Source organism: Serinus canaria, chromosome W, assembly GCF_022539315.1.
Source record: "Serinus canaria isolate serCan28SL12 chromosome W, serCan2020, whole genome shotgun sequence".
NCBI lineage: Eukaryota > Metazoa > Chordata > Aves > Passeriformes > Fringillidae > Serinus > Serinus canaria.
In genome coordinates this window covers 10668570-10740658 of record NC_066342.1, presented here as the reverse complement: position 1 = coordinate 10740658, position 72089 = coordinate 10668570, and positions in this window count along the sequence as shown.

Sequence of the window (72089 nt, the reverse complement as noted above, 5' to 3'; positions counted from 1 at the left end):
TTTCAGCGAGCAATTATACTACTTATGCAGGTAGAACACAAGGCTTGATATTTCAGAGTTTATCTTAGCATTTTCCAGGGCGTCACTATCATTATCCCCCCTTTGAAAGCATTTTCACTTCACTATAGGTGTAAATGTTTTCACTTGATACAGTCCTTTACTTCTCAATTTAAGTTTGATGTTCTTCAAATCCAGGGTTGATATAAAAGTTGTCATGGATGCTATCACGGGCTGGAGAACCAGAAGATAGTGGGCGTGGATCTCGTGTCAGTGCCTTTATTATTTTCTGGTTCCAGGACATTTTCTTCTGTATTTCTCTCCTTAAAATACTGTAAACTAACCAAATTGCTAAGAATACAATTAGTAAGATTATCACACTCTCAATGATAGATTTAATCCATGAACTCACATGCCACCCTAACCCTTTAAAGATTTTTCCTAACCAACTTGTAGTCAAATCTTTTTGTTCTTCTTGTGCCTCATGCTCTATTTGTTTCAACTGATTGATGTCATATTCTACATCTGCAGTTACATTTGGAATGTGAACGCAGCAATGATCAACTCGTCCCTTTAAAGATCCACGTACTCCATGCTCCTTCAGGAGTAACAAATCTAAGGCTAATCGATTCTGCAAAGTCATTTTTGTGGTGGCTTGTAATTGTACGTTTAATTCTTTAAATCCTTCCCGGGTGATTCTTGCTAGTCTATCTACCTGACCTGTAAGTTTGTACAGCATCTCTCTACTCTGATAGTTTGCTATAGGACCAAGTAAAGACTCTAGGGCCCACCCAAATTTCACTCCGCTAGAGGGTTCTTGCCAAGTGTCATCTGGATTTTTGTTGTCTAGAACTTCTCGTCTTGCTCTTATCTGCAGAAGTTCATGTTTTCCATTAAATGGGGACTTTTTCCAAATTGGACATAAGGTTGGGAGGCCCAAAGTAATTTCCTTTACTTTCCCGTCTACAGGCAGATGTGTTGTCCAGGTACCATCGCTTGTTGCCCATACAAATTGTCCTGGACTTTTAATTGTACTCTTGGTACATCTTATAATTACTTTATAATTTATTTTGCCTTGTTTATGTTTGATCCCTCTGCAAGCACAACTAATCTGTGGGGCTATTGCCAGGGGTGGTATCTGTTTTATCTCTGCATCATCAGAAGTGCAGTCATAAGTTTTATTGCATGCCCACCAACTTACTTTGTCTGTCCACGTTCTGCTACTAGCGGCAGTGTATGTTACTGCTGGATCTGTTTCACTCTCAGAACCTTCCCACTTAATACACCAAGGGGTGTTTGCCATATATTGGAATTTTTGAAGTATACTCACAGATCATGTACTGTCCCAAGGCTCTATCTGATCTTTCTGATCCTCGGCCTCACACTTCCATACCAGAGTAGTTTCTGTAACATTTTCTATTATCTTTTTATAGTGTGGCAAATAGCACTGCCATTGTGTGATGCCTCCTGACTGTCCCAAAGGGGTTCCTAGTATGCCATCACTTAGAATACAGTCTTTCTGGCTCATAGGTCTTATTTATGTTCCTATTTTCTCCCAAGTTTCCTTGACCCCCTGTCTCGACTCAGGTACCTGTTTGCATGCAATTGTTTTGTTCTTTTGTATTTCAGGTAGTTTTGATGTTATGATTCCCCAATTTACTGGGTCTCCTGCTGCCTTAGGTATTGTCAGACAGGCAGTTATTCTACTGGTGTTTTGTATTTTGGCAAAATCTTTCAGTAATCCAATCATTATATTCTCAGCTCGAACTGCATTAGAAATTTTTATCACCTGTGTTTCTGCCTCTCTCTTCATTCTAGAATGAAGAGTGGTTAGTTGATCTTTTTGCATCCCACATCCCAAAGACATTAACGACCATAACATTAGCACAATTACTAATAACAATCTCAGAGTAATTTAACACATCTGATCTGCAGTCTTGGTTCCACAGTTTACACAGTCTGTGATCCAGGATGGACTTTCTTCACTCGGGTATAGTGAATCCAGGGGTCCATGCCGGCTACTTTCACTGCTGTAAAGGTGGTCAGCAGTACCTGATAGGGTCCATTCCACTTTTCTTTCAGCGGTTCTTCGTTCCAGTTTTTAATGTACACCTCTGTCATCGTTTGAGCCTGGCTCAATGCCAGTGCCCCCACGAGAATACCTCTTTCCCTGGCATCCACTGTGAGATGTGATCAGAGACAGAGCAGAGCAGGCTCCAACTTGAGGTTGAAAGGACAAAAAACTTTATTAACCTAAAACTATAAAGAAAAACACACAAAACACATAGAACCCAAGATGAAAACCTTCCAAATTTCTTCCTCCTCCCCCCACCTAGATTTCCAATTCCATTACCACCAAATCCACCCTTTAGATAATCAGTTCTCAATTCCTCGAGAAGAGAGAAGTCCCTCTTGCACCACAGACTTCCCCAGGAAACAGTCGAAATTCTCGTGTTTCCATGTCACGTGTGGCACCGCCGGGAGAACATTTTGCCATCGTGACTTCTTCCTTCCATGTCCAGTGCTCTCACCACTGCACATGGACCAGAGCTGTATTCGTTAAAAGGCGTTTAGAAACAGCTAACATTTTGTTTCTTGAGCGCCGACAATTACTTTAAAGCATGCTAAAGTTACTAACACACGATTTTACACTAATCCTACTAACCCATGAAATTTTGTAACCTTTACATTTTATAACGTTATGAGATTTTTACTAATCATGGAGGGGGGGGGGGGGAATGTGGGAGAGTTAGGGATTGCGGCCGGAAGAACTCGGGCTGTTACGGGTAGACAGGAAGACCCCTCCTCACCTTCAGTCTGACCTTGGCTACCTGGCCGCACCCAGGACAGGGCCAAAGGAAGTGACATAAACTACCCAAGCCATAAATACCCCTGAAACCTTTGAATAAATGCCATTTGCTATCCACCATATTGGTGTCTGCAGCATGTGGACCGAGTGACTCTGTATTTGGGTCACCGTGCCTGACCCCAGAACCAGGTTGCCTTGCAGGGAACTGCAACAGTTGATAAGAAATAATTAACAATTCTGAAGACCAAAAAAACTAGTGTCCAAACTCGTCCTTTGAAGCCCAACGTGCAAAAAACCATCCTACGCCTGTGTGAAAGCAGAGACAAACAGCCAAACCCCATAGGCTTTCTCCTCTCTCCTCCTCAAAGCAGGGACACCTCTTTGGTAAGATTTGTGCATCTGACTATGCCAGAGTATAACTGGGAGCACTTTATTATAGTGCTATACACTTATATTTTGTAGATCTAGTGAATTTATCAACATCAATTAAGAAGAATCTATAATCTGTTGCTTCAATAAACCACACTACTTGTGAATCTGATTGTAGTTGTTCTTATTGAACACAACCCAATTTGTAATGTTAAACTGGTATACTGCACTACTGGTGAATCTGCGATCAAGAATAAGACCAGACTTACAGTGTAACCCACACTATTTGTGTGTTTGGGATCTTATTGAATGTGACCAGACTTATAGTGCTGAATTGGTTCTAATCAGAAATTAAACCCAGCTGCACCCAGCCCCTCTGACCTATGAGGACTAGCTGGAACACAACAAGGTTTATTTTCTGCAAAATTTCTATCCCCTTAGCTCAAAAGAGTCTGATTCATTCTATTTTTCCGCTTGATGGCAGTCTCCAGGGAGTGTGTAAATCCCATTTCATTCAGTGAAAATTTTATACATGCTGAACTACCTATGAAATAAAATGCGGATGATTATCTGAGGATAGACCTTGGGGGATCCCAAACCCAGGAATCATTTCCTTTAGCAGAATTGTAGCAACCTCTCCAGCTTGACTGTTATGACATGGGAAAGCCTCTGGCCATCCTGAGAAGGTACCCCCACTAAAATGAGCAGATATTGTTGCTGCTACTGTTCATTTTTTTTCTCATTGCTGTTTCCAGTAATTTTTTCTTAGCTCAGCCCATGATCTTCACCTTTTGTGCCTCCAATTCTCAACTCCATCCTGCCACAGCTTCATGCCATTGCCTCATGTCCTATCACTGGTAACCAGAGATGAGATCAGTGCCTGCCTCTTCATTTCCCCTTGTGAGGAAGCTGTAGGCTGCAATAAGGTCTCCCCTCAGTCTCCTCCAGGTTGAACAAGCCAAGTGACCTCAGACACTTATTGTATGCCTTCCCCTCTAGGCACATCACCTGCCCCAACTGGCTGGCAATGCTGTGCCTGATGCACCTTAGGACATGGTTGGTCCTCCTGGCTGCCAGGGCAAACTGCTGACTTAAACTTGTCATCAACTTGTATCCCCAGATCCCCTTCTGTGGTGCTGCTGTCCAGCCTCTCATTCCTCAGTCTGTGCATATATCCAGAGTTGCTCTGTCACTGGTACAGAATCTGGCACTTTTCTTTGTTGAACTTCATATAGTTGGTGATTGCCCAATCCTCTAATTTGTCTAGGTCTCTCTGCAGGGGCTCTATATTGGTTTTGCATGCTGTGGTTTTTGGTAGCAGGGAGCCACAAAGATGGCTCCTGTGAAAAGCTGCTGGAAGCTTCCACCATGTCCAGCAGAGCCAATCTTTGATGGCTTGGAAGATGGACATGCTGCTGGCCAAAACTGGGCTAATGAGAGAGACTGGTAATGCCTCTGTGATGACATATTTAAGAAGGAAATCAAAACAAAGTAATGAGTTTTTGCTTCTAGTTACAGAAGAGGAGGAGGTGAGAACATGTGAGGGAAAACAATATGGTGACACCAAGGTCAGTGGAGAAAGAGGGAGAGGAAGTGCTCCAGGAACTGGAGCCGAGATTCCTCTGCAGGCCGTGGTGAAGACCATGGTGAAGCAGGCTGTCCCCCTGCAGCCCATGGGTCCACGGGGGATGCAGACATCCACCCGCAGCCTGTGGGGCAGGTGCCCATGCTGGAGCAGGTGGATGCCTCGAGGAGGCTGTGGTCCAGTGGGAGACCCGGTGGAGAGAAGGCCCCTGCTTCCAGGCTGGAGCAGCCTGTCCTTGGAGGACTGCACCCCATGAAATGAGAGACACACATCGCAGCAGTTTTGGGAGGACTGTCTGCCCGTGGGAGGGACTCATGTTGCAACAGGTGTGGTATGGCTGCTGTTCATGAGAGTGGACCCACGTTGGAGAAGTTCAAGGAGAACTGTCTCCCGTGGGAGGGACCCCACAGTCTCACAGGGGAAGGACTCCTCCCTCACAGCAGCAGAAGAAAATCTAGGTGATGAACTGACCCAAAAAACCCCCATACACTGTCTCCCTGCACTATCAGTGGGAAGGAGGGAGGGGCGGGGGGGGAGAAGGGGTTTTAAGGGGTTATTTTAGTTCTCATTATCCTCCTCTGATTCTGTTAGTAATAATTTTACTTTGCAACTTAAATGGAGCCTGTTTTGCTCTGAATTGTTTTCTCCCGGTCCTTATCTCACTCATGAACCCTTCATTAATTTTTTTTTCCCTCTCCTCTGCTCAGCTGTAGCAGGGGAGGGTGAGCGAGCAACTCTCATGGGTGCCTGGCATTGGGCCAGTGTCAAACCATGACAGCCTCTCTACCTTCAAGGTAGTCAAGAGCACCTCCTAACTTAGTATCCCTTCGAGTCCTGCATCCAAGTCATCTATGAAGATGTTGAAGAGCACGGGAGCCCTGTGGAACCCCACTAGTGACCAGCCAGCCTTATGTAACCCCATTCACTTAAAACACTTTGTGCCCAACCCATGAGCCAGTTGCTCACCCACTGCATGACATGTTTATCCAGCTGAATGCTGGACATTTTATCCAGAAAGATACTGTGAGAGACAGTATGAAAAGCTTTACTGAAATCCAAAAAGATTCTATCAACTGGCTTACCTTGATCAACTAGGTGGATTACCATGTCATAAAAGGAAATCAGATTTGGCAATCAGGACTTTCTCCCGCATTAAACTATGCTGGCTGTGACCAGAGACTGCATTGTCTTTCAGGTGTTTTTAAGTACTGGGTTTGCATGGCCTGGGTTTTGGTAGCAGGGTGGGCGACAGAGGTGGCTTCTGTGCGAAATGGCTAGAAGCTTCCACCATGTCCAGTAGAGCCAATCCCAGGTGGATCCAAAGATGGATGTGCTCCTGGCCAAGCCTGGGCCAATTAGAAATGGTAGTAATGCCTCTGTGATAACATATTTAAGAAGAAACCAAAACTAAAAGTTGTTGCGCACTTTTAATTCCAGCCAGAGAAGAGTGAGAACGTGTGAAACAAACAACTATGGAGACACCAAGGTTTGTGAAGAACATGGGAGAGGAGGTGCTCCAGGTGCCAGAGCTGAGATTCCTCTGCAGCCCGTGGTGAAGACCATGGTGAAGGAGGCTGTTCCCTTGCAGCCCATGGAGGTCCATGGGGAAGCAGAGATCCACCTGCAGCCTGTGGAGAAGCCCCATGCTGGAGCGGGTGGATGCCTGGGAGGATGCTATGATCCTGTGGGAGACCCATGGAGACAGGGGCCCTGCTCCCATGCTGAAATACCCGGTCTTTGAAGAACTGCACCCCATGGAAGAGTGACCCATGTCGCAGCAGTTTGAGGGGGACTATTGCCCATCGGATGGACTCATGTTGGAGAAATTCATTGAGAACTGTCTCCTGTGAGAGGGACCCCACAGTGAAGCAGGGAAACTACTCTCCCCGAGCAGTGGGAGAGGCTACAGATGATGCACTGACCATAACCTCCATTCTCTGTCTCCTTGGGCCGTTGGGGTAGGAAGTAGAGCTGGAAGGAGGGCGGGGGGGGGGGGCAGGGAAGGTGTTTTTAAAGGCTTATTTTGCTTCTCATTATCCTGTTCTAATTTTGTCGGTAATAAATTCATATCTCTAATTTGAGCCTGTTTTTCCCATGATGGCATTTGATGAGTGATTTCTCCCAGTCCTTATCTCAACCCATGAACCTGTGTTATATTTTCTCTCCTCTGTTCACCTCCAGAGGGGAATGAGTGAGCAGCTTTTGTGAGTGCCTGGCATCTGGCCCAGGTAAACCCACAACACTCCCAGAATAATCTTTTCCATATTTTTACCAGGCACTGAAGTGAGCTTCTAATTAACTGTGACCTCTCCAGATTCCCAAGACAATCAAAAATCATTGAAAGGGTTCTCGTGATGACATCAGGCAACTCTTTGAGTATTCTCAGATCAGTCCCATCAGTCCTCATATACTTATAGGGATCCAGCTGGAGCAGCAGATCCTGCACATGTTCAGACTCAATTTGGATTTTATTATTCTCATAGCCATGGTCATTCAGCTCAGGGTACTGGGAGCCCCAGAACCCATCATCAGTGTTGAAGACAGCAGGAAAGAAAATATTAAAGATCTCTGCCTTGTCTATGTGGGGTAATCACATATCCTCTGAACAGAGAGAGACATCGCTCTCTCCTATGATTTTCCTGGGAAGCTGTGAGAAGCTTTGAGAAAGCTCAGAGAAAAGAATGAGCAACAATTCTTATCTCCACTTGCTGCACCTGTTGTTGTGCACACGCGGAATGTGTTATGGAGATTTGTTTACCAAAGGGTGATTTCTTAATTGGACACTGGTGATGGTGTTTGAATTTCAATTGACCAGTTGGATCTATCTGTCTGTATTGGACTGTCTGCAAGGCCAATGTTTTCTTCTTAATAGTAGAGTAGTATAATAGAGTATAATAAAGGGATCGATTAGCTTTCTGCAATCATGGAGTCAATGCTCGTTATTACCTGGCAGGGCCCGCTGCTATGATATCTATGTCCCTGTTTTTGAGGTGACCATCCTCATTATCTAATAGGTTGGTATTATTTCTGCACTGCCTTTTGCTATTAACATATTTAATAAAGCACTTTTATGTTGTCCTCTACAGTACTGACCAACTTCAATCAAGCTTTGGCCACACAAATTTTCTCCCTAGAGGGGCAAGCCGTATCCCTGTATTCATCTCATGTCACCTGACCTTGCATCCACTTTTTACCTTAGCACCAAAAGAAGATCCCTGATCAGCCAAGCTGGCCTTCTGCCTCACTTGCTCAACTTCTGATATTTTGGAATTGCCTGCTTGTCTCGATTTGAGACAAATTATAAGGAAACATCCTGAAAGGAATCTCCTCTAAAAAGGCAGGTTTTGGCACTCCCCCCACCAGTTCGAAAGGAATTTCTTGGAGGAAAGGGAAAAAACTTGTTTATTTAACAAGCAGAGTGCACGCAGGTGTTAGCGTTCAGGAACACATAATCACGAGAAATGATTATATGCAGGTGCTTTTATTGAAGAGCTCTGGGCATCAGGGGTACAGACCCAAATCTGACTCCAACATAGGTTCGGGATGGATATGCTTTTATATTCTATCGTTATATAACTTTCATGTTAATTATTAAACTTACATTGTTCTATAGTATACATAGATTTCAGCCAAGCATGGCCACCTTAGACTAGGAACGTACAGTTTCTCATTGTTCTTCTTATGATTATACAATAATTATTTTAATTACTAAACAATCATTTTCAGCGAGCAATTATACTACTTATGCAGGTAGAACACAAGGCTTGATATTTCAGAGTTTATCTTAGCATTTTCCAGGGCGTCACTATCATTATCCCCCCTTTGAAAGCATTTTCACTTCACTATAGGTGTAAATGTTTTCACTTGATACAGTCCTTTACTTCTCAATTTAAGTTTGATGTTCTTCAAATCCAGGGTTGATATAAAAGTTGTCATGGATGCTATCACGGGCTGGAGAACCAGAAGATAGTGGGCGTGGATCTCGTGTCAGTGCCTTTATTATTTTCTGGTTCCAGGACATTTTCTTCTGTATTTCTCTCCTTAAAATACTGTAAACTAACCAAATTGCTAAGAATACAATTAGTAAGATTATCACACTCTCAATGATAGATTTAATCCATGAACTCACATGCCACCCTAACCCTTTAAAGATTTTTCCTAACCAACTTGTAGTCAAATCTTTTTGTTCTTCTTGTGCCTCATGCTCTATTTGTTTCAACTGATTGATGTCATATTCTACATCTGCAGTTACATTTGGAATGTGAACGCAGCAATGATCAACTCGTCCCTTTAAAGATCCACGTACTCCATGCTCCTTCAGGAGTAACAAATCTAAGGCTAATCGATTCTGCAAAGTCATTTTTGTGGTGGCTTGTAATTGTACGTTTAATTCTTTAAATCCTTCCCGGGTGATTCTTGCTAGTCTATCTACCTGACCTGTAAGTTTGTACAGCATCTCTCTACTCTGATAGTTTGCTATAGGACCAAGTAAAGACTCTAGGGCCCACCCAAATTTCACTCCGCTAGAGGGTTCTTGCCAAGTGTCATCTGGATTTTTGTTGTCTAGAACCTCTCGTCTTGCTCTTATCTGCAGAAGTTCATGTTTTCCATTAAATGGGGACTTTTTCCAAATTGGACATAAGGTTGGGAGGCCCAAAGTAATTTCTTTTACTTTCCCGTCTACAGGCAGATGTGTTGTCCAGGTACCATCGCTTGTTGCCCATACAAATTGTCCTGGACTTTTAATTGTACTCTTGGTACATCTTATAATTACTTTATAATTTATTTTGCCTTGTTTATGTTTGATCCCTCTGCAAGCACAACTAATCTGTGGGGCTATTGCCAGGGGTGGTATCTGTTTTATCTCTGCATCATCAGAAGTGCAGTCATAAGTTTTATTGCATGCCCACCAACTTACTTTGTCTGTCCACGTTCTGCTACTAGCGGCAGTGTATGTTACTGCTGGATCTGTTTCACTCTCAGAACCTTCCCACTTAATACACCAAGGGGTGTTTGCCATATATTGGAATTTTTGAAGTATACTCACAGATCATGTACTGTCCCAAGGCTCTATCTGATCTTTCTGATCCTCGGCCTCACACTTCCATACCAGAGTAGTTTCTGTAACATTTTCTATTATCTTTTTATAGTGTGGCAAATAGCACTGCCATTGTGTGATGCCTCCTGACTGTCCCAAAGGGGTTCCTAGTATGCCATCACTTAGAATACAGTCTTTCTGGCTCATAGGTCTTATTTATGTTCCTATTTTCTCCCAAGTTTCCTTGACCCCCTGTCTCGACTCAGGTACCTGTTTGCATGCAATTGTTTTGTTCTTTTGTATTTCAGGTAGTTTTGATGTTATGATTCCCCAATTTACTGGGTCTCCTGCTGCCTTAGGTATTGTCAGACAGGCAGTTATTCTACTGGTGTTTTGTATTTTGGCAAAATCTTTCAGTAATCCAATCATTATATTCTCAGCTCGAACTGCATTAGAAATTTTTATCACCTGTGTTTCTGCCTCTCTCTTCATTCTAGAATGAAGAGTGGTTAGTTGATCTTTTTGCATCCCACATCCCAAAGACATTAACGACCATAACATTAGCACAATTACTAATAACAATCTCAGAGTAATTTAACACATCTGATCTGCAGTCTTGGTTCCACAGTTTACACAGTCTGTGATCCAGGATGGACTTTCTTCACTCGGGTATAGTGAATCCAGGGGTCCATGCCGGCTACTTTCACTGCTGTAAAGGTGGTCAGCAGTACCTGATAGGGTCCATTCCACTTTTCTTTCAGCGGTTCTTCGTTCCAGTTTTTAATGTACACCTCTGTCATCGTTTGAGCCTGGCTCAATGCCAGTGCCCCCACGAGAATACCTCTTTCCCTGGCATCCACTGTGAGATGTGATCAGAGACAGAGCAGAGCAGGCTCCAACTTGAGGTTGAAAGGACAAAAAACTTTATTAACCTAAAACTATAAAGAAAAACACACAAAACACATAGAACCCAAGATGAAAACCTTCCAAATTTCTTCCTCCTCCCCCCACCTAGATTTCCAATTCCATTACCACCAAATCCACCCTTTAGATAATCAGTTCTCAATTCCTCGAGAAGAGAGAAGTCCCTCTTGCACCACAGACTTCCCCAGGAAACAGTCGAAAATTCTCGTGTTTCCATGTCACGTGTGGCACCGCCGGGAGAACATTTTGCCATCGTGACTTCTTCCTTCCATGTCCAGTGCTCTCACCACTGCACATGGACCAGAGCTGCTTCTAGGGTTTTTCCCTTTAAGGATACTTTGTCCACTTCCAAAAAGAGCACAGTCCCTCTCCTTTTGGGACACCTGTCCCCCCCAAATTTCACCCCCTGGGGCCGAGGGGCCTCTTGAACAGAGGTCATCTTCCTCTTCCTTTTCTTCGAAGACAGAGGGCACCACCACCACCCTCCTCACCCGTCGTCTCTGTTCACACTCCTCCACATCACCGCACTCTCCTGCCTCTGAGCCATCGCCTCCCCCTAGAATGCAGTCTCTGTGTCACAGGAACACAAGGGGTTCTGCTGTGGCTATACAAGAAAAGTCCAGCCAAAGGCTACTCCATCATCTCCTCCCACTTAGGATTCTTCTCAACTTCCTCTCAATCTCATCAACTTCAGGAGGAATCAGCATTTGCAAGGTTTCCATCCTCCCCAGAAGGGTTAAAAGTCCCAGGCTCTGCCGGTTGGCTTCATGGACTCCCACGCCTGGCTGCCCTGCTGGGCACCCCCCCCCTTCTCCTTCACGCCGGCAGCGCTATCATAGGCGCTGGCTCTGTCTCTCTCTCCCTCTCTCCGGGATGGGGGGGGAATGGAGGATGGCTGCCCGAAACCCTTGCAATGTTCTCCTCCACCCTTCGGCCCAGGCCTGGCCTACCTCCCTCCGGCCGCATGGCTCCCCTCCCCCCCCCACCCCCGCCCAGCTCGGGCCGGGCAGGGAGGGTTGAGGGTCTGCTCAGTCCCAAGCCGGAACTCAAAAGAAATTCCCCTGGGAGTTCACAGCTTTTAACCCCCTGTGTTCTCAGAGGCGTATCCATGCCCTCAGTGGACAAACCAGGTGCCAATATTAAAATCTGAACACCGATTGGCTTGACCACACCATCACAAAAAACTTCATTTCCTCTCAAACCACGACAACCTCGTCTCCTGGATGTATGTTATGAACTGGGTTCTTGAGAGTTATTGGTCTATTCCACACAAGGATGCTCCGGAGCCGAGCTAAAGTTTTCCCAAGAGACAGAACATAATTATACACTTCCTGTTTTCCTGTAATGTGTACATTAGGGTTAGGCTCAGGAGATTGATATGGTTTCCCATACAATATCTCATAAGGACTGACTGACATCCCGCTCCTAGGTTTTATCCTAATCCTCAAAAGTGCTATTGGCAAAGCCTGGGGCCACTGCAGCTTGGCTTCTTGGCATATTTTACTGATTTGCCTTTTTAGTGTCTGATTCATCCTTTCTACCTGTCCACTTGACTGGGGTCTCCACGGTGTGTGGAGGTCCCAAGTTATCCCCAGCAGTCTACTTCTTTTACTACTGTAGCTATGAAATGGGGCCCCCTATCTGATGATACCCCTAGGGGTACCCCGAACCTGGGAATAATTTCCTGTAGTAACCACTTAACTGTTTCTTTTGTTTGGTTTGTGCGACAGGGAAGGCCTTCTGGCCATCCAGAAAATGTGTCAACCCTTACTAAGAGGTATTTGTATCCTCGAGTTCTTGGCAATTCTACAAAATCTACCTGCCAATAGTCTCCTGGCTCTATTCCTATCTGAATTCTTCCTAGCTGTGCCTGTCACCTAGCCACTGGGTTGTTTTTCAAGCAGATATCACATTTTGACATGACTGATTTTGCCATTAACATCCGTACTGAAATTAAACTCTGCTTTAGCAATTTTACCAGTGCCTCTGCACCCCAATGACATTCGTTATGTTTAATTTGTAGAACTTCTCTCATTATCGGGGGGTACCACTATTTGTCCTTGTGCAGTCAAATACCATCCTTCCGAGTTCTTTTGTGCATTTAGTAAACGTGCCAGTCTGTCATCCTCTACTGAGTATCTTGGTTTTGGAGGCAGATTAAATTGGGATGTATTGAGCTTTGAAGGTATCAATGCCATTGTTGTTTGCACCTCTCGAGCAACCTGTTGGGCTGCCCAGTCTGCCTTTCGATTTCCTTCACAGATTTTGGAGTTTCCTAATTGGTGTGCTTTACAATGTATAATTGCCACTTGTTCAGGTTTTTGTACTGCTTTTATCAATTGCAGGACTGCATCTTGGTGTTTAATGTGTGTACCTCGAGAAGACAATAATCCCTTTTCTTTCCACAGTGCTCCGTGTACATGCACCACCCCAAAAGCATATTTTGAGTCAGTCCATATATTTACCTTTTTCCCTTCACTTAATTCTAGTGCTCTGGTTAGAGCAACCAGTTCTGCCTACTGGGCAGATGTATTTGGTGGTAATGCCTTTGCCTCCACTACTGTGCTAACTGTTGTTACCGCATATCCAGCGTATCTGGTTCCGTTTTCCACGAAGCTGCTCCCATCTGTAAATAGCTCCCACTCTGGCTGCTCTAGTGGGACGTCTTTCAAGTCTTCTCTTGCTGAATAGGTGTACTCTATGACCTCTACACAGTCGTGTTCCAATGGGCCTTCTTCAGTTGTGGTACCTAGGAACAAAGCTGGATTCAAAAGGTTAGTTGTTTTTAATGTGACATCATCTTGCTCAGTCAGGACTACTTGGAATTTTATCATCTTGCTTGGAGATAGCCAATGGCCCCCCTTCTGTTCTAAGACAGTGGTTACCATGTGTGGTACATAGACATCTACGTGTCTTCCCATAGTAAGCTTCCTGGCTTCTTGTATCAGCATCACGGTGGCTGTGACCACCTGCAGACATGGAGGCCACCCCGCACTTATGTTGTCAAGTTGTTTGGAAAAGTAGCCCACCGGCCTTTTCCAGCTTCCCAGACGTTGGGTCAGGACTCTTAGGGCTAGGCGTAGCCTTTCATGTACAAACAGCTGAAAATCTTTAGACAGATCAGGCAACCCTAATGCTGGAGCAGTCGTCAGCGTTTCTTTTAGTTTTAGGAAGGCTTCCTTCTGTGGCTTGCCCATGGTGAATGGCTGCATCTTCTGAGCTTCGTACAGGGGTTTCGCAATCAGTCCATAGTCCATGATCCACAAGCGACTCCATCCTGCCATCCGAGGAAGACTTGCAGCTCATGTAAGTTCTGGGGCTCTGGAATAGCACAAATCGCTTGGATACCTTGGTTAGTACCTAGTTTTCGTTGCCCTTGTGAAATTTCACATCCTAGGTAGATCACAGTCTGTTGGGCAATTTGTGCCTTTCCTCTGGATACTTTGTAACCTCCCATTCCCAGTGAATTTAAAATCTCAATGGTTATTTTTATACAGGTTGCTTTTTCTTCTGTAGCTATTAGTATATCATTAGCATATGGAAACAATAGGTATTGGTCTCTTGGTACTTGCCCATTTTCGGTCCAAATCTCCAGCTCCTTTGCCAGTTGGTTTCCGAATAGGGTCGGCGAGTTCCTGTCCCTTGTCGTGTCCAGGTGAGTTGGGTCTTTCTTCCGTTCCCTGGGTTTTCCCACTCAAAGGTAAACAGTTTCCTACTTTCTTTGTCAAGGGGAATGCAGAAAAGGCATCTTTTAAATCAATTACAGGAAACCATTTATATATCTCCTTTACGGATGTTAGCAATGTGTAGGGATTTGTTACCACTGGATAAATGTCCTTTGTTATTTAATTTACTGCTCTCAAATCCTGCACCTATCTATATTCACTATTTGGTTCCTTTACTGGAAATAATATGTCTTAATCTATTTTACAAATTCTATATCTAATCAGCTGCTATATTCTCCCAACACCATCACCTTGGTAACATTTTCTTGCTGGAACTGATTGCCCTGGTGAAACCTGTCTGGGCGCTCTCGTTTCTAACGCTCCTCCCACTTGCAATATGCACATTGATTCAGGCTTTACCCTTGCATAACTGGTCTTCTACTACGACTACCTCCGCCACATCCCCCGAAACTTGGGTTGCCTTTTCCTTGTACCACTGCCAAAGATTTTGCTGCTGCCCCCCCACCAGCTTCTCTTTCAGGATTATTATACACCCTCCAGGCCACCGCCACGATTCTGAGTTTTCATAACTATTCCCACTACCCGTACTACCTTACCAGGACCTTCTCTACAAGTTCCAGCTGACCACCTCTAAATAATCAAATCTGCAGGAAAAAGGCACTTCTACAAACGCTGGCCCTTCTACACCTTATCTCAAGGGAGCAATCACAGTTTGTTTTTGTCTGCCTATGTCTTTTCTTTCCACAACCGGGGCAAGCTTTGACCGGCTTCAGGTTCTGTGGGCTACTGGGGTCGCTGATTCATTACTATTACTATCTTCTTCACTTGCATCCCTCCCCCTCCTTTCTATCACAGTTAGGTTTTGCTCATCTTCCGAGGAAGAGGAATCAGGTGACGATGGGAGAGGAGGATAAAGAGAGAAAGGTGTACTAGATGAGACAGGTTCAGGATCCGGCAAGGTAGGGGCAGGCAATGGGACAGGGACAGATGAAGCAGGTGGGATAGAGTTAGGTTCCCTTAGTCTTATTGGAGCTACTTGTAAATCAATATCTGTATAATTTTCCCAATTCAATGCCAAATGTTCTAGACAATGTTTCTTGCAAACTCCACACTTATCACTTGCAGACGCTGTAACCACCATTAATCTACATTCATCCCGCCATTCTGGCTTTCCCTGTAAATAGAAAAACAAATCAACAGACGAAACCTCATCCATTGTTGGTTTTTTTTTCTTCTCTTGCTTTTTCTTTTTCTTTTTTTCTTCTTTTTCCCTTTTTTTTTTTTTTTCTTGCTTACGAAACGACATTAACTGTGAAATACTGTTATATTACAAAGTTCAGTATTTTGGCTATTTTTTTGCCATTCTTCAAGACACATTCTGGCCACCATGTATTACAGTAATTAATCAACTTAGCTTTACGTAATTCTTCCCAAAATTACCCTGTTTCCAATGTGCTATTAAGCACCCCAAAGGAGAAGTTTGTGGAATAGAGGCATTGCTGCCCAAAATTCCTTTGAGTTTCTCCATCCAGAATACCAAAGCCGAACCAGCAACGCTTTAGCGATTGTCTTACGGAACGGCACCTAGGCAATGCCACCAGGAATTCCTTAGCCCAACCAAGCGTAGCTTTCACTGCGTCTTACTGGCAGGCACCCAAACCAGAATAAAAGCACCTTACCTCTCTCCCGGGGACGTTGTGAGCAGCAGAGGCGGTCGTGGCCAATGGACTCCCCGAGAATCCCTCGGTGCTGGCTGGAGCGTGATCGAGTCGCAAACTCGCCCAGCAGCACTCACAGGGTCCCATCTGGGTCGCCAAAAATGTTAGCGTTCAGGAACACATAATCACGAGAAATGATTATATGCAGGTGCTTTTATTGAAGAGCTCTGGGCATCAGGGGTACAGACCCAAATCTGACTCCGACATAGGTTCGGGATGGATATGCTTTTATATTCTATCGTTATTTAACTTTCATGTTAATTATTAAACTTACATTGTTCTATAGTATACATAGATTTCAGCCAAGCATGGCCACCTTAGACTAGGAACGTACAGTTTCTCATTGTTCTTCTCATGATTATACAATAATTATTTTAATTACTAAACAATCATTTTCAGCTAGCAATTATACTACTTATGCAGGTAGAACACAAGGCTTGATATTTCAGGGTTTATGTTAGCATTTTCCAGGGCGCCACTATCACAGGCACAGGAAAAATAATACATAATGTTAGATATTGAAACCTCCTGTTCCAGATTGCAAGGCAAGATGTATTCTATTACCATCTGTATGGAAGTCCACTTTTGTCAAGTGGGAAATTCCCCTTATCTCTCTCCCTGAGTGATCATAATCACTCCTCCCTCGGGAGGGGACATCTGCTGATAACAAGCTATTGAATGTCACTGCATGACTGATAAGAACTATAACATCCCATTGTGAGATGCTCCACCCAGACGGAAGAGCCAAGCATTGCTACCCAGATATAATCTGGAGATTCTAAAACACAAGCACGGCTTCCCACTGGATTCTTCAGAGGAGCCGCAGCTGCTTCTACTTCCACGGATCTGCGGAGGAAGAATACACCCTTTGTGGGAACTCAGAACATCACTCCTGATGTCCAGAGCTACCGAGAGAACCCTTGGGGGTCTCGGGGGTCTTGGAATGTTGCCAAAAGCACTTGGTGGCTTGATTTTGATCCATCTAGGGATGTGCCACCGATGTATGAGAAGATGGAACCTGCGGGAATTACCCGGGTGTGAATGGTGAAGGGAAAATATAGTTATAGGGTAAATTACAGATTTTGGGGTTTCTGTACAGGTGGGTTATGGAAACAAGATGGAGGAAACAGGGCAGGTCACAAGACTCTTCCTCCTTCTTCTTGTCATCCATCTTCTGCTGTGGTGTTGGCATTTGGGGATTGGTCTGGGGTAAGAATGTATCCGGTGACGAGGCTGATAGGTATTGGGGATGAAAAGTAAATATGATATACGTAGTTTTTGTTATAAAAGATGTGCCCGCCTTGGGGGTGGCCAGAGTCCCTTTGGCTGCCGTGCTGGTCAGATCCCAGTCGGGCAGAGAAGGGACTTTACAGATAAGATATAATAAACAATTCTGAAGACCGAAAAATCCTGGAGTCCAGACCCATCTTTTGAGACACAGCCTGCCAGAACCACCCTAAGCGTGTGTGGGGACAGAGACAAACAGCCGGACTCCACAACCCTTTTCTACAGGACCCCCTGTTTCAATAGAACGACACCTGACACTTCAGGAGGACTGCAGCAACTTTTCCAACTGGACTGCTACCAACACCCTGACCAACAGGGTGTCAGGTTGTGTTCTGACTCTGTCAGGGTTGTTCTAGTGTATTGCATTGTTTTATTTTATCCTTTTTTTTTTTCCCTCTTAAAGAACTGTTATTTCCTGCTCCCATATTTTTTTGCCTGAGAGCCCCTTAATTTAAAATTCATAGCAATTTGGAGGGGTGGGGAGGGTTTGCATTCTCGATTTCAGGGGAGGTTCCTGCCTTCTTTAGCAGGCACCTGTCTTTCCAAACTGTCATCATTTGAGTCTGGCGCAATGCCAGTGCCCCCACGAGAATACCTTTTTCCCTGGTCTCTACTGTGAGATGTGATCAGAGACAGAGCAGAGCAGGCTCCAACTTAAGATTGAAAGGAAAAAAAGAACTTTATTGACCTAAAACTACAAAGAAAAACACACAGAACACACGGAACACAGGATGAAAACCTTCCAAATTTCTTCCTCCTCCCCCCACCAAATTTCCAATTCCATTACCACCCTTTAGATAATCAATTCTCAATTCCTCAAGAAGAGAGGAGTCCCTCTTGCACCACAGACTTCCCCAGGAAACAGTCGAAACTTCTCGTGTTTCCGTGTCACGTGTGGCACCGCCCGGAGAACATTTGCCATCAAGACTTCTTCTTTCTTCCATGTCCAGTGCTTTCACCACTGCACATTGATTAGAGCTGCTTCTAGGGTTTTTCCCTTTAAGGATGCTTTGTCCAGTTCCAAAAAGAGCACAGTCTCTCTCCTTTTGGGACACCTGTCCCCCCCAAATTTCACCCCCTGGGGCCGAGGGGTCTCTTGAACAGAGGTCATCTTCCTCTTCTTCGAAGACGGAGGGCACCACCACCACCCTCCTCACCCGACGTCTCTGTTCACACACCTCCACATCACCGCACTCTCCTGGCTCTGAGCCATCGCCTCCCCCTAGAATGCAGTCTCTGTGTCACAGGAACCTAAGGGTTCTGTCATGGCTATCCAAGAAAAGTCCAGCCAAAGGCCACTCCATCATCTCCTCCCACCTAGGATTCTTCTCAACTCCTCTCAATCTCATCAACTTCAGGAGGAATCAGCATTTGCAAGGTTTCCATCATCCCAAGAAGGGTTAAAAGGCCCAGGCTCTGCCAGTTTGGTTCATGAACTCCCACAGCTGGCTGCCCTGCTGGGCACCCCCCCGCTTCTCCTTCACGCCAGCCGCGCTATCACAGGCACAGGCTGCTCGCTCTCTCTCTCCGGGGAGGGAGGAAATGGGGGTTGGCTGCCTGAAGCCCTCGCAGTGCAGTGCTCTCCTCCACCCTTCGGCCCAGGCCTGGCCTACCTCCCTCCGGCCACATGGCTCCCCTCCCCCCCGGCCCAGCTCGGAGCTGGGCAGAGGAGGGTCTGCTCAGTTCCAAACCGGAACTCAAAAGGAAGTTTCCCTGGGAGTTCACAGCTTTCAACCCCCTGTGTTCTCAGAGGTGTATCCATGCCCTCAATGGACAAACCAGGTGCCAATATTAAAATCTGAACACCGATTGGCTTGACCACACCATCACAAAAAACTTCATTTCCTCTCAAACCACGACACAAACCAAGACACCTCCCTGGGGAGAAAGCTGGTGGATTCAGAGTTCTTTCTGTAGGTGTGCCTCTGCCCCTCCCAAGGTCCGGAGTTGGGATGCAGAGTCCCAGGGCCTCCTCCTAGTCAGCTCCCTTAGTACTGTGCTGGTTTTGCAAAAATTGATTTTTGGTGAGGAGGGAAGAAGCCACCTATGGAAGTAATTTTCTGAGAGGAGCTGCTAAGAGCTTCCTCTATGCCTGAGAAAACAAATCAATGACTAGTTTTGAGGATTGACAACCAGTTAAACCACTTTAAAAAAGTTAAATCCGCCTCCATGAAACACATTTTAAAGACAGGCAAGCCCGGGAAAAGCTCTCTCGATTCTAGTCCTGAACAGGTAACTAGACACAGGCCCCACCAGGCCCCACTCCGCCATAGCCCATGCAGCCTGAAAGGGCCAGGCCGGACTGTTGGAATTCAGGACATCCCTCTGGTTGTCCTGGATTGCCAGAACCCCTGCCAGGGGGCTCTGAGACCCTGGCACAGAGCCCAAGAGGCCTGTGACTTTGATTATGACCCATGGAAAAAATTACCAACCTTATATGAGGATCTGCAAGCCACGAAAATCTAAGTAGAATAATAGTTAGCTTGTCACAGGGTGAAAAATAGATTTTTAGGGTTTTTAGAATGGGGGTCCAGGGGGCAAGATGAAGGAATCTGGGCGTGTCCAGCCTTTCTCCTTCTTCTTCTTGGCCTCCATCTTCTGGGTGATGTTGGCACTTTTAGATTGGTTTAGAGTAGAAGCTCACTGTCTAACATAGGTGATAGGTATTGGAAAGTAATTGTAAATAATGTACACGTAGTTTTTAGTATAAAAAAATAACACCACCCCAGGGGCGGCCAGAGTGCCTCTGTCTGACCTGCTGAGCAGACCTTGGCAGGCCAGGAAAAAGAATTTTATAGATAAGAAACAATAAACAACCTTGAGAAGGAGAACTGAAGAGTTTTTGCTCCTTCTTCGACCACTGGGCTGGGAAAAGAGACTTTCTAATGCATCTTGGTGTCACTCTGACCAGCTAAAGCCCCAAGACTGGGCCCCAGAGGCTGCTGGGCAGGGGGAGGGGAGTCCATCTGCCCCCAGCGTGTGGCAGCTGAGCCCTAGCCTGGCTGTTGAGATCCTAGCCACTTATGTCCCCCTCCCTCCCAGCGCAGTCGCTGAAGAAACCTCCATCGTAAACAGCTTTGGCTGCATGCTACCGAGGGACTCTCTCAGCACCACAGGAGACCATGAAACTGAGACCAGGGGCAGCTCTGCAGCCCACGCAGAGAGTGGCCCCACAACTGGAATTGAACGCAGCACGGGCCAGAGATCACCCATGTGGCCAGAGTGGCTGCTGCCATTCTGCCCTAGGCCCCTGAGATTCTGGCACAGCCCCCAGCGTGGCCTGAAATACATCACCGTGGGAGCTCCCGCCGCAGCCCAGCAGAGTTCACATGACCATCTACAGGCCTGGGCAAGCTATTAACTCTTTCACTGCACAGATGAAACTTGCAAGCATCAATCCTCTCTCAAGTGAAAGAAAAGGAGAGTGAAGACATGTAGAAGACAAAATGAAGACACCAAGGTCAATAAAGAAGGATTTGAATCTCAGATGGGAGGAGAATGAGGAGACGCCTTAGTCTTGGGCTGAAATTCTTTTGTAAGGCCATGGTGATGGACTATGATACGCTAAAATATCCTGGTAATTCATGAAAAAGCATGGGGGGATGGAGCGTTCAAACTGTAGACATGAGCAAAGGCATCCATGCTGAAGCAAGCAGATGTTGAAGTAGTTGTGATCCAAATAAGATGTTTGAACAGAGAGAGACAAAAGTGATGAAGACTCTTAGCTCCCAGAGAAGAAGAAAACCTCTGTTCCCAGAGATGAAGATGATCTCAGAGATAGATGAAGAGAACCTTTGATTTTGAACAGCTCATCCTTAAAAGTGTACCCCATTAGCTCAAGACTGAGCCATTGAAAACAGTTGTGGGGAAAGCTGTAAGTCAAGGGGAGGAACTTTCATACAGTGATCAGATTTCCATTTTTCCCAGGCGGCTGATTTGCTGTGATGTTGAAGCCACGAGAGAACTGTTTCTTGTGGAGAAGTCTCCGTGGCATGACAAGAGAGACTCGTCTCCCTAAGTGAACTGAAGAAAGATTATTTTAGAGATGGTAAACTGACTGCAAATCACAGGTTTTGTCTTAACATTGTCAGTGGGAAAGAGGAGTTGGGGAAGAAAAGTGTTTTAAAAGTTTATTTTGATTCTTATTATTTTTTCCTTTAATTCTGTAAATAAAGTTTTCTTTATACCCTTTAATATTAAATTAGTAACCCGTGATGTTCGTATGGCTGAGGCATAGCACACGACAAACTCCCGTTGGTCATCAGCAAACAGCACAATTTATTGTCCAGGGCTTTCTTTTATAGCCCATTCAAAACTCCTAGGTTGAGACAGGTCATTGGTCTATCCGTGTGCCCCCAGACCCTGAACTGTTGTGGTGTGTGTTCAGTGCCCAAAATACGAGCTCTAACCAAGAGACTTTCTATTATGAGGAGATGCAACCTCTTTAAATCTCACCCATTCCTCAATGGTTTGCAGTCTCCAGACCTACCAACGATGCCGGCGAACAAGCATCGACGAGCTCCGAAATCAGCTTTTAAAGACTCAATTTTAATTTTGTTTTTCTAAAACAAAAAGAGTGAGATGTTGTGGTGTGTGTTCAGTTCCCAATTGAGTTATCTCCCCTGTTTTGTATTGTTCTCTCCTTTTGTGATGCTTCCCCCAGTTACAACCCTATACCCAGTTTGATGGTTCAGTCCTGGTTCCCCCTTTCCCTCGAATGGTGTCCTCCCTGTCTGGGCTCGCTGCCAAGAACTTGTCTCCACCTCCGTTCCCCTGGCAACTGCCCCTTTTTGTTACATTTTCCCCTCCTCCAGAGCCCTGTTCATCTCCTGAAACCCCCCCATCCTTCCAGAAACTTCTCCCTTCCACAGGGGGTGATTGGGCAGGTGCCCCGAGCCCCTCCTTTGTTCGTGTATCACTTGTTGCCACCGGTGTCAGTCATGTTGAATTCCCCTCCTCAGTTTCCCCCGATTGGTTCTTGTACACCCCTTTGTATACTGCTGCTCCCCTTTTGTCCCAGTCTTTTCCCGCTGGATTCCGTGGAGACAATGATACATTAAAACCACTGGACTACACCAGGCGTGTTAAGACTCTCTTTTCTCTCTGGCTTCTCCGCTTTGCCGCTCCTTTCGATACTGTTGCTGCTTCTGCCGAAGGCGCAGCCCGGACGTCCCTGACAGATCCCGGTAGTGCCCGTAGCTGCTAGCTGCTGCTGTGCTCCGAGCTAGCCACAGCCGCCTTTCCCCCCCGCTCGCGGGAGAGTGAAGTGCATTCGACGCAGCAGCGCGGCAGTTTGGCGCCCACCGTGCGGCGAGAGAAGACCCCCTCGCCCCGCGGCAGGAGTCAGCAGCCTCGAGAGGAGTTTCGCCTCCTCTTCCTCGTCGGCCGCTTGCTCCGTGGTCGTTAGACTACCCTACTCCGGGAGCAGACCCCGTTTTAGGGGTAGGGCTCCGGACAGGGATCGGATCGACACCTCCTGCACCCAGGACCCGATCCGGGATCGAAGCTGCGAACTTTGGAGTTTTTTCCCCGCTTTCCCGCTAGTAAGGGGTGAGTAACTCCAGCTTCCCAACTTCGAGAGTTGGCCCCCCGCCTTATCTCCTGGTTTCACCCGGTCGAGTCGAGGTTTTGCCCTGGGCTCGGTGAGGTTGGGGCTAGCGGTTGGGGTTTTTTGTTAGCTTTTTTTTTTCGTTTCACTCCGAAGGTTCGTTTTTGTGGGTCAGAGATGGGTTGCAAACTCTCTGTCCCCCAGAAAAGAGTTTATTACCAAGTTGTGGGTACCCTTGTAGAGAGAAAATTTAAAATTGTTAAGCGGGAGTTAAAAGATTTAATCATATGGTTGTTCATTCAATTTCCAGAGATCTCCCTCGATTTAGTTAATGAAATAAAATTCTGGAATTCAGTTGGAGACAAATTAACCCAATTAGAATCTAAAGGGAGATCAAAAACCAAAAAATTAGTTTATTGGACCTTCCAAATCATTACAGCTCTTAGAGAAAAACAGAAATTGAAGGAACAACCACCGCCCCATTCGTGTTCTCCCTACCCCCGTGTCCCAGACCCTTGTCCCACCCCTTCTCTCCCTGAGAATAGCAGAACCCTTAGGAGAGCAGCTCGCGAGAGCACCGCGCCGCCTTCCTACCACCCGCCGGGCTCTCCTCAGGGCCCCCTGACACCCCACCTCCAAAGTCCTGGCCAGACTTCGGAGAGCTCTCTCCAATCCCCCGATTCCTTTTCCCCTGAGTCCCCAGTTGTGCGTCCCAAAGTTAGATTTGCAGTTTCAGAGGGCAGCAGCCCCCAGACCTCTTCACAAAATGGCTCCCATGGAGCCCAAAATGGCGGCGACCGCATGGCTTTTCCCGCCATCAGTTTTTCTTCTCCCCATAATCCTTTCCTTTCTCCCGCCAACCCTTTCTCCTCCCCTTCCCATTCCTATAACCCTGCCCCTAATTATGTTAATTCTTCTCCCAATCCCCCGCCTTCCTACACGCCCCTTTCCCCTCCTCCTTCCCAAGCCCCGCCTCTTGAACACGCCCCTCAGGCGGAGCCAACTCCATCAGCTCCACCTCCTAGCTCCGCCCTGGTTCCCACACCTGACCCCTCCCCTTGGCTTCCGGGTTCCCACGCCCCGCCTCCCAGTTCCCACGCCCCGACTTCCGGGAGTGGAGATCAAGATGATTCGGATTTTACTGTGCCATCTTTAATAACTGCCGCTCCTGTTTCTTACCACCAAGAAAGCGTAGGGCCCTCCCGAGCGCAATGGACCCCATTCCCCCATTCCACCATTAAGGAGTTGTGCAAGGCCCAAAGAGAGTTTTCCCGGGAGAGTGAATACTTCCGGGGACTCCTTCGGGCCTCTTTATTAGAATCTGATGTTGTACCCGCCGACTTGCGGACGATTTTTTCATGCCTCCTCAACCCCACCGAATTCTTAGTGTGGGAGAAGGCATGGAAAAAGGGAATCAGGGACATTCTTCCACAATTGTGGGAGAATCCCCAAACTGCCACAACCCTCGGTGGTGAAACGGTTTACACCGACCTATTGGTCGGTCTTGGGAATTGGGCCGACGGAGCTTTTCAAGCTAGAGGTATCCCCCGTCAAGCGCTTCGGGAGAGTGCAAGGATGGCTGAACAAGCATTCTTAGCACTCTGCCTTACTGCCCAGGAGCCCACTTTCACCAAAATTCATCAGGGGCCAGGGGAACCTTTCATTGTTTTTGTCGAGCGTCTCCGCAGCGCAATCGACCATCAAGTCCAAGCGGAGAGCACTCGACTCAGGATCCTAACAGAATTGGCTAATGCCAATGCTAACGCTGTCTGCAAAGCAGTCATCCTCAGCCTTCCCGTCGATCCTCCTCCAACCATCCAATCAACGATCGAAGCTTGCCAGAAAAAGGCACCATCCCTTGCCAAGGAGGATCCAAAAACTCCACCTCCAATCCGTCGCGTGTCATTCGCAGAAACAACAAATTTCGACTGCGATTTGATGGCGCCCAACGTGAGGTGAAAATGTAACAAAAAGGGGCAGTTGCCAGGGGAACGGAGGTGGAGACAAGTTCTTGGCAGCGAGCCCAGACAGGGAGGACACCATTCGAGGGAAAGGGGGAACCAGGACTGAACCATCAAACTGGGTATAGGGTTGTAACTGGGGGAAGCATCACAAAAGGAGAGAACAATACAAAACAGGGGAGATAACTCAATTGGGAACTGAACACACACCACAACATCTCACTCTTTTTGTTTTAGAAAAACAAAATTAAAATTGAGTCTTTAAAAGCTGATTTCGGAGCTCGTCGATGCTTGTTCGCCGGCATCGTTGGTAGGTCTGGAGACTGCAAACCATTGAGGAATGGGTGAGATTTAAAGAGGTTGCATCTCCTCATAATAGAAAGTTTCTTGGTTAGAGCTCGTAGCAGGAAGGAGGGAGACGTGGTTCACTTGTGTTGCGGTGGTGGACAGAAGACGGAGTTGGCTCCGCCTGAGGGGCGTGTTCAAGAGGCGGGGCTTGGGAAGGAGGAGGGGAAAGGGGCGTGTAGGAAGGCGGGGGATTGGGAGAAGAATTAACATAATTAGGGGCAGGGTTATAGGAATGGGAAGGGGAGGAGAAAGGGTTGGCGGGAGAAAGGAAAGGATTATGGGGAGAAGAAAAACTGATGGCGGGAAAAGCCATGCGGTCGCCGCCATTTTGGGCTCCATGGGAGCCATTTTGTGAAGAGGTCTGGGGGCTGCTGCCCTCTGAAACTGCAAATCTAACTTTGGGACGCACAACTGGGGACTCAGGGGAAAAGGAATCGGGGGATTGGAGAGAGCTCTCCGAAGTCTGGCCAGGACTTTGGAGGTGGGGTGTCAGGGAGCCCTGAGGAGAGCCTGGCGGGTGGTAAGAAGCCGGCGCGGTGCTCTCGCGAGCTGTTCTCCTAAGGGTTCTGCTATTCTCAGGGAGAGAAGGGGTGGGACAAGGGTCTGGGACATGGGGGTAGGGAGAACACGAATGGGGGGGTGGTTGTTCCTTCAATTTCTGTTTTTCTCTAAGAGCTGTAATGATTTGGAAGGTCCAATAAACTAATTTTTTGTTGTTTGATCTCCCTTTTGATTCAAATTGTGCTAATTTGTCTCCAACTGAATTCCAGAATTTTATTTCATTAACTAAATCTGGGGAGATCTCTCGAAATTGAATGAACAACCATATAATTAAATCTTTTAACTCCCGCTTAACAATTTTAACTTTCCTCTCTTCAAGGGTACCCACAACTTGGTAATAAACTCTTTTCTGGGGGACAGAGAGTTTGCAACCCATCTCTGACCCGCAAAAACGAACCTTCGGAGTGAAACGAAAAAAAAACGCTAACAAAAAACCCCAACCGCTAGCCCCAACCTCACCGAGCCCAGGGCAAAACCTCGACTCGACCGGGTGAAACCAGGAGATAAGGCGGGGGGGGGAACTCTCGAAGTTGGGAAGCTGGAGTTACTCACCCCTTACTAGCGGGAAAGCGGGGAAAAAAACTCCAAAGTTCGCAGCTTCGATCCCGGATCGGGTCCTGGGTGCAGGAGGTGTCGATCCGATCCCTGTCCGGAGCCCTACCCCTAAAACGGGGTCTGCTCCCGGAGTAGGGTAGTCTAACGACCACGGAGCAAGCGGCCGACGAGGAAGAGGAGGCGAAACTCCTCTCGAGGCTGCTGACTCCTGCCGCGGGGCGAGGGGGTCTTCTCTCGCCGCACGGTGGGCGCCAAACTGCCGCGCTGCTGCGTCGAATGCACTTCACTCTCCCGCAAGCGGGGGGGGGGGAAGGCGGCTGTGGCTAGCTCGGAGCACAGCAGCAGCTAGCAGCTAGGGGCACTACCCGGATCTGTCAGGGACGCCAGGGCTGCGCCTTCGCCAGAAGCAGCAACAGTATCGAAAGGAGCGGCAAAGCGGAGAAGCCAGAGAGAAAAGAGAGTCTTAACACGCCTGGTGTAGTCCAGTGGTTTTAATGTATCATTGTCTCCACGGAATCCGGCGGGAAAAGACCAGGACAAAAGGGGAGCAGCAGTATATAAAGGGGTGTACAAGAACCAATCGGGGGAAACTGAGGAGGGGAATTCAACATGACTGACACCGGTGGCAACAAGTGATACACGAACAAAGGAGGGGCTCGGGGCACTTGCCCAATCACCCCCTGTGGAAGGGAGAAGTTTCTGGAAGGATGGGGGGGTTTCAGGAGATGAACAGGGCTCTGGAGGAGGGGAAAATGTAACAAAAAGGGGCAGTTGCCAGGGGAACGGGGGTGGAGACAAGTTCTTGGCAGCGAGCCCAGACAGGGAGGACACCATTCGAGGGAAAGGGGGAACCAGGACTGAACCATCGAACTGGGTATAGGGTTGTAACTGGGGGAAGCATCACAGAATGGGGGGGACAATACAAAACAGGGGAGATAACTCAATTGGGAACTGAGCTCACACCACAACACTGAACCAATAAGAGGCCTGCATCCTTGGAAAGCTCCCATTGGCTGTGATCTTCTGTCAGTCCGCGCAGAGGCTGCTTCATGGAGCTGAGCTGGGCTGTGTAGCAGTGTGTGGCTGCAATGACGAGATCGTGTCCAGGGAGGCCACAACTGACAGCAGGAGAAACAGATGAGACAAGTTTCTTTGTTGTTTAGCACAGGAGTCCATTTTATTTCTCCCCCCACCCTGTGCCGGAGGAGGGGGGGGGCAGGAGGCGGCGACCCAGGAGCCCGAGCAGAGCCCCAGAGAGCCCAGAGCAGAGAGAAAAGAGAGCAAAGCAGACCCTCGGTGGGGTTTTTGAGGTGTTCCATGGGAGGAGTCTTAATATCAAATTAGAGCCTCCTCAGAACAGGAAAGCTCCACAATTCCTCCATTTATAAATTGGTTAAAACAAGGGGATTCTCTGGAATATGACTTAATGGCTTACGAAACTAAAATGAACATTATTAAGCTGAATTAACAGTAATAGAAAAGCATTTGAAACTTAAATACAGAGGAAAAGGAACAGAAATGATGATACTGAATTAAATGAATACATTTTGCTTAGTGGGTTAATAGTCTATTCTTCTTTGGCTTTTGATCTTCTCACCAGAAGGGGTGCTGTTCTTGGTCTTTTCTTTCACGAGGGGCACAGTCCTTATTGTTTGATCTCTGCTTTAGTACTGGTGTTGTAGGTGTTTTTCTGTTGGATTCTGATGATGATTGTGAAGCAAGGAATTGTGAGAGCAGCACTGGGACAGCTTGAAGCACATGGCAGGGCTCTGCCCTTTCCAAGGCTGTCCTGCTCCGCCACATTGCCTCTGCCTCACGTCTCCTGCAGGCACAGTGGGGCCCGGCCTTCTCTCAGGGCTCAGCAGCCCCACCTCGCCTCACACAGACCTGCGGGCTGAGGGCAGAACCAGCTGCAGCCGCACAGCAGGAAGGAGAAAGGTATGGGAGGGGGAAGGGCAGGCACGGGACTGGAAAAGACGACGTGGCGGGAAAGAGGGATCTCAAAACCGCAGGGTTGCGCCATTTTGAGAAAGAACACCGGGAACGGCATGGCCAGTGTCTTTCTAAGCAGGGAACAGGGGATATGGAAAGAGACGGGGGTAAAAGAGGACACAGAGCGGCAAGAGGATGGTAGCACTCCCGTGTCAGCTCTGGACGGCTTCTGACCTTGTCCTCCTTCAGGGAAAAAGGGGGGATGGGGTGGCAGGCAAGCAGAAAGTGACAGAGAAGACGGTAACAACTCTGAGCCATCCTGGCAGTTTTCACTCCTTGCTGTGCTCTTAGGAATAAAGGGTAAGGAAAGATACAGGCAGCTTCACAGAAACTGAAAAATGTGGGAGTTCACAGGAGGGAGGACCACTGGTTTAGGGCACCAACACTCTGCATGCAAATAGTCCATAAACATCCATACATAGCCACTCGGGCTTTACCATCCATAAACTGCAGCAGACTTGTCAGTAGCGTTGGTAAGAGTCCCGAACATGGTCCTATTTGCAGGCAGACTAGCTGCTTGTAGCTCAATCTGTGGGAGACTCACAGGGGTGCCGGTTGGCTTGTCCTCACTGGTTTCCCACATTCTCCACCACTTGTAGCTACAATGATGAGATCGTGTCCAGGGAGGCCACAGCCGACGGCAGGAGAAACAGACGAGACAAGTTTCTTTGTTGTTTAGTACGGGAGTCCATTTTATTTCTCCCCCCACCCTGTGCCGGGGGAAGGCGGGGCAGGAGATGGAGGCCCGGGAGCCCAAGCAGAGCCCCAGAGAGCCGAGAGTAAAGAGAGCCAAGCGGACCCGGCAGGGGTTTTATCAGGTGTTGTGGTGCGCATCCAATTTCCAGTTGTGTTATATTCCCTGTTTGTATTGTTCTCCCCATTTTGTAATGTTCCCCCCAGTTGTAATCCTAAACCTATTTTGATGGTTCAGTCCTGGTTTCCCCCTTTCCCTGAAATGGTTCCCTCCCAGTCTGGGCATACTGCCAAGCCCTTGTCTCCACCCCCGTTCCCTTAGCAACCACCCCACTTGTTACATTTTCCCCTCCTCCAGAGCCCTGTCCACCTCCCGGGGCCCTGCCCATTTCTCCAGAAACTTCTCCCTTCCTCACAAGGTGATTGGGCAAGTGCTCCGAGGCCCCTCCCTAGCTCTTGTATCATTGGTTCTCGTCTGTGTCAGTTATGTCCGATTCCCCTCCTCAGTTTCCCCCATTGGTTCTTGTACCTATGTTCCACCCCCTTTATATACTGCTGTTGCTCTTTGTTCTCTGCCTTTTCCCGCCTGGATCCCCTGGAGACAATAAAACTCTCGACTGCACCAGGTGAGTTAAGACCCTCTTTTCTCTCAAGCTTCTCCGCTTTTGCCACTCCTCTCGATATTGCTGCCCTGTCGAAGGTGCTGCCTAACGCCCCGGCGAATTAAGGCAGTTCCCCCCCGCTGCTAGCTGCTGCTGTGCTCCCAGCTAGCCGGCGCCGCCTCCCCCCCGCTCTCAGGGGAGTAAACTGCACTCAACGCAGCAGCGCGGCAATCAGGTGTCCCATGGGAGGAGTCTTAATATCAGATTAGAGCCTTCTCAGAACAGGAAAGCTCCACAGGCTGCTTATTATAACTTGATTAATTCTAATGCAACATCTCACTGTTTTTCTTTACTAAAAATTGTGATCTGTTCTCTGTCATCTGTTTGCAGGAGTCCTTGGCAAACAGGGTGTCCTAGGGTGACTGTTATCCCCATTCGTGTGTATGTAATTTATGCTGGATATTATGTTCTGTGCCTTTAAGACTGGCAGAGTGAAGGTTTGGTTTTGGGCCTCCTATCAACTACTCGGCGGGACATCCAGATAGCACCAGAGCATGTTGCGGCTTCTCTGCTTTTTGCTCTGCTTTTTGCTCTCGCTCTTGCTTCTGCTTTGCTTCTGCTCTGCTTGCTCTTGCTTCTTTCCCCCCTTCTCATTAGTTACTTTAGCTAAACAGTCCAAATTCCTTTCTGGACTGTTCCCCCACCCCGTTGGACCTGCTGACTGCTCCGGACTGGGATTCAGAACACCGAGAGAGAGAGGTTACACCTTGTGACTGCAGCAGCTGCCTCAGCACCGGAGGGACTGATAACAGCCAACCCCCAGAAGAGACTTTTCTGAATTTGTCATCTTTCTCAGAGCAGTGGAAGAGTGGTGTCATCCGATATTGTTCATTGTGTGTGCTGGGGGGTGCTGTGCTTGTCAAATAAACAAGTTCTTTCCACCTCTCTCCGAGGAATTCTTCCCGAACCGGTTGGGGGAGGGGGCCGTGTGGGTTTGCTTTTGGAGAAGCCCTTTTTGGGGATTCTCTCCCAAATTTGCCCTAAACCGGGACAAATATTGGCGCCCAACGTGTGGCTCAAGAGAGAGTGGAGAGATCCTGTTTTGAGTGCATTTTGGTTACCATTATTCTGTTTCAGTGTAAAGCAGTTAATAGACATGCTCTTTGAATTCATAATGTCTATTGGGGTGAAGGCTTGCATGCATTTCTGGTCCCTAAGGTTTTTTGAGATCCTAATACCTCTATGGTCCCTTGGTTTGTTTTCTTATCCAGAAATAGCTCTTGTATTGTCCCTAATACGTAGCTTTTACAGCAGAGGGGCAGTGACCAGAGTAGCTATCCTGCTGGGCTTGGTGGTAATAGCTTGCAAGAAGTTTATAAACATGCTGGGGTCTGCTCCAGGTGTGAATGGTTCATGGCTATGGTTATGCATCCAGATTGTTAGAGGAAGAGCAGGGGGTGAGGCTTTTCAGCCTTTGCTTTCCTTCTTCTCCTCTGAATCTGTTGCATCGCTTTTGGAGAATGTTCAGTTTCCCCTGAATGTTAAAGAGACCATCTTTCTAGTACTCAATCTGGTAAGCTTGCTCTATATAGTCTGCTGCATCTCTAGAATGAGGGCTGAGATTTCTAGACGGGCTGATGAGATCCCTGACTCAGGAATAGACCCAGGTGTGGAAAATCCTAAGTGGTGTGGGAAATGGGAGAATATGGGCCAAATCCTGAAGGAATTCTCTGACCCTATAGTCTGGGACTTTCCCCATGAACAAATTCAGCACCCAGTTGAGGTGGGGAAATATCTGAAAGAGAAGTACCAGGATGACCCTAAAGAGAAAAAGATCATTGCAGCGAGCTGGGCCTTGGCATATGCTTATCGCACATTGCTAGATACGGTTGGCCAGCAGACAGAGGCAGGGGGGCAGGGAGACAAAGCAGTCAAGTTAGATAGTGAGCCTAGCCCAGCAGCTAAACCAATGGCTGTTGCTACCAGCACTAGAAGTGGGAAATGCACAGGCAAGACCAATCGGCCAGTGGATGATGATGATGATGATGCAGGAGAAGGACCCTCAGCGCCTCCTGATGTAAAATCAGAAGTCAAAGCAGCAGGTGCCAGACCAGAAGCCAATATGGAGTCCTTTTCCCTGAAGGACCTCCGTGGCCTAAGGAAGGATTACACCCGGCGACCCGATGAATCCATAATTAGTTGGTTAGTCCGTCTCTGGGATGCTGCAGGCGAGGCCACAATTCTGGATGGCACTGAAGCCAGGCATTTGGGATCCCTGTCACATGATCCTGTCATCGACCAAGGAATGATGAGAGGGGTTAATCCTCACAGCCTCTGGGCACGGGTCTTGGACAGTGTTGCACAAAGATACCTGTGTGCAGATGATCTTTATATGCAGCAGACTCAGTGGAAAACCATAGAGCAAGGGATCCAACGCTTGAGAGAAATGGCAGTGGCAGAGATTATCTTCTCAGATGACGTAACAACCAGGAACCCAGACTTGGTACCGTGCACGTCTGTGATGTGGCGGAAACTTGTACGACTCGGGCCACATGAATATGCTTCTGCCTTAGCCATTATGAAGCGGGATGAGAGGGATGAGACCGTGCTGGATATGGCGAAGAAGCTCCGAGCATATGCAGACGCTGTGCATGGCCCAACACATGCCAGGATCGCAGCCGTGGAAACATGTCTGCAGAAGTTGGAGGACAAGATAGAGGAGAATCACAAGAAGCTCAGGGAGGAGATTAAGGAAGATCTTCTCCAAATCTCAGCAGTACAGATCAGAGGTCCTAGTGCCCAATACAGACGTTCCCCAGATGGAGAGAGAAGGTACACGCCCACGAGCTGAGCTGTGGTTCTTCCTGCGTGATAGTGGAGAGAACATGAGGAGATGGGATGGGAAATCTACTGCTGCTCTGGCACGACGGGTACGTGAATTGAAGGAAGGCAGGACTCAGAGAGGGAATTCCACCAAGAGGGAAGCAGCTCCAGTTGCCCGTAGCCGAACTGCCAGATATGATGATGATATGTCTGATCCCCTTGAAGGAACATCCAAGACATATGCCCAGGGAAAGAAGGATGACCAGGCTTAGAGGGGCCCTGCCTCTAGCCAGGTAGAGGCTAGGGAAAACCGTGTTTTTTGGACTGTGTGGATTCGTTGGCCTGGCACATCTGAACCACAAGAATACAAAGCTTTGGTTGACACTGGTGCACAGTGCACATTAATCCCATCGAGACATGTGGGGTCGGAGTCTGTGTCTATTGCCGGTGTGACAGGGGGATCCCAGGATTTCACCTTGGTGGAAGCGGATGTGAGCCTGACGGGAAATGAGTGGAAGAAACACCCTATTGTGACTGGCCCGGAGGCCCCATGTATTTTGGGCATAGATTACCTTAGAAGTGGGTATTTCAAGGACCCAAAAGGACTCAGGTGGGCATTTGGGATAGCAGCTGTAGTGACTGAGGGCATCCAGCAACTGAACACTTTGCCTGGACTGTCCGAAAACCCATCTGCAGTAGGACTTCTGAAGGGAGAAGAGCAACAGGTGCCAATTGCCACTTCCACAGTGCATCGACGGCAGTACAGAACCACTCGAGATGCCGTGATTCCCATCCATAAGATGATCCGAGAGCTGGAGAGCCAAGGGGTGGTCAGCAAGACCCACTCACCCTTCAACAGCCCCATCTGGCCTGTGCGTAAATCTGAGGGAGAATGGAGATTGACGGTGGACTACCGTGCATTGAATGAAGTGACTCCACCGCTGAGCGCTGCTGTGCCGGACATATTAGAGCTCCAGTACGAGCTAGAGTCCAAGGCAGCAAAGTGGTATGCCACTGTTGATATTGCCAATGCATTTTTCTCCATTCCTCTGGCAGCAGAATGCAGGCCTCAGTTTGCTTTCACGTGGAGGGGAGTGCAGTATACCTGGAACCGACTGCCCCAGGGGTGGAAACACAGTCCCACCATCTGCCATGGACAGTATTTCTCAGGTTATCCATGACTGTGAGACGTGTGCTGCCATCAAACAGGCCAAGCGAGTGAAGCCCCTGTGGTACGGTGGGCGGTGGTCCAAGTACAGGTATGGGGAGGCCTGGCAGATCGACTACATCACACTGCCCCAGACACGCCAAGGCAAGCGCTACGTGCTGACCATGGTAGAAGCCACCACTGGATGGTTGGAAACCTACCCTGTGTCTCATGCCACTGCCCGTAACACCATCCTAGGCTTTGAATAACAGGTCCTTTGGAGGCATGGTACCCCTGAGAGGATTGAGTCAGACAATGGGACTCATTTCAAGAACAGCCTCATCAACACCTGGGCTAGGGAACATGGTATTGAGTGGGTGTACCATATCCCCTACCATGCACCTGCTGCAGGGAAGGTAGAGAGGTACAATGGGCTACTAAAAACCCAGCTGAAAGCCTTGGGTGGGGGATCCTTCAAAAATTGGGAGCAGCACTTAGCAAAGGCTACCTGGTTAGTTAACACTCGAGGTTCCACTAACCGAGCAGGTCCTGCCCAGTCTGAGTCCCTGAATATAATAGATGGAGATAAAGTCCCAGTGGTACATGTCAAAGGTTTGTTAGGGAGGACAGTGTGGATCAATTCTGCCTCAAGTACGGACAAACCCATCCGTGGGGTTGTCTTTGCTCAGGGACCAGGATGCACATGGTGGGTGATGCAGAGAGATGGAACAACACGATGCGTACCTCAGGGAGATCTAATTGTGGGGTGAGAATGAAATTGTTTGACGATATGGGGATAAGGGGTGGAATGTCCTAGGGTGACTGTTATCCCCATTCGTGTGTATGTAATTTATGCTGGATATTATGTTCTGTGCCTTTAAGACTGGCAGAGTGAAGGTTTGGTTTTGGGCCTCCTATCAACTACTCGGCGGGACATCCAGATAGCACCAGAGCATGTTGCGGCTTCTCTGCTTTTTGCCCTGCTTTTTGCTCTCGCTCTTGCTTCTGCTTTGCTTCTGCTCTGCTTGCTCTTGCTTCTTTCCCCCCTTCTCATTAGTTACTTTAGCTAAACAGTCCAAATTCCTTTCTGGACTGTTCCCCCCCACCCCGTTGGACCTGCTGACTGCTCCGGACTGGGATTCAGAACACCGAGAGAGAGAGGTTACACCTTGTGACTGCAGCAGCTGCCTCAGCGCCGGAGGGACTGATAACAGCCAACCCCCAGAAGAGACTTTTCTGAATTTGTCATCTTTCTCAGAGCAGTGGAAGAGTGGTGTCATCCGGTATTGTTCATTGTGTGTGCTGGGGGGTGCTGTGCTTGTCAAATAAACAGGTTCTTTCCACCTCTCTCCGAGGAATTCTTCCTGAACCGGTTGGGGGAAGGGGCCGTGTGGGTTTGCTTTTGGAGAAGCCCTTTTTGGGGATTCTCTCCCAAATTTGCCCTAAACCGGGACACAGGGTAACAGAAACAGCATGGTTTTAATTTGCATGACATATATTAGTGAAGGTGCAATATATTGGCTTAGTCTCTGTAGGTAAGAATTTCTTAATGTTTAGGTTAAAAAACATAGCTTATTTTAACAGCAACAAGCTACTTAACTCCTAAAACTGTTGAAGAAAGTCTAACTAGTAGAGAAAACAATTTTTAAACAGAAAACAGTCTGTAACATGAAAATTAGTTGGTAAACAAAGCTGTAAGTTATATCTTTACTCTGAACTGAAATTAGAAAACCTCAAAACACTAGACTTTAGTACTGTAATTAAAAACAAGCTTAACAGATAAGGCAATTCGTAAATGAACAGTCCTTATATGAACTGTTATTTCAAAAGTCACAGATTTCTATGAGGCAGTTATCAGTTGTTTTGGTTACATGGCTTCATGATGTCTGATGAAGAGACATTGGGTTGGTGTCTGTGGTTTCCAGTGTTCATTGTAATGCATTTATCTTGGTTTTAGGCAGCTGAATTATCATAGGATCATTGTACTGTTACAAGATTCATTGTAATACATGAGAACATGATATTACTGAAGACTCAAAAAAGGGGGTATGAATTCACTGCAACCTTTTTTCCCCTTTTTTCTTTGTATAGTAAATAAGAATAGGAACAAAGCACTGGTTTTGAACAGTATTCTAGTGCAAGAAAATTTTGTTAACATGAATAACAGTGCAAGCAATCTACTTTTTTCCTTTTGTTAGGAGTTAAAAATTTTGTTATTGACTTTAACAGGTGACTTTGGGTTTTAAAATGATGATAGGTGGTAAATTCTTGGTTAAAGACTTTGTAGTTGAAATCTGCCTATGAAGTTAGTAAATTAATATTCTGTGTATGCGTCGATGGACCTATAATGTTAAGATGATTATATTCTTTGAATCTTCAGGTTTGATCTAGAAATAATGCAAGCAGGGCTATTAGGAATGCTAAGAGACAAATTATTAATATATATCCTATGATCTCTTTGATACACAGCAACTCATGCCTGAGAGAGGAATGTAATACTTTCTTAATAACTTTAGTAAAATAAGCTGCCATAGGCTTAACGATTTTGATTTTAATAAATGTAAACAGCAATGACAGATATTGTACTATGAACTCGAAGGCATATTTAACAAACAGTTTTACAATTTTGGGTTATGAGTAAAAAAAGAGTTACCCGTTTTTTTTAAGAGAAGGGGTTGCAGATTTTAAAGTTAAGCTGGGAACTGATCGCTGGCCAAGAGTTCTTTTGTTAGTTAAATGTTGTAATCACCTGTTGAGTATCATCCTTTAACTCTCTATTGTGAAGAATTCTTTTTTTTCAGTACCACCCTTGCCTGCTGCCAAGAGGATGACAACCCCCCACCCCCTCCCCCCGACAGTGGGGAGGGAGGGGAAATTTGCATCTCAGGAGACATGCAAATTTATCTCAAAACCCAGACTGCACTGGGACAAGACCCTCACCAAATCCTGGAAAAAACCCAAAAGAAACGAGCCAAAGCAGAATTGAGAAGTCAGGGTGGTGTTTGGACAGCAGGGGCGAGGTCTGAAGCCGGCAGAGACACTGAGAACCTCAGCCACTCCTCGCCCTGATGAAAAATAAGTCAGTCGGACCCAGGTCCCCTGGACTGACAACCCGAACGGAACCCTGGGTATACTCCCACTGCCCTTGCAAGGACAGGACTCCCGGCTCTGCCCCTAGGGGACAGAGCTGCACATTCCTCCTCTTCCTAGTCACTGCTGGGAGCGGCGGCAGGAACCCGCTGACCTGCCAAACCCCGCATTCTGAGCTGATCACATTTAATAAAGGCATTAAAAAGGAGAAAGATCTCCTGCCCTGTTATTTCATTTTGTAATTATTGTCAGTATTTTTACCTTCATCATATGTTATCAGTTTATTAGAGTTTTTGGAATATGGAACCCTACCTATTGTCGAAATATCAGAAGGCAGGGTGTCTGTGAAGTTTTATTGGGGTTTGGTTGGTAGAAGCTTCCTGTCTGGGCTGGAGCTGTTAGGATTTTTTGTTTGCTTCTTCATTGCTAAATCCTCTGTTTGGTCTAGAATAAAGGGGTTGAAACGTGCTTGGGTTTGTGTGTCTTCCATGGGGGACAGTCCCATAAGTTGAGAGATCCCTGCCCAAAACATGGGTCCTGCTGTGAAGATCTCGAGTTTTTTAGTCCCTGATCTTCTGCATAAGCTCTCCGGCTAAATTCAAACATTATATATTGCACTGGAGTACTGAGCAGTTTCGCAATCTGCTTCATATCATATGGGGTTAATTCACTAGCAGTTATAAATTGAAGCATATTTACAACAGCAGGTGACCCTAGCCCATGCTTAGCAGCTAGCTGGTGTAGCTCTGGGCAGATTTGCCAATTAAAGGGTATGTATTTGTCAGGTGTTGTCCCATTACCTCCACCACTGGGCATGCAGTAATTGTTGTCTCACCCTGTTGCCAGTTTTCTGATGATGGTGAGCCCATGGGTACAGGAATTAGTTCAGCCCCTTCTATATCTCCACAGTCTATAGCCTTTTGTTTTACCACTGTCCAGAAGATTACCAGGTTTCGGGTGGGGGTATTTCCTGCTTGGAACATCAAAGGGGCTGGAGCCAGCGTCAGCAGGGTTGTAGGGGCTTCCTCATTTTGTTGGGACCTTGACTGTCGATGCCATGGTGCTGCAGCAGTGACAGCTGCATGTCCAGGGCTGGTGCTGGAAACGGGGCTCTGTATCATGGTGTTGGAGCTTCCTGGTTCCAGTGTGCTTCCAGGTGTGATGTAGTGACAACATCCAGGCATTTGTAGCAACGTCATCTCGGGTTCCACCCCCGTGTTGCAGTGGCAGGCAGGTGTGGTTTGCGGGGATGGGGCTGTGAGCGCCGTTTGTGGGCTGTTATGAAGAAATGTCAAATTCAGAAGGTCTTTTTTGTGGGGTGTAGCTCAGCTTGCTCAGTCTCTTATCAGTCCCTCCTGTGCTGGAAAATGCCGCGTCCTGGGCCCCAGTGTTCTTTGGGGTTTTCAGTCCAGAGCAAGGCTGATCATTTCCAAAAAAGAAAAAGAAAAGCCACAGTCTAGGGTACTTCTCTGCCTCAGCTAGCTAAGACAAACTAACTGGAAAGCAAAAGAGAGCTGTCCTGCTGTCTGTGCTGTCCGTGCTGCAGACAACGCAGTCCATGAGAAGGAATGCGGGGGAGCAAGTGCAGTTTCTGAAAACAAACTGTGCGCTTCTTTTCCCCCCCTTAACTCTTGGAACCAGTCTTAAAGATGCAGAACTTAATATCCAGCAGAAACAGAACAGACAATTAGAGACACAAGCATCATAAAGTCACCCTAGGACAGATATGAATCCATGTACAGAAGGAAAAGATAAAGTCAAAATTATTCAGTATTGTATGGCAGAGTGGATGAAAAAAGAAATAAGACCAGATCATCTCTATTGGCCTAGGTACAGGTCTTTTGAGGGCAGGATTTGTCAAGCTTTAAACATATTTGTAAACGCAAAAGAATCTTTAGATCCTGAAAAAAACAAATATGCCTCCTGCTGGACAGGAGAAATTTGGCCCCTGGGGGTAAACCTTTTTAAGGTATCAGAAACCTCAGAGACAGAGAGAGCAGAGGGAAAAAAGGAAAAGAGGCGAGAACCACTGGAGGCATTGCCCCCCTCCCGTACCCTTTCCTTCTGGTGTCTCCTGCCCCTCCGGCGGCCCCTGCCCCTCTGGTGACTCTGTCTGCTCCACCAGCTCACCTTCCCACCAGTGGGGGACCATATCAAAACACTAGGGTGTGGTATTTTCCACAAGGGTCACAGGATGAGGGAAGAGACGAGAAAGTTGACTCCATGTATCAGAAGCTTGATTTATTATTTTATGATAGATATTATATTAAAACTATACTAAAAGAATAGAAGAAAGGATTTCACTAGAAGGCTAAGCTAAGAATAGAAAAGGAATCAAAACAAAGTCTTGTCTCTCACCGAAACAGTCCGGCCAGGTGAACTGTGATTGGCCCGTAATTGGAAACAGCCTGATGAGGCCAATCACAGATTCCCCCTGTTGCATTCCACAGCAGCAGATAAGAATTGTTTACAATTTGTTCCTGAGGCCTCTCAGCGTCTCAGGAGGGGAAAAATACTAAGGAAAGGATTTTTCATAAAACATGTCAGTGACACTAGGGGAAGTTCAGCAAAAACTTGAGGACGACTCAATAATTCCTTCTCTGTGAACGGAATGAGAAGTAGGTGTCTTTACAAACGAACTGTGGGCCTGATGGTAGAGAAGGCCAGATATGGAGAGGTGAAAGAAGGAATGGGGGAACCATGAATTCCATAGGAATTCCACTAATTGACACAGACTGTTACTCACTCAAGACTGTGCTACATCTCTGGATTTAGAGAAAAAAGAACAGAGGCACAAAGAAAAAGAAAAAGGGGGGGGTTTATACATTAGAAGGGGATGGATATTAGGCGTTTTGGGAAGCCTGTACCTCTCAAGTACCTCAGTCAATGGGGAAAGAGAGAGGGAAATGTGGTGGGGAAATTAGGATAAAAAGGAGGCTGGATAATCTAAAAATTTTGAGAGACCCCATGGGAAATGCCCCATTACCTCTCCCTTTATTAGAATAAAGTTACAGGAGTCCTCTGTCTCCTTTTTGGACATAAACCTCTGGTGTTTGTGGATTAATTTTCCTGACACCTGCCACCACTCCACAGCAAGGGAGAAAGGTCCTTCCTAAGATTATTATGACTAAGGAACAGAAAGGCTGGTTTGATTTGGAAAGAGATCAAGAAGTCAGCTTATTTCCTTTGAGGGAAGTGCCTATGGAAGGGGCTCAAGGGGGGATAGGATTTGTGAATGCTCCTTTGACCTCTTCAGAAGTCAGAAATTTTAAAAAGGAAATTAAAGGATTATTAGAAGATCCCATAGGTTTAGCTTAACAATTAGACCGATTTTTAGGCCCCAACATTTTTGCTTGGGTAGAAATGCAGTCAATAATGGGCATTATATTTTCCCAAGAGGAGAGGCAGATGATTAGGGCTGCCTGAATGAGAATTTGGGAAAGACAAAATCAACAAGGCCCACCAGGGGACCAGAAAATGCCAATAGCATCTTCTAATTGGAGTCACAATGATGCAGCAAGACGAGAAAATATGAATGATTATCATAATCCGATAATCAAAGGGATAAAAGAGGCAGCACCCTGAGGGCAAAATGTTAGCAAAGCTTTTGATGGGCAGCAAGGAAAGGAAGAAACTCCAACTGAATGGCTAGAGAGGCTCTGGAAAAACACACGGCAGTACTCCAGGATAGACTGTGATAGTATAGCGGGACATGCCCTGTTAAGGGTAAGCTTTGTCACCCATGCCTGGCTGGATATTAGGAAAAAAAAGTTGGAAAACATTGAGGAATGGCAAGATAAGGGGTTAAATGAATTATTGAAAGAAGCCCAAAAAGTTTATGTATGGAAGGATGAAGAAAAAGCTGAGGTAAAAGCTAAAATTATTATAGCCACCATGCAAGAGAGTAACTCCCCAAGGGATCCGAAGCCCCCAGGTACCATTCCCAGATATTCAGGCTTTAGTGATAAGGAAAAGGGAGGAAACAGAACCCTGGCCCGATTAAAAACTCAGGAGCAAACCAGAAATGTCTGTTTCTATTATGGAGAAGAGGGACACTATAAGAGAGATTTCTCTTGCCTAAAGAAGAACCTGAAAGTATTCCAAGAGATACTCAGAAGAATCAGCAGACTAGGGATGTCAGGGGCTCTATTTGCTGGGGGATAAATACGATCTAGAATCTTTGATAACTTTAAAAGTAGGCCCCCAGGGGGAGGTATTAGAATTTGTATTTGATACTGGGGCAGAGAGAACTTATTTAGCTACTATTCCAAAGGGGTGTAATGTAAGCAATGACGTTATAAAAGTAACGGGAGCTAAAGGAGAAGGTTTTAAGGTTCTTGTAATCAAAAACCTAGTAATTGAAGGGGAAACTAGAAAAGGGAGCGGGGCGGGGGGGGAGATGTCTTATTAGTCCCTGGAGCAGGATGCAACTTACTGGGGAGAGACATGCAGGTACAATTAGGAATAGGGCTTATACCTGAAGAAGGGAAAATGACGGCTAAAGTACTAAAACTCAGTGAAAATGATGAGGAAAGGATTAACAAAGAAGTTTGGTCTTGAGAAGGAAATAGGGGAGGATTGGATATTGACCCCATAAGGGCAACGATTGAGAGAGGAGAATGTCCCATATGTGTGTGTCAGTGCCCTATATAATTAGAAGGAAGAGAAAGCTTTAAGCTGGTAATAGAAGAATTGATAAAGGATGGGATATTGGAACCGTGTATGTCTCCTCATAATACCCCTATTCTCCCAGTAAAGAAGCCTGATGGGACTTACAGATTAGTACAAGATTTAAGGGAAGTTAACAAAGGACTTGGACCTGCTATCCAGTGGTACCTAAACCCTATACCCTTTTAAGTAAAGTCCCATCTCAACATCAGTGGTTCAGTGTGGGGGATCTTAAAGATGCATTTTGGGCTTGCCCATTAGCAAAAGATAGTAGAAATATTTTTGCTTTTGAATGGGAGGATCCAAGTACTGGACAAAACCAGCAATTAAGATGGACAAAACTGCCACAGGGGTTTACTGAGTCTCCACATTTATTTGGGTGAGCTTTAGAAGAAATATTACAGTACTTCCCTACTCCTATAGGGACTGCTGTAAAACTTCTGAATTTTCTTGGGTAAAAAGGATTGAGAGTATCAAAAGGGAAATTACAATTTGTGGAGTCAGAGGTGAACTATCTTGGTCACTTAATAAATAAAGGTAGCCAAAAACTAAATCCTGAGAGGATTGCGTGAATTTTATACCTCCCCCCCTTCTTCAAAGAAGAAAGTTAGACAACTGCTTGGATTATTGGGATAATGTAGGCTGTGGATTGAAAGATATACTCAGGCAGTGAAGTTCTTATATGAGAAATTGACAGAGGAAGACAAGGTAAAGAGGACCAAAGAAGATGACAATAAATTACAGGAACTAAAGTTTAAATTAGCCTCAGTACCAGCTTTGAGTTCACCCTCATTAGAAACACCCTTTTATCTGAATGTGAATGTGGAAAATGGAGTAGCTCATGGAGTTTTAGTTTAGGAATGAGGACGAGTGAAAAGGCCAGTAGCCTATTTATCTAAATTGCTAGATCCAGTGGTCTGTGGCTGGCCAATATGTATTCAAGCCATAGCAGCTACTGCCATCCTAGTAAAGGAGAGCCATAAACTTACTTTTGGAAGCAAACTAATTGTGTACATGCCTCATGCAGTCTGAAATGTGTTAAATCAAAAAGCTGAAAAATGTTTAACAGATTCCAGGATGTTAACTTATGGAGCAATTTTGATAGACAGTGTTGACTTGACACTAGAAGTAAACAAAAGTTTGAACCCCACACAAGTTTTATATGGAGAACCAAAGAGGGACTTAACACATAATTGTTTAGAAGTTATACAGTACCAAACTAAAGTTTGAGAAGATCTAGCAGAACAGGCCCTCCCAGAAGGGAAAAGAATATATGCTGATGGTTCATCTAGATGCTTACAGGGAAAAAGGATGTCAGGATATGCTTTAGTCATTGGGAAAAATATGCAAACCATTGAAAAAAAGAAATTGGCTTCAGATTGCTCTGCTCAATCTTGTGAATTATATGTTCTAAAGAGAGCATTGGAATATTTAGCGCATAAGAAAGGAACCATATATACTGATTTGAAATACGCCTTTGGAGTAGTGCACACTTTTGGGAAAATTTGGGAAGAAAGGGGGTTTCTAAATTCAAAAGGAAAAGGGCTGATTCATGAGGGACTCATTTTGGATGTTTTAAAACCATTAAAATTGCCTGAAGAATTAGGTGTAGTGCATGTTAAGGGACACCAAAAAGGAATGACCTTCGAAATAAGAGGGAATAATTTGGCAGGTGAAGAGGCTAGAGGCGCAGCAGAAAATGGGAGCCAAAAAGTTATGTTAATATTGACTGCAAGCAAGGAAGAATTGGAAATTCTAATATTTAGTGAAGCAAAAGAGAAGGAGTTAAGTAAGATAGAAGGAGAGTGAGATCAGTCTGGGAAATGGAAACTCCCTGACTGTAGGCAGGTACTTAATAAGCCCCTTACTAGGAAAATATTACAAGACATACATCAGAAGACTCATTGGGGTACTCAGGCTTTGCGTGATCACTTTTTAAGGAATTATGGGTGCATTAGGATCTTTGGATTAGCAAAGCAAGTAACCGAGAAATGTATAATTTCCCAAAAGGTAAATAAAAAGGTAATGAGAAAAACAACATTAGGAGGCTGTGGGTTAGCTCTGCGACCATTTCAAAGTATCCAAGTGGACTTTACTGAACTTCCCCAAATGCAGAGATGGAAGTTATTATTAGTAACAATAGACTGTTTACCTCATTGGATAAAAGCTCTCCCAACTGTTAGAGCTACAGTTAATGTGGTATGGAAAACACTTTTGGAACAAATTATTCCCAGGTATGGAATGGTTAATAGAATAGACTCAGATAGAGGAACACATTTTACATCAAGAATCTTACAGCAAATAACTCAAGCCCTGGGAACAGAATGGGAATTACATACCTCATGGCACCCATCAAGTTTGGGCCTGGTAGAGAGGATGAACCAGACTTTAAAAAGGACTTTAACAAGATTAATGATTGAAACCTAAATGTCGTGGGTAAAATGTTTACCTTTGGCTCTATTGAGGGTCCGAACATAACCCAGGTCAGACCTGGGAGTGTCACCCTATGAGATGATGTTTGGATTATCCTTTCTGACCACCCAACATGAAACTGCTACTTCTGAAGTAGGGGAAATGAGTGTTAGAAAATATCGATGCAGGGCCCCCAACCAGGGAATAACATGCTCTGACTCCACAATTCAGAAGGCTGAACAAGTGCTTTATTAAGCTTTATTATATTACATTACATACTATATACTATACTAAACTACACTATACTAAAGAAAAACCCGTGACCCTTTCCAGACAGTCACAACACAGCTTTGACCCAATTGGTCAATCAGTCCAAACAACCATCAGCAGAGTCCAATTAACAAACTCCAGTAAAAATTCTCCATAACACATTCCACATGGGCCAAACAAGAGGAGCGGCAAGTAGCAATAAGAATTATTTTCTTTCTTCTTTCTCTGAGCTTTCTCACTGCCTTCTCCAGGAAAAATCCTGGGAGAGAGAATTATGTGTCTCTCTGTTCAAAGAGTATGTGAATACCACAAGAAAATACGTCACCACAATAGCAAGAGCGCTTGAAAATTTGTGGATTAAAGGGATAATCCCTCAAACCACACCTTTAGAAATTAAAATCCATTATATCCATCCAGGGGAATGGGTACTAGTGAAAACCTGGAAAGAGCAATCTTTAACTCCACAATGGGAAGGTCCTTTTCAGGTACTACTGACAAATGAGGCAGCAATCCGAACCAGAGAAAGAGATCCACACCGGCAGAATCAAAGGACCTGTGAAGGAACCTAAGGAATGGACTAGAACATCTAAACCAGGTGATACCAAATTGACTCTCAAGCGGGGACTGGGTGGTAATGAACTGGGAAGACCCAAATGATCTAGGAAATGTAGAAAGAATCACACCTAATTGAGAAATAAGGCCAAGCCTATATCAGTGGTTTCAAGTGCCACCTGGACAAGTTCTGAGACATACCTGATACCCCCCCTTGGGAAGGAGAACTGCCACTTCAAACAGGAGGATCAGGGCTGTTTCAGTCAGAGATTTCTCAAATTCTGGCCTTAGCCTGTAACTTATACAAAGAAGATGAGGAATTACAACTTCCATTAGTACCATACCATATACTTTGTCTGATTCATCCCAACACCGGACGTGCTTGCTGTGTTAAATGCAAATGTTTAAATTGTGGAAAAAATTGGTATTGTGGTTCACAAAATCTATGCTCTTGTTGTATGAAGTGTTGAGTGCCAAGCCTATTCCCTATCCAGATAGAACTAAGAACAACTGAAATAATAACTTTGCTTTGTGGATGGGAATTATTAGTGCCTGTTGAATGGGAGATATTTGAGGAATGGTGGGAAACTACAGCGAAGGAGTGTCAAAAACGATTTGCCTGGAAATTAGCAAAAAGGAAGTGACAAGGAAATAGAGGGCAAGCCCGAATCGGCCGCTGTACTCGCCACCAAGAAGATCATACACGCCTGCTATGGGTAGCAACTCCATAGGCATGGGAGGTGGGGGGTATAAGCTATACCAGACCTCTGTTATTTCTTTTTCTGTCACTCTTCTTTTGTCTTTTCCCTTTTGGGATACCAGCAAGATCATGTCACAAATGCTACCAAAAGCTTTACATGGAAAGAAACCGAGGTTCCTTTTTTATTACACACACCCATGTCAACCGTCACTATTATAACCCATCCAAATTAGGTACCTGCAAGCAAAACAGAAAAAAATACTGGATTGCAGAAAACTTAGGAACAAGTGGTAATAGGTCGGGAAGTGAATGTCCAAAAGGGGAGAGATGGGTTTGTTTCACACTTGTCCTTAGGGGTAGAGTCCAAAATTTGGTAAAAGAGCAATTAGTAAACAAAAAGCCAAAGCCAGCACAACAATCTAACTCTGTATCATCCCAACATCAAGATTGGTATACGAAACTTAAACAGCAATTAGAAGAGGAAATAGATATCTCGAGATTTGGGAAAAACCTGTTGGTGGAATTGGGGAAAGAATAAGTAAGGAACCTAACATAACCAACTGTTGGGTCTGTGGAGGGGTTTTGATGACAGAGGAATGACCATGGAAAGGCAGCAGCTTGGGCCTGGTTGAACTCGTTAAGTGGAACCGGACAAATATAAAGGGGGAAATGTCACCGACATGTTTTATGAAAAATCCTTTCCTTAGGATTTTTCCCCTCCTGAGAAGCTGAGAGGCCTCAGGAACAAACTGTAAACAATTCTTATCTGCTGCTGTGGAATGCAACAGGGGGAATCTGTGATTGGCCTCATCAGGCTGTTTCCAATTAAGGGCCAATCACAGATAACCTGGCCTGACGGTCTCGGTCTGAGACAAGACTTTGTTATTCATTCTTTTTCTATTCTTAGCTTAGCCTTCTAGTGAAATCCTTTCCTCTATTCTTTTAGTATAGTTTTAATATATTATCTATCATTAAATAATAAATCAAGCCTTCTGAAACATGGAGTCAACTTTCTCGTCTCTTCCCTCATCCTGAGACCCTTGTGGACAACACCGCAGGGAAAACCGACCAGAAGGGTAGATTTAAGTTCAACAGTGATAGGAGAAAAATGTCTCTGGCGCACTGGGAAAAATTTTCTTAGTGAAGTAGGAAATACTCCCTTTAAGTGATGTAAAGTTAGTAATGGAACTCTTACATGGTGGATCCCAGAGGAACCAAGTCTGTATTGGAGTCTGAGAAAAACAAAAGAAAAAAATTGTAAGTATAATAATGAAATCAGACTTTTCCAATGTAGTGATACAGGCAAGAATCCTTATTTTGGCATCCCAGAAATATCCAATTTTTGGGAGAATATAAATCAACAGAAAAATGATTATTGGAAAGCACCAGATGGCTTATTTTGGATATGTGGGAAAAGAGCATACCCAAGACTCCCCTCCCAGTGGAAAGGGAGTTGTACTCTGGGAATCATACAGCCAGGATTTTTTCTTTTACCAGGACCAGATGGAGATCAATTAGGAGTACCAATTTATGAGGACCTAAAAAGAAATGAAAGAGAATTGATTGGAGGATTTCAAAAATGGGGAGATGAGGAATGGCCCCCTAAATGCATAGTGGAAACATATGGGCCAGTCACCTGGGCGCCAGATGGGAGTTGGGGGTATCAAACCCCAATTTATATTCTTAATCATATTATAAGACTCCAAACAGTTGTAGAGATAACAAACAGAACTAGTCGGGCAATGGAATTAATATCAAGGCAACAAACCCAAACAAGAGCTGCCATATATCAGAATAGGTTGGCCTTAGACTATTTATTAGCTGAAGAAGGGGGTGTTTGTGGAAAATTTAATACATCAGATTGTTGTTTGAAAATAGATGACAACGGAGATGCCATCCTAGATATAGTCAATGATATCAGAAAAATTGCCTATGTACCAGTTCAAAAATGGGAATCAATGCTAACTACTGGCTGGTGGGATAATGTATTGGGAATAGAATGGTGGAAGAAGCTAGGCTTCTTTCTTTTATGCGCTATAGCTGGTCTAATATTTCTTCCTTGTTTGATCCCCTGTTTTATTCAGCTAATCACCAGCATAGTCCAAGGCATGCAAGTGCTAACAATGCCTACGGACCCAAAATTGGCTACATCTGGGATGGCAAAAAAGATCATGGTGTTAAAGAAACAAAATAATGTAGAAGACCCCTTTGAAGAAGCAAAATTGATTTGTGAAAAAAACTGGGCGAATAATGGAAGTTAGAAAACAAGAATTATTGCTCAAGCCAAATGATTTGTAAAAAAGAAGGGGGGATTGTTATAAATACATTTTATAATATTGGCTTTTCGCAAATATTGAGATGGATGCTATATGTTTAATGTTAAAGTAACTTTGCTGTTAAGATATAGGGTTTTTATTTCTGTTTTTAGCTAAACTTAGACACAGTAGTGAAATAGCTGATATAGTATGCCTGTGTTAAACTGCCTGCTTGGTTGGTATAACATCCATTGAACATATGATGGAGATCCCTGCTACTGACATGCCAGATATCAGCACCCACTGTCTGTAGAAAATATGGACCAAAGACCAAACTGGAGGTGATACCAAGAACGAACTAAAACCACAGCCAAGAAATGCACATTCTCTAAAAAGCAGACCTGAGGAGGAGACATGCTAAATAGATCTTCGAACATGCAAAATAGTTTGGGGGAGATTTTAAATATGCATAATTTTTTATGAATATGCAGTAGGCTGATGCACTAGAAAGGGTATGTAAAGGGTGTCTTGGAAATAGCATACTATATCAGCTAATTCACTACTATGCCTGTTTAGTTAAAAAGAGAAATAAATTGTGAGAGTCAATCATCTCATTACTCATCTATCACAAACTTATACTTTTAACTGTTTTGTATAATCTGTCAGTGTGATAGAAGAGTAATGCGATGATTGACTCTCGCAATTAACAGATAGAAAGGTTTGCGAAGGGTTTCGCAGCACAGAGCCAGTGCACATAAAGCAGGTCGAGCAGGGGCCCAAGTGGGCTCTAGTGCGCGGCCAGCGCTGTGGTATTCCGGGCCAGCCAGGCGGCGGTAGCCAGGGGCATTTTCTGGGAAGGCATGGCCAGGCTCGGGTTGAGACGGCTCTTGGGCGTGGCCAGCTCAGTAGTTCCCGGGGCCAGCTGAGATTGGGCTAAGAGGCAGGACAATCGCGGAGAGGTTTGCAGCGGTGGGGTCACCCCGTGGTGGGTGTAGCACTTTGTGTGCCGCAGCAAGTCAGGGCGGAGCTGCTAAACCAAGCCGGGGCGGAAGATGGATGTAAAGAGGGACAAAGAGAAGGTCAAGGCAAAAGCCAAGGTAATGGCAACTGCCATTAGGGAAGGAAACCAGCCCATAAAGAACAACCCAGGTAAGGGAGGGGGATTCCGAGTGCGAGAAGATAGATGGAAGGGGGATGCAGCTCCTTGGGACTGGGCACATGTCCTGGTTCAGGGCAAATTTGGGAGAGAACCCCCAAAGGGCTCCTCTAGGAAATCGGATTCTACCACCCCTCCCCCAGCCGATCAGGGAGAAAATACCTCCTTGGAGAAAAGTGGAAAAAAACTGTTTATTAAACAAGAAAACCTAAACAATATTAAACACTAAAACTCCTTGCTGCTCCAAAAGAGATGACAAGCCCAGAAAGTCCCCTCCCCAGATTCCAGTTCAGCTCACTCAGCCCCTTATCAGTCCCTCCGACGCTGGAAATGTCGTGGCCCAAGCCCGGCCCGGTGGCCACCGAAGTGAGCTGCTGGTGCTCTTATGGTTGTTCAGTCCTGAGCAGGTGTGAACAGGTCCAAAGAAAGGGGAAAAAAGGAAAAAAAAGCACAGTCCAGGCAACTTCTTTGCCTCAGCTAGCTAAACTAACTAAAAGCAAAAAAAATAAAAGAGCCCTGTCCCGCCGTCTGTTCATCCGCAGACAACGCAGTCCAGGAGCAGGAATGTGTAGGAGAGAGTTCAGTGTCTGAAAACAAACTGTGTGCCTCCTCTCCCCCCCTCAGTCCTTGGAGCAAGTCTTAAAGGTGCAAACTTACTATTCACCATAAACGGAACAAGACGATTGGGGACAAAAGCACCATATAGTCAACCTAGGACAGCACAGAAAGGAGAGTTTGTGAAACGGGGGAACCTAGGAACAGTTTGCTTTTACTGTAAAGAGAATAGGCATATTAGAAAGAATTTCCCCCAGAAGGAAAAAGACCTGAGGGTCTATGAGACTGAGCAAAAAGGAGAAGCAGAAGACTAGGGGTGTCAGGGGCCCTACGTCCTGGGGACAGAATATCATCAGGAGCCCTTGATAACTTTTAAAATAGGTCCCCAGGAGGAAGAATTTTAATTCCTAGTAGACACGGGGGCTGAAAGAACTTGTGTTTGTAGAATCCCAAAGGGGTGCAAAAAGGGCCAAGATACTGTGCAAGTAGTAGGTGCAAAAGGATAGGGGTTCAAGGTTTCAGTTATAAAGGAAGTAAAGTTTGAAGGGGCTAATAAAGTACGAATCAGGGGTGTTCTATTAGTTCCAGAAGCAGGGTGCAATCTATTAGGGTGGGATTTACAGGTACAGTTAGACATTGGAGTACTCCCAGAGGAAGGAAAAATGGTGGTTAAGCTTCTACAATTAAGGGAAGAAGATGAGGGCAAAATTCATGAGATGGTGTGGGCAAAACCAAAAAATCGAGGTAAATTGAACATGAAACCTATAGTAATAAAAATAGTTGATGAGAGCCATCCAGTCCAGGTATGACAATATCCACTCTCCCTAGAGAGGAGACGAGGACTACATCCAGTGTTCCAAGACCTACTTGAAGAAGGGACCTTAGAACCATGTATGTCCCCCCATAATATACCCATATTACCAGTAAAGAAGTCAGATGGGACGTAGAGGCATGTTCAAGATTTCAGAGAAGTAAACAAAAGAACAGTGAATCGGTCCCCAGTAGTGCCTAACCCCTGTACACTACTAAGTAATATCCCCCCCCATCACACCAGTGGTTTAGTGTGATAGACCTAAAAGATGCTTTTTGGGCATGTCCACTGGCAGAGAAAAGGAGGGGTATCTTTGCCTTTGAATGGGAAGACCCCGATTCTGGGAGGAAGCAACAGCTTTGGTGGACTAAGTTACCCCAAGGGTTTTCTGAATCCCCAAACCTATTTGGTCAAGCCCTAGGAGAAGTACTACAACTCTTCTCCATCAAACCTGAGATAAAGCTCATCCAGTATGTAGATTATTTGCTTCTCTCAAGATGGGAAGAAAACAAAGTTTGGGAATCCACCATAGCATTATTAAATTCTCTGGGGAACCAAGGACTTTGAGTATCAAAAGGGAAACTCCAATTTGTAGAGAGGGAAGTAAAATACCTAGGACATGTGATTTGTCAAGGGAGCCGGCGGCTGAACCCTGAGAGAATTACGGGGATAGTCTCATTCCCACGGCCAAAAACTAAGAGGGAAGTTTGAAGTTTTCTAGGCTTGTTGGGATATTGTAGGCTATGGATTGAAGGATATATGCAGACCATCAGGTTCTTGTATGAAAGGTTAGTAGAAGAAGAGATTAGGTGGGAAGAAGGCAATGAGCAAAAGTTTGAAGCTTTAAAGCAAAAATTAGTCAGTGCAACAGCACTGAGTCTTCATGCCTTAGACAAACTCTTCTATCTGTTTGTAGATATAGACAGAGAGGTAGCCCAGGACTGGGGAGGATCCAGGAAACCAGTGGCCTCTTTATCAAAACTGCTAGACCCTGTCAGCTGGGGATGGCAGACCTGTATTCAGGCAGTGGCAGCAACTGCCATACTTGTAGAGGAAAGCAAAAAATTAACCTTTGGGGGAAAATTGAAAGTGTATATACCCCACAGTCAATTAGAAGTTTCCTAAGGCAAGAGGCTGAGAAATAGCTCACTGATTACCAAGTGCTAAAGTATGAAGCCGTCTTAATGATTTAGAGCTAATCATGAGTAACCAACTCAACCCTGCCCAGTTTTTAGATGGGGAACCAGGTGAGGAATTAATACATAATTGTCTAGAAATTATAAGCTATCAAACTAGAGTAAGAGAGGACCTGACGGATCAACCACTCCAAGGAGGGAAACAATTATACATCGATGGATCTTCACAGGTAATAAAGGGGCACTGGGTATTGGGGTACACTATAGTAAATGAAGAGTTAGCAGCCATAGAAAATGGAAAGTTACCTTCCAACTGGTCAGCCCAAGAGTGTGAGCTATATGCCCTAAAACAAGCTCTAGAAATATTAGCACAGAAAAGGGGAACAATATATACAGACTCAAAATATGCTTTTGGCGTAGTGCATACCTTTGGAAAAAATTGGGAAGAGAGGGGGCCATTAAATTCAAAGGGAAAGGGACTGATTCACAAAAAACTTGTTTTAGTAGTGTTAGAAACCTTACAATTACCAGAAGAAGTATCAGTGGTATATATTAAAGGGCATCAAAAAGGGGCGACTCAAGAGGTGTAAGGGAACACTTTAGCGGATTTAGAAGCTCAAAATGCAGTGGAATCAGGGACAGAAAAACTAATGATGATGTTAACACCCGTGGGAGAAATACAAGAAGTCCCGGTGTTAAGTGGGGCCGAAGAGGAAGAACTCCTCAAAATAGGAGCCAAGAAAGATAAAGAAGGGAAGTGGAAATTAGCAGATGGGAGGCAAATGTTGAATAAACCCCTTGCCAGGAAAGTGCTGGAAGGCATACATGGGACAACACATTGGGGTACACAAGTGCTAAGCCATCAATTTCTAAGGGATTGGGGATGCATAGGAATTTTTGGGATAGCTAAGCAGGTGACTGAACAGCGTGATGTGTCAACAAGTAAATAAGAAGGTAATGAGGAAAACACCTAGGGGAGGGCGAGAACTAGCCTTAATGCCCTTTCAAAACATCCAAGTAGATTTTACTGAGCTTCCCCAGGTACAACGGTGGAAACTTTTGCTAGTGATAGTAGATCACTTAACTCATTGGGTAGAGGCAGTACCCACTGTGAAAGCCAATGCTAATGTTGTGAGTAAAACACTCCTGGAATCAATCATTCCCTGATATGGGATGGTAAACAGGACTGATTCACACCAGAGAACTCATTTCACACTGAAGATATTGCACTAAGTTGTTCAAGCCTGGGGAGTGAAATGGGAGTTACACACTCCATGGCATCCTCAGAGTTCTGGTCGGGTGGAAAGAATGAATCAAACTCTTAAAAGAGCTCTAGTTCAGCTAATGATTGAAATCTGAATGTCATGGATAAAATGTCTCCCTTTGGACTTATTAAGAAGTAGAACCCAACCACGGTCAGATCTGGGGGTGTCACCCTATGAAATGATATTTGGGTTATCCTTCCTAACCTCACCCCAGAAGGCTGCCACCTATGAGGAAGGGGAAAGCAATGCCAAAAAATATGTTATGCCTATAGCACAAACCTTAGAAGGGCTAAGACATAAAGGAGCAATTCCTCAAACTACCACCCTGGATTTCAGAATCCATAATATTAATCCTGGGAATTGGGTGAGGATTAAGTCATGGAGAGATTAGCCTCTAACTCCTCAGTGGGAAGGTCCCTTCCAGGTACTGCTCACCACCGAATCGGCCATGTGGACTGCAGAGCAGGGATGGACTCATGCCAACAGAGTTATAGGCCCAGTGGAAGAACCCAAAGAATGGACTGTAACATCCAGGCCGGTGGAAATGAGATTGACTCTCAAGCAGAGACCGAGAGACAGCCAGGAAAACACCAAGACGCCCAAAAAGTAGAATCAAGCTTTTACCAGCCAGCCCAAGAACTGTTGGTTTTTTGTTTGGCTGGTTTTTTTTCATGCTTTAATGAGGACTCATTGAGTTAAATTGTTCAAGCCAAATAATCTGTAGAAAAGGAAAAGGGGGGATTGTGACAGATGAGTAATGCGATGATTGACTCTCACAATTAACAGACAAATATCATGCATATAGGTTAAGAAAAGTTTTATAGATTTATACTTATGTTTTACCCCGTTGTGTTGTTATCAAGAGACAGCCGGGGTTGGGACTTTGGGGGGGGGGGGGGGGGGGGGGGGGTTGGCTTGTCACTATGGAAACAGCTAAACAGCTGACCTCCAATCAGGATTTCAGGAAGTGATCTCCACCACTAGACAGCAAAGAAGGGGGTCAATGGACAGAACTTTGGGAGGGGTTAAAAGGTTAAAAGGTGAAACCTCCATTGTGTGGGCGAGCACATGGTGGAAAAAATCCTTTGCTCCCAGCGCCGTAACATTTTCTCTATTCAGTCTTCTGTTGAATTTTGATAAGGTTTAATAAACCTTTCTAAATTTATGAAAAGTGAGTAGCCATTTCTCACAAGTTGTACTATATCAAAATACTTGTGATGCAAAAAGCTAATCTATGAATGTGAAAGCCAATATTATTTTATCATCTATAACATCAAATATAATATTGTCACGTTTGCGCTTTCTTGTCATCCGAGAAACCTATCAAAAGAATCCTCCCTGACTACTGCTTTTATAGTGGAATGGGACGTTAAATGGGTGTCAGAAGTGGGATTTTTCCTAATGAAAAATATTATATCTACTTTGAACCATTTAGTGCGTGTGTTTTAGGGAAAAATTTACTTGAGCATTAAAAGAAAAAGAAAAGAACGGGTGTGACACTCCCTGAGATCTGGTGCCTGTAACTGACTCACAGTGTATTCTCTCAGAGCTTTTCAGACACTTTGAAACTTTTTACGGCATGACCCTCTCTGAGACACATTCCATACCCCTTCTGTAATTATTTGTGTAATTGCCTTTATGACTGGAGGTATGTTCTCTCGGGGGGTGCTTTTGGGGGCACCTGGAAACTTTATAGTAAAACCCCACTGGAGAAAATTTTTTCACCCCATTTTGCAGCATGTTAGGTCAATTCTGACTGTGTATTCTCTTGAGGAGTGCTTTGGGCCACTCAGAAACCTTACAGAGGAATCCTCCTCAAGACGTGTTTAAGCCCCCTTATTGCAATGTGCTAGGCTGCTTTTTGCAGTGTATCAGGCTGCTTCTTTCAGCATTTCTCCCAGAGGGTGCAACAGTGCTACCCCCTTCGGGACGTAGTGTGCGGTTAAGTGGAAACGTTTGTATGTGTTCCGAGTGTGCTTAGTTCAGGCATTAAGTTAAAGTGTGACCCTCTCCCAACAATCGTCTGCCTGAAAAACTGATAAACACCCACAACGGACCACATTACCTGGGAAGAAAAGCGAGATGGGACATTGTGTTCTGCTGCTTGAATTTTTAAAAACTTTCAGAGCTAGACCCTCTGTGCCTGGTTTGGAGTGGGCTGCCGAACACTGGCACAGAGTGCAAAGTGTAATAGATCGTATCACAGTGTTGTGATTAAAAGTGTGAAAAATGCGGATTTTATGTTTGGCTTTTCACAAACATTAAAATGAATATTATATGTGTTATGTTAGAAAGTTATGCTGTATTAATTTTCTTACGTAGTGTGTTAAATAGAGTTTTAGGTTAAAACATAATGTTAAAATAGAAACTATGTATGTGAGATACTTTTTTTAGAGAGGAAAGAGGTACTCACACCGAGATAGCAGCCACAGGACACCTAAATCTTTCAGAAAAAAAGAATTTATTGCTCCATTATCAGAAGAAACTAACTTCTTCCCACTTCGCTCAGCCCTGAAGATGCCGTTAGGATTAAGAGGAAGAAGTTGACAGGGACCAGACAATCCTTTGTTTGAATGGAATTTATGCATCATGTATGAGGTGTATGAATATGCAACAGGCTATTGTTTTTAAGGGTTAATCCTCTGTTAATGTGTGTCCTTTTTCGGGCTTATTTTGCCCAGTAAAAGGTACCCGGACTGTCTGTAACTCTTTGTTTTTATTGTCTTGTATTGTCCTAATCCTAATTGTCCAAATTTTTATTACTCGATTTTTATTACTGTCTTTATAACCATTTTATTACTATTAAACTTTTAAAATTTTAAAAACAAGTGATTGGCATTTTTCACACTCTGAAGATGGACATGCTGCTGGCTAAAACTGGGCTAATGAGAGAGGCTGGTAACGCCTCTGTGATGACATATTTAAGAAGAAAATCAAAACAAAGTAATGAGTTTTGCTCTCAGTCAGAGAAGAGGAGGTGAGATATGTGAGGGAAACAACATGGTGAGACTGTTACATGGTTTTCTGGGGTCCCAGGAGGAGGGAAGAGACGAGACAGTTGACTCCATGCATCAGAAGGCTTGATTTATTATGATATGATATTTAAGATATAAAAACTATACTAAAAGAATAAAGCTAGAGATTTCACTACCAAGGCTATCCTAAGAATAGAAAAGAATCTGTAAACTGAAGTCTTCTCAGCCCGAGACAGGCCGAACAGGTGAATTGTGATAGGCTCTTAATTGCAAACAGTCTGACGGGGCCAATCACAGATTTCTCCCCGTTGCATTCCACAGCAGCAGATAAGAATTGTTTACAGTTTGTTCCGAGGCCTCTCAGTTCTCAGGAGAGGAAAAATCCTAAGTAAAGGATTTCTCATAAACTATGTCGGTGACATTGAGACCAAGGTCAGTGGATGTAGTATATGTTATGAAATAATTCATGCTTATAGAGAGAATTTATTTTATAAGATTGTAAAATCCAAACGAGCCTCTGACCGCAAGCAGCCCAGAGGAAGACATCTACTTCAGAATCTCGAAATTCCTGAAGGCGGCAGGAGAACAGTACCCCGTTTGCTTATGAATAGATGCGGCCAGCACGATGATGCAATGATTGCCGCTCTCCGGAGTAATCAGAAGATGCCCACGGACAGTCATCACCCAACTGATACCATCTATAGAGATAGCAGAAGTCACCAGAAAGATACATCTGAATACGTGACTTCCCCTGACGCTATCAACACGGGCTACTGCTCAGGAAACAGGGATTGTCTAGCTCTGCACAGTGAAAGAAACTTTCATACATATGCAGAGTTACAAAAGAAATCGGGACTCCTCTGCCTCAGGCATAAAAAACTGTATGAAATAGCCCGGCAAGAAGCAGTGCTCAGAAGAAGCAGTGCTCGTGAACAGAGGGAGATCTGATGCAATAGAGGTCAGGTCTAGGTTTGCCCAGCGCTGATCCTGGGCTTGATGCTGTCTCTTTGGCTGTGGGTTTTTGAGGACAGTATTTTGGTTGTGGAAAATACAATCTTTCCAAATTTGATAATTTGGCTTTTCGATAGATCATTTATAACAGTGGAGAAGGAGGGGGAAGAGGTGTTTCAGGTACCAGAGCCGAGATTCCTCTGCAGGCTGTGGCAAAAACCATGGTGAAGCAGGTTGTCCCCCTGCAGCCCATGGGGATCCACAGGAGATGCAGAGATCCACCCATGGGCTGTGGGGGATGTGTCCATGCTAGTGCAAGTGAATGCCTGGAATAGGCTGTGGTCCAGTGGAAGACCCGGTGGAGAGAGGGGGCCCCTGCTTCCAGGCTAAAGCAGCCTGTCCTTGGAGGACTGCACCCCATACAAAGAGAAATCCACGCCGCAGCAGTTTTGGGAGGACTGTCTGCCTGTGGGAGGGACTCACATTTGCAGCAGATGCAGTTTGGCTGCTGCTCGTGAGAGTGCACCCACGCCGGGTGGAAGGAAGCACCACAGATGGATTAGTAGAAAGTATTCAGAAAGCAGCAGGCATCCAAATTATGTATGGGTGTAAACTAACCCCTTCACAAGAATCACTTATGATGTTGAAAGTAGATGCTGACTGGATCACCCCATGAATAAGAGGGCTTCCTGAATCTCTGAAACCAGTGGCAATACAATTACAAGGGAAAATACAGGCTTTGGTGCCACTTGAAAGAGTGGCTGCTGCCTTAGATAATACCACCTCCTTCCCTTCAAGAGATAGCACTGCCAGAGGATGCAAAGTGTAGACCTGGGGAGAGGTAGCCCAAGGATTATTTAACTTTGGGTGAAAATACAGTCAAATAAAACCAGTAGTCAACAAACCAGAGACTTACAGAGTGAGAGATATTCAATTTAATAAAAAAATTTCACCCCAAAATTTCCTCCTGTTCTAACCCAAGTGGATGGAAGCATCCACTCATGAGATGGGCAATTTGGTCACAAGGTTGGCAGAAAGGAATCCTGGAAAAGATAATGAATGGTTGTGTGTTTTTGTACTTTGTAATACTTTGTAATAGTTTGGTTTTGTATCCCCGTATTTTTCCCAAATGGTTTATCTCAGATTGTACGCCCCTCTCTTTACCTGTATAATCCCATTCCTTTGCTGAGATAATCTCCACCCTGGCTCTCTGTCAATCACTCATCATCCCATCCTTTCCATCTAGAAGCTTCAGTCCAGGATGTCGAGTGATTAGCCAGAGGCTAGGGGTCAACCCCTCAAGCATTACTCTATACGCTGTCTTAAATGTCTATCCCTCAGTATCCATCCTTTAGGGTCCCTTATTGGTTAGTAAAATGTTATGTACTTTTGGTTTCCACCTCTCTTTAAATGTAACCTTGGCACATCTCCTGGGGCTCTCAGCAGGAGGCCCCCTCTGGCTGCCCTGGAGGGCTCATGCCCCTGCCAGGGGGGCTCAGAGACCTTGGCACAGAGCCTAAGACAACTGTGCCTTTGATTTAGCCCTTGGAAAAAACAATTACCAACCTTTATATGAAGAATTACAAGTCAAGAGAGTTTAAGTAGAATAATAGTTAGTTGGTCACGGGGTGAAAAATTGATTTTTGGGCTTTTTTAGAATGGGGGTTCAGGAGGCAAGATGGAGGAATCTGGGCGTGTCCAGTCTTTCTCCTTCTTCTTCTTCTTGGCCTCCATCTTCTGGGTGATGTTGGCACTTTTAGATTGGTTTAAAGTAGAAGCTCACTGTCTAACATAGGTGATAGGTATTGGGAGGTTATTGGAAATAAAGTACGTGTAGTTTTTAGTATAAAAAAATAACACCGCCTCTGAGGCAGGCAGTGTGCCTCAACCCAACCTGCCAGACAGACCTGTGGCAGATCGGAAAAAGAATGTTATAGATAAGAAATAATAAACAACCCTGAGAACAAGAACAAAAGAATCCCGACTCCTTCTTCGATGGCTGAGCTGGGAAAAAGAAGCTTGTACGTATCTCAGAGTCACTCTGACCAGCAGAGATTCTGAGAAATAATCTTTCCACAAACCAACTAGAACAGGTAGTGTCAGAGTGGCCAGACAAAATGTCCAAAAAACCACATACAGAGAATTATAATATAAGCCCAGATACACCCCCCTTAATAGATCTGAATAAAGATGAGGGTACACCAGAGAAGTGACATACAGAGAAAGTGAAAACCTTGCCCAGCTCAGGTGGAAGGGGAGCTGTAGGTTGGATTAGAAAACTTAGAATTGAAAATGACCACCTTAGAACTTTACTAGCTGCATCAAAGCACAGACAAAAAATGCTGCTAGAGGAATTGCAGGGGAAATATTCAGGGAATAACCCCTTACCTCCCTCAAATTCCTATGTATGTGAAACAAAATCCACTAAAAAATCTTGGCATAGACTGGGAAACCATATTAATTAAAAGAGAGTACCCCTTGTAAAGAGCACCACCTTTGTGATACAGTGTGTCTGTTAAAATGTTTGTTAATGTACTTACTGTTTCCAGAGATGTTGTTTTATTTCTTTCAGCAAAACAAATTTAATTTGCCCTCATGTGCTGAAGGAACCATATAAAGTAATAAAGCCAATTTTAACATGAATAACTCCCCCTGACGGGGTGGCCCAAAGACTTTCAGTTAGGAAGTAGTATGCGCAAATAGAACATTACTGTAACATCTTCAAAGTAACAAAAGAGACTACTAAATTACTAACTATTCAAGAACAGCTCATCCTTAAGTCAGGAAGGTGGCACACCTCTTTCTTCCTTAATAAAAATCGTACCACTCTTCTCCCTACACTTGCAAAATGCATAATTCACAGATGCCTCAACTAAATAAAAAAGTGTGGAAGTACTGGGCAGTCACCTTATCAAACATGAATATCTGTCCTTCTCTCCTGTCTTTCTCTCTTTTTCCTCTCTCTGCTCCTTTTTCTATCCCCCTTTAATAGGAACACTTACCTTTTTTTTTAATCAATAAACAGTTCTCAAATATAACATTATACCTATGTGCATGCACCACATCAAATTGTCACAATTCTTATAAGTTTAAGTAATTAGCATACCAAGCAAGTATATCCAATAGGAGAACAGTTGACCTGATAACCCCCCCCCCCCGCTTTGATCTGCCCCATTGGAGCACCTCTGAGGGTTCTTAGCCCTATATCTTGTTGTGTCTACAAAGTATCTTATTATTTCAGCCCATGTGCTGGTGCAAAACAGGATGTCCTTGTTAGAAATTCTTTTCCTTGAAAATAAGACCAAACAGATTTTCAAGAATATGGCATAATGTGTGAGAAAGGGTAACTACTGTTCTAAAGTGTAAGAAAGCGCTAAAAATTATGCAGCTATAAATTAAAATCTACAAAGCTATAGATATATAAAAAACTTTAAAATCTTTAGGCATCACCACACACCCAAAAACTCTCCTCCCCCACCTTGGGAGGAGGGAGTGTGTGCAAATCGGGCCTCAGCAGATGAGTCTGTGGGCTATGGCCTCTCCCACCCGGAACCCAGCCTGACACACAACCTGGGTAATAGAAATTTTCAGTTGCAAAATAGAGTTTTAAGACTAACTAGAAAATTAGATAGAGCAATGTAAAAGTAGACAGACAGGATGTTAAATGTATTTGGAATCTGTGGATAATCAGATAATGAACCTAAGTGGTTTTTGTGGCAAAGTTATGAAATTAGAAACAGTGCATGCCCTAATTTTGGGGTCTGTCAGTGAATATGACCACCAGACACTCCTTTAGATGACCCTCTAAGACCATAAAAGGACTTCCAGTAAGGGGTGGAGGCATGTAAATTAGTTCTAGGAAAAGTTACGTTTATGTATTAGCTAGGAAGTACATTGTAATGAATATGTATGATCATGATGGAATAAATACCCTGTTGTAAAGCTTCACAACACACATTTAATTAGAGGAAAAATCCTCCAAAAGTGTCTGGTACTGTAATAAAGAATGCCTGCTTTCTAATGCTTTAAATTGTGTTAGAAAGTTTATTTTCCAGCTGATTTTGGTATTAAGCCAGAACTGGTTTTCAGGACAGCTGCTGGGTTTGGCTTTCTTGTGGATATATTCATCTCCCTCAGCCTTGTTTATTTCTCCCTAAAACTGAGATAATTGCGTTATGAACAAGAAAAGGGTTACCCATTTTTTTCCCTAAAGTTGTAGAATTACAAGTTTAACCAGTTCTGGCAGAGGAGTGCTTTTGTTAGCTGCTTGTTGTAATCACCTGTTAAGTATCAGGTCGTTAGCCATCTATGGCTGAGAATTCACTCTACTGTATCAGCATCACCCTGCTTGTGGCCAGGTGGGAGGATAGCATCCCCCCCAGATGGTAGAGGGGAGGGAACCAGGAGTTGATATGCAGATAAGTTTAGAGCCAAAATGCAATGGGGCAAGCCTCTATTCCAAACGCAAATAATAAACCCCTAAACCAGCGAGCCAATACAGAATTCAGAGATCAAAGTGGTCTCTAGACATCAGGGGTGAGGTGAGAAGTCAGCAGAGACTCTGAAAACCTTAATGGCCCCTCACCACAACTTCAGAAGATGTTGGTTAGAGCCAGGACCCGAGACTGCCAACTCAAAATTGGGAACCTGGGGGTGTATACCGCCGCCTGCTCCCGTGAGGCCAGACCCCCAAACCTGCCCCCTGGTGGACGTAGTTGCATTTGCCTCCTCCTCTGAGTCACTCCAGGGAGCTGCGACAGCGAACCCGCGGACCCTGTGGGGCCTCCCAAGCTTGAGCTGATAGCTTTTAATAAAGGCATCAAAAAGGAGAGGTATCTCCTGCCCTGTTTATTTCAATTGGACAACAGTGTGGTCACAGCTTCTTTATACAGTTTTGCTATAATGGGCAAAAAGTCCTTCATACCAATGTTTAAGCCATTAACGTTAACATTTCAGTCTCTCACACCTGTCCAGCTGCAGAGGGGAGTGATAGAGAGGCTTTGATGGGTGCCTGGTGTTTTGCGGAGAAAATCAAAAACTCCACAACTTTGTGAAAGTTGTAAAGCTGGGATGTTTATTGCAGCGCATGCGCATGCGGGGATTACTCCCCTTAAAAGGCATGCGTACCTCTGGGAAAGGCATGCGTACCTTTTTATCGTTCTCCCCAAATACATATGCATACAATTTCACAACAGGTTCATACATATTCATTTTACAGACTTCGCATGACATTTAGCGCTAGTTCTTTTGTTATCAGAAAGAATTCCTAGGCCAAGTTGACCTGTCTCCCCCCTCCCTTATCTCTGTCTTTCACTGAAGCAATTTCTGAGCTCAGACTAAACAGCTAAGATTCCAAGGCTTAACTAAAAGATGTACATTTAACCTAAATCAAAAAGGATTTCTACCCTGGAACCTGGAAAATTTCTACTCTGTCTCATTCCCCCCTTTCCTAGAAAATAAGTAAATTCTTTTACTTAATGCAGACTCCTACGACAATAGGTGTCTTCCAATGCTTTGCTGTGTACATTTGATAGGGATGTTAACATAGCTACTCATTGTAGTATTCTCTAATTCCAAATTAGAAAGATCAGTTATAAATATATACAAAACAATTCTGCAAGTGAAAGTATGAACCACTCCCGACTGCAAAATACTCATTTTTGCTCGTGTAAGCTTTAGTCTCAGTTCATTGTCTCCTGATGTCACTCTCCAAGGGGGTTTCTTGGGCCTTCTTCACTCGAGAGTGATGGACTTAGGCATTCTGCTCCTTGATTTTGATTGCAGTGAAGGTGGTGAGAAGTACCTGGAACAGTCCCTCCCACTGTGGTTCCAAAGTTTTCTCTGTAAGAGACTTAATATATACATAATCTCCAGGCTGTATGTTACATACTGGCCCATCTAGCTCCCTGCTCCGAGCTCCAGACACGTGTTTCTCAATTTCTCTGAGCTGTTTGCTTAAAGCTACTATGTAGGTGGCTAGTGTTACCTCCCCAATGTGGGTGGACATTCCCTTTTGTATTCCATATGGTCTTCCATAAAGCATTTCAAAAGGACTCAGCTTTTCTTTAGCCCGAGGTTTAGTTCGGATTCGCAAAAGTGCCAGTGGAAGAGCTTGGGGCCAAGGTAGATTAACCTCTTGCCCAAGTCTCACAATCTGCTGCTTAATCAAATGATTCATTTTCTCTACCTGGCCACTTGATTGGGGGCGGTATGGAGTGTGAAGTTCCCAATCTATGCTCAGGTGGCTACTAATATGTTGCACTATTTTGGAAATGAAATGTGATCCTCTATCCGAGGATATTGTGGCTGGAACTCCAAAGCGTGGTATTATTTCTTGTAATAACACCCTGGTCACCTCTCGGGCTTTGACAGTTCTGGTGGGGAATGCTTCTGGCCACCCTGAAAATGTATCTGTCAATACCAATAAATACTAAAACCCCCCTTTCCTTGGGAGTTCTGAAAAGTCAATTTGCCACTGCTGTCCAGGCCCATGGCCTCTCCCAATCCGACCGAGTTTCAGTTTGGGAGCATTTCTGGGGTTAGTCTGGAGGCAAAGATCACACTGTCAGGTCACCTGAGTAATAGTGGCATATAAATTCCTAGCAACTATTCTTTCAATCAAGTAGGTGTATAGGGCAGTTATTACAAGTTAGTAAAGTGTATGGATTTGCTACTACAGGGTATAAATTCCTTGTTATCTTATTGACAGCCCTCAATCCAGTACCATTGATTATTGGGCTGGTTTCTTCCCTATCTTCTTTTCAGGGGATACTGCTTAATTCTCACTGGTTGTGTTCCTTTCTTAAGCCTTTTTACTATGAAGGGGTGCATTCTTCACCCTCCCTGGTACAGCAGAAGCCTATACTTCTGAAAATACTTGTTCTAATATCTCTTTACTAATTTCTTTCTTAATTTCAACGGCTGTCAATGTTAAGCCTAACATCTTTATATCATTTGCCTCCAGAGTAACCCCCCCCATTTGAGAATGTTTAGAGAATTGGGCATATACAAAAGCTTCTAAGTACACATGTTACTTTAAAGATTTGCAAAAGTATGCCTTCTCAGACTGGTCAGTTGTTCCCCAAGCTATAACACAATGGTTCTCCAAAGGTACTAAAGCTTTATTTAAAACTGAATATACAGCTCCTGTAACAACTAAAATTTCACCCTTTTCCTTTTTCTGGTCTCACTGCCTCTCGAAGAGGGGTTTGTTACCTCCTAGTTCTGGATGAACTGCCAGGAGGAGGATGGGTGCAAATGGGTATGCCTTTGGAGCCTGAGTCCTCTTCCCTTTTGGGAAATTCCTCCTTATCCTCTTTTACTTTAGGAGGAGTCTTTAATAAATTATAAGTACTTATTTTGCAAGCTGTAATCGCTTTGCATTTCAGTATGATAAACTTTCTCTGACTTGATACATTGCTATCTTATGCTGCATGCTGAACAACACATTTCATTTGCTTTCTCTTTGCTTTGTTTTCTTTTTCAAGGGCTAACACCAGTAGGTCAGAGGGAGCTCTGAACCCACAGTTACTCTGCCATTCTGGGTGAAGTCTTAAAATAAAACTACATCAACATATGGGACTTATATGGGACCTTTTTTATTTTAAAACAGCATTAACTATAATAAGGTATTATAAATCCTTTTCTTTTCTGAGCCGCCCCTACTGGCAGCTTTCTCCCAGTGAGCCCCTCCCAAAGGGGCTAGTTCAGGAACTTTGCTCTGGTTAGTTCTCGTTCTCTCTTTATACTATCTTGTTTCTACCCAAGCCTCACAATGTCCTCTTATCTCAGTTTTTCCCACACACAGACCTTGAGGTGGCAGGCATTAGATGTGATCCTCCACACATAAGCTTTAAGATCTCAAGTTCTGAATTGGCTTGATCAGGAACCTTAAATTTACACTTAAGGCACAGAAACTCTGCATTGCACACAAGGTGCCAGCTTCTCAATGCACCAAAAGCTCTCAGGAATTGCTTGCAGGCTATTCCATTTATCACTTCGGCATTTATCACTTAACCTCTACGGCGGGCTGTTTTCAGTTCAAAATTACTATATTACCAACTGAAGTCTCATAAACTCATTCATCTCTTCTATCTAAACTCTGTTTTACAAAATCTCAGTTTTTTCTAGTTCTCTTCTCTCACAATCTAATTCAAGCATTTTTACTGACACTCACTTTACTGCCTTGCAATAGGCTGTGCTTGTTACAGCAAAAACTGATATGCCCACAAACACAGACACACACCGCTCCCCCCTTTATCTCAAATTCACAAGTCAGGGCTGGAATTGCTGTGGGGGGGGAATTCTTGGAATTCCTTTAGTTCAAAACATAAATCACCATACCCTAGTTCTTCTGTGTAAAACACTACATTTGTTGCAAACAAAATCTTAAAATCTCCACAAACACCACTATACAATTCGAGCATGAAATTACCACAATGTGGGAGAAGAACCACACAAACTCACTGGGAAAGGGCATATATCTCAAAGTGCCCACTTTTCTCAATACAACACAGCATAAAATACAGTTCAACATTTACCCACACGAGTTTCCTCTGGTTTTCACACACTCTGGACACAATCAAAATAACAGCACACATCAAAATTCTAGAGATAAAGTCTAACTACTAGGGCAGAGGAACTCCCTGAGCTCATATTCACGGTTAAAATGTGCCCGATTTACACAAATCACTACTTTTAAACACAATACACATCTTGACCAACGTTTCTCCACTTGTTCCACTTCACCGCAGGGCACTCCCTGCTCCCACAGCCTGCCCCGGCTGGTGCCTCAGGCCTCACTCGGCCCCTTCAGTCGCGGGTAGAAACTCCCCCGCACTGTAGATATACTCCCTTTGTACACCATGCACTCACACAATCACAAACACACACAATGCATTAACTGCACAGAAGTACAGTGTCCGGACACCACACACACGCATGAGTTCACTCAAACCCACCCCCAGGGTTGCTAGAGGCCGCTCTATCGGACAGTGAACTCTCGCCTCTCAGTCGCTCTATCGACTGGTCTGCCTGCAGGCACAGGCTGAGCACTCAGACATCTCTGAGTGACTTATTCAGCCTTCCTACCCCCCGGGGCCCCTCTTTATACATACCGAATCCACACGCCAGCAGGTCCTTGTCTGTCCCCGCAGAAGGCAAAGCGAGACAGCGGAGCACCTCCGGGAAGATCCCGGGGCGCGCCTAGGAGGTCCCTCTATCCCTCCTGCCCTGCGGGGACAGAGACGGAATCTCCTGGCTGGCTCACCAAAATGTTTTGCGGAGAAAATCAAAAACTCCACAACTTTGTGAAAGTTGTAAAGCTGGTATGTTTATTGCAGCGCTGGACGCATGCGGGGATTACTCCCCTTAAAAGGCATGCGTACCTCTGGGATCTTCAGGTCCCTTTTTATCTTTCTTCCCAAATACATATGCATACAATTTCACAACAGGTTCATACATATTCATTTTACAGACTTCGCGTGACATTTAGTGCTAGTTCTTTTGTTATCAGAAAGAATTCCTAGGCCAAGTTGACCTGTCTCCCCCCTCCCTTATCTCTGTCTTTCACTGAAGCAATTTCTGAGCTCAGACTAAACAGCTAAGATTCCAAGGCTTAACTAAAAGATGTACATTTAACCTAAATCAAAAAGGATTTCTACCCCGGAACCTGGAAAATTTCTACTCTGTCTCACTGGCATCCCGCCAGTGTCAACCCACTACATCTGATCACCAACACTGTGGTTTATGCTTTGCTACTATAATAAAATACATATTTAAATATTTTTAAAGTAGTTCTTTCACATAGCATTCTTTCACCTTAGACTCTGAAAGGAATTCACACCTCAATAAAATGAGAGTGGCACCTAAATCAAGCATTAGTCTGTGACCACCTACATGGGGAACTCTAAACAACTCTTCAAAACATTTCTTATTGAAATTAGGTTTCCTAAGCTTCAGGCAGATATTTCAGACTATCTCTGGACTTCTATTACAGAGGGGTCTGTCGGAGACATACAAAAGACACAACTCTCAAAGGTCCTTGTGACAAACAGCCTCAAGTTTATTCTCGCAGCTCCTTTTATAGGAGCTTCAAATTTCCCTCGCTTACACATGTGATTGGTTAAAGTCTCAGCACCATCCAGCTCTCTGGCCAGTGATACATCTGCATTTAGAACTGAATGGCATTGGCTGAGGGTCCCTGTGTAGATTTGAGTCCAACCTATCCTTGTTCACCCAGGGACTTGTTTACTTCTAGGCTGGTTGAGTTTGGGGGACAGCTTTGAGGGAACCTTTTGGCTGCTGTAGGAGTGGCAGGAGCGGGAGCGGTGCGGATTGGAGCTGCCCCCAAGGCACCACGCCCTTGCACACCTCCCCCTGCCACCCTCACCGCAGCTTTCCACCTGTAGGGGCTTTTCCCATGCCCAGATCTGCCGGTTTTTGGCTTCTTTTCTGCCTCTGTCAAGGTCGGGATTGAAGGCGCTCCAGACAATATTTTGGGCTCCTACTCAGGTGTTTATTATTTCTTATATATATTAAAGTCTTACAAGTCGTGAGTTCTACAGTATTCTACTAACAAGCTACAAAATGGATCACTATCTTTCTCTACAAGGTCTTCTAAGGCTAAATTATCCAATTAATATATGACACCTAAATTATTTTCACTTTTAACCCAATAACTAATCCCTTGTGTCTCGTGATGTGGACTTTTCTGTCCAATTGCAAAACACCACCCAAACCCATGAAGAAGAAGGACCAGCCACCACCCTAAAACCTCCATCTTGCTCCATATATATTTCTATATTCTAAAACCTTAAGCTCAAAGTTTTCCACCCTCTGATATTACACACTCCTATTCACACTACACACCTGTGATCCCAGTGCTATCAATCAATTTTGGAAACCTTCTCCATGGTCTCAGGTCAAATGTAGTATTTTCTTGTGGGTCTGTGCTTTTCAGCAAAGAAAGTTTAAAATTCTCAGCATCCAGGGTTCCAACATTGATCTTTGGTCTTGGTGTTGGGGAAGGGTGCCTGGGAGCCCCTCCTTCCCCCGGGTGGCGGCTTTCGGTGCAGTTTAGGTGGGCTCAGAGAGTACTGTGTTGGGCTCCGGAGCTGTTGGGTGACTGTCGGGGTGCCGGCACTAGGGTTGCTGGTGCTGGGGAACTGCAGGGGTCCCTCTGGACCTGCATGATGGAGGGCCACTGCCTGCCGCTGTCCCTCGGTGTAGCCATGTGCTTGGCATGGGGAGCAGCCATGTGCTCGCACCCATGCGCTCGGTACGGTAGTGGCCCCCGCGGCCCCCCCCCTTACCGCTTTTGCTGCCATCTCCTCACGGCTTCACTAGCTCTCCCCTCCCCCCACCTCCTCTGTCGCCTCCGCTCCACTTTTTCAGAGGGCAGGTGGAGAGGGAAACACACTGCCAGGAGCCCCCCCCCCCCCCAGCCCCAGCCGGCTACTGCTACACGGCTCCAGCTGTTGCCGCATGGTGAGGGGAAGCGACAGCTTCTTTGTGAAACTATCAGGGTCCCTTCTAGGATTCAATGCATCAGGAGACAAGGGGTCAACCCTTGGCTCTTCTCCCACAGCCCTGGTAAATTCACAAGCATTCGCCAACGGTGCAGAAGTAGTTGATAAAGCCATCGCAGTTGTTGCCCGGCAACGCAATCCGTTGATGGCAGGGGGCAACTCTGCTCTGCTGGAGTCTGGGGCATGAGTTCAAGCCTGGGCTGGGAAGTTTTTTTCTTGCCATTTTCCTGCCTGAAAATAGAATATGGGGTGTGGACAGTCAACAGAGAAAGAGAGTCTTAAAAATTCCCCTCTTGGATTAGTATTACAGAATTGGTGATGTTTAACTGGCCCAGGAACGTCTCTTAGAAGGCAGAAATTTATTAGATTAAGCATATGCCTTTGGCCATGGCACAGATTAGAGGAAGGGAAAACATGGCCAAAGTTTGGATCTCTATTAATCAAAACTATGTTACAACTTTTGTCTTTCCTCTGTAAGGAAGAAAGATGGAATGAGGTCATGTATGTAGAATTATTTCTTCTCCATTTAGATCACCCTGGTTTACGAAAAAATGATGAATCTGATAAGGCTACCATGGAACTTTTGGTTATGGTGTTAAAGGGGGATAAAAGGAAACAGAAACACTGTAAAAAGTACTCTATTAGCCAAGTCTGTGTCAGAGACCCAGATATATCGGACTTAGGCATGCTGATTTCTCCAAATATGAGGGGAGTAACAGGTCTGGGTGTGAATGTGGCTCCCGTGGGTGGTGTCGCTTCCGCGCCTCCAACCCACAGGGCTGCTGCTGCTAGAGAAGTGTTGTGGTTTGACACTGGCCAAATGCCAGGCACCCACGAAAGCTGCTCACTCACCCTCCCCTGCCACAGCTGGGCAGAGGAGAGGGAAATGTAACAAAGGGTTCATGAGCTAAGGATTGGAAGAAAACACTCCAAGCGCAAAACAGGCTCAACTTAGAGATACAAAGTGTGTTTATTACTAACTAAATCAGAGGAGGATAATGAGAAGTAAAAATAAGCCTTTAAAAACACCCTTTCTTCCCCCAACCCCTCCCTCCTTCCCACCAACAGTGCAGGGAGACGGGGATGGGGGTCTTGGTCAGTTTGTCACCCAAGGTTTTTTCTGCTGCTCAGGAAAAGAAGTCCTTCCCCAGTGAGATTGTGGGGTCCCTTCTAACAGGACACAGTTCCCTGTGAACTTCTCCAGCATGGTTCCAATCTCAGGAGCAGCAGTTCTCCCAAAATTGCTGTGGCATGGGCCAGTCTTACACAGGGTGCAGCCCTTCAAGGACAGGCTGCTCCAGCTTGGAAGTAAGGGCCCCCTCTCTCTACTGGGTCTCCCACTGGACCACAGCCTCCTCCCAGGGATCCACCTGCTCCAGCATGAGCACCTCCCCCATGGGCTGTGGGTGGATCTCTGCATTCCCCATGGACCTCCATGGGCTGCAGGGGGACAGCCTGCTTCACCATGGTCATCACCACGGCCTGCAGAGGAGTCGGCTCTGGCACCTGGAGCACCTCCTTCTTCACTGACCTTGGTGTCTCCATGTTGTTTTCCCTCACATGTTCTCATCTCCTCTTCTCCAGCTGGAATTAACACTGCACACCTCACTTTATTTTGATTTTCTTTTTAAATATGTTATCACAGAGGCATTACCATAATTTCTAATTGGTCCAGGCTTGGCCAGCAGCATGTCCATCTTCAGAGCCATCAGGGATTGGCTCTTCTGGACATGGTGGAAGCTTCTAGCAGCTTCTCACAGAAGCCACTTCTGTGCCCCCCCTGCTACCAAAAACCAGGGTGTGCAAAACCAGCACAGAAGTATACAGGTACGTACTGGTGTTGGTTGACTCCTTCAGTGGATGGCTGGAACTTACCCGTTATACTAACGCAGCAAAGGAGGTGGTAAAAGTTTTGCTCAATCGTATAATTCCAAGATTTGGGGTTCCTTTGAGGTTGTCATCAGATAGAGGTCCACACTTTGTTGCAACAGTAGTGGGGAGATTAGTCAAATTCTGGGAATTGTTTGGGATCTGCATACCTCTTACAGACCCCAGGTGAGTGGCAAAGTTGAATGTATGAATGGAACCCTCAAAACACATATTAGCAAAGTTTGTCAAGAGTCATCGATTACATGGGTTCAGGCCTTGCCTATAGGCTTACTGAGAATCCACATATGATGCCTAAAGCGCCTTTGCTGGGTTTCAGGGTGTCCCCAGCAGGCTGCAGGGTCCCGGATAGCGCAGTCCTCTGCGGGACTGACTGTCCGAGTTGCCAAGCAGTTCTCAGCGGCAGGCAACCTTAGCAAGCTTAAGTGAGATCAGCTCTTTAGTGTTTATGAGCTCATTGTGATTTCAGCCCTTCAGCTTGCTAGGTGCCTAGGCAGGCAGACACAGGGAGAGAAAGGAGAAGGCTGTGTGGGGCTCCACAGCGATGTCTTTATTGGTTCTTCTGTGAAGGGTCCCAGTGACAGCTCTTCTAGCCAGAGCTGGGCTAAAACAGCCCTTTATATAGGGTACAGGGTTATCAGAAATGGTCCAATGGCAAGGGTTAAAGGAAAGTGATCTATAAGGTTACAGAGAGATAAACAAGGGTTCAAAAAGGTGGAAGAGGGGCTTCTAGCCCATTCACCATGACTTGGCATTTCCTATCTTAGGCTTCTGCACGCCACGGGGCCCTTACAGACCCTGTGCCTGCTACAACTCTACTTTCTGTTTTTAGAAAAAAGACATTCCCTGATAGTTCTTTTGAAACTGTGAACAAGGCATGAGAACATAGCTAATACAATGACAATTACAAGGAAAATCCACAACATTCCCTTAACCAAAGATGCAACCCATCCTGTTAACCCCCATTAACCAAAAAGATCATTGACCCAATCTGGGGTTTTTTCTATTTTCAAGTCCTTCACGAGTTCTTTCAGTTTCTGGATGTTTGCGTGGATGGATTCTGAGTGTGAACAGAGATTGAAGCAACACATCCCTTCGAAGTCTTGGCAGCCGTATCCATGGGCAAGCATCAGGAAGTCAATTGCTGCTCGATTTTGGAGTGAAGCATGTCTTGTGGTTTCTTCTTCCTTTAAGAGATAGCTCAGGGCAGCAGATGTAGCGTTGGCTTGCTTACTGAGCCAGCACCCAAGGTGATTTATTTCACCAAGGGCTTTAGCTGCAGCTACCCATGGTAAGAATAGGGAGACAGCAATATTTTTTGGCGTATAATTTGGGATCACAATTTTCATCAAATTCAGTGTAGGACCTTTTGTGGCATTTTAATTCACTTTATTTTTTCCAATTATGTAACAAGGTGATATTTGGAGTGAGGGTAGAAAGTTTTCCAAGGGTACAGGGACCTCCCTGTAGTTGAGAGGGGATCCCAGCCCACACTCTGTCACCACAGATGAGAAACGTTCCCTTGCATAATACTTTGGGGTGGAGAGAGGACACAGAGGTCACACAAGCAGTGTAATTACACCACTCTGGATAGTTATAGGCTTTGTTAATTGGTGATATGTCATTTCGGTATGTGGTTTTGGTCTGGTAAATTTCTGGCCAATTGTTTTTCGGATGTCCAAAGTAAAATTTGACACAGTATGCGGCCTTGGAGGACCCCAACAGGTCCAATTCTTGGGCTTCCTCTAGAGCATTGGGCAGCATTTTTGTCCACTCATCCCAAGTATCTACCAGGTTGGGTCTCTTACCTGTGGTGCGAAGGAGCTCTGAGTTATAGATGGGCCAGTCATCTGCTACAAGGGGAATTCCTACTAGACATGTGGAAAGTGGGTTATCAGTGCTTCCCATGGATAGGCACATGTTGTCCTGTTTTAATGTCTTTGCTAAGGTTACCCAAACATTATGGCTAGGCTGTGGACTTACCCAGCCAAAGGCATCCTGTACGGTGAAGAACATCCAGGCAGCAGTGAGGACAGCACCAACGGAAATATTTTTCATCTTTGGAAAGGAATGGGGCTTCTGATAGGGAATATAAGCAAAATTTGTTATCTTTATGATGGCAGGGGAGGGTTTTCTCTCTTGTTCATTTCCTCTTTTCCTTCCCCTCCTCCCCCCCCCCTTTTTTTTTTTTTTTCTAAGCTAAGGGAGGGGGAGTGGGTATAAAGTTAGGGGATT